This window comes from Dermacentor silvarum, unplaced genomic scaffold (assembly GCF_013339745.2).
Source record: "Dermacentor silvarum isolate Dsil-2018 unplaced genomic scaffold, BIME_Dsil_1.4 Seq12783, whole genome shotgun sequence".
NCBI lineage: Eukaryota > Metazoa > Arthropoda > Arachnida > Ixodida > Ixodidae > Dermacentor > Dermacentor silvarum.
In genome coordinates this window covers 1-59,999 of record NW_023605694.1, presented here as the reverse complement: position 1 = coordinate 59,999, position 59,999 = coordinate 1, and the positions used below count along the sequence as shown (strand labels likewise).

The 59,999-nt window shown below is 42.8% G+C and overlaps 1 pseudogene; it reads left to right on the top strand.

Moving 5' to 3' along the window:
• The first annotated feature begins 2,477 nt into the window (after positions 1-2,477).
• Positions 2,478-51,511, top strand: LOC119434560 (vesicle-fusing ATPase 2-like; annotated as a pseudogene).
• Positions 51,512-59,999: the final 8,488 nt, after the last annotated feature.

The following is a 59,999-nucleotide window of genomic DNA, read 5'->3' as shown; positions in this document are numbered from 1 at the left end:
TGGATACATGCCGCACCACATGTTTTTAGGGAGTTTAAAGGGACACTAAAGCAAAACAATAAATCAACTTAGACTGATGGAGTATTCTTCGACAACTCTGTTGTCATTAATTACACTGCAATAGGTCAATTATAAGAAAAAAAAATGAAGCTCAAAGTTACATATTTTGAATTTTGGGAGGAAACCCCAACGTCAGCACTTCAGTGTGACGTCACGATTTCTAAAGTAATTTTTGTATTTGGGCCACGTTGGCTCGGTAAAAGTTCGCTAAACTTGCCATATCAAGTCTTGGGCTCCTTTAGAACACAATGTAGTCAATGTTTACTGCTAAAGTATTAACTGAGACCTAGAAGACGCTGTCAAAATCCATGACGTCACGGTGAGCTGGGGCGGGAACTTCAAGGTGGCGTTGCCACTCGCCTCTGTTTTTCGTTTTCTTCTGGCTTACCAAGCGGTTCTCGTGGTAAGATTAGTGTTTTCGGTATTGTGGAAGGGTAATCTACTGATATAGAAGAAATCATTTTTCCGTTTAGTGTCCCTTTAATATCCCATTAAAAATATTGGTGAGTGAGGGTACCTGAGTATAATGCTATTTAATATGTCATAAAGCTCAGAACAAAAAGAAGGTGCAGTTGGTGGGTGGTAACAGGCGAAAAAGTTCATGTCACGATGACTGATGTGAACACACATGCACACTAATTCTAAAGTGCTAATGATAGGAATGTGAAAGGAGTGAAAGTTATCCGACAAAGCGATTAGAACGCCACCTCCTGCTCTATTGCCGTGGTCACATCAGAAAAATTGAAATCCTTTTCACATTCAAATATTTCAGCATTGCATATCTTTCAAGATAACCAGGTTTCCGTTAGTAGGATGACATCAGCATTGCACGTGTCAATAAATGATGATAGATCATTGTGCTTGTTGACAACACTACGTATGTTCGAAAAAAGAAATTTCGCCAGAAGAAGAAATGGTTTCCAGTGATGGTTATGATGGGAGAGGAACAATGACCACAGGAGGCGCTTTCACATGTGTGAAAGGATGGAACTAATCAAACATCAACCTAGCAAACAATATCTGTAGATGACACATACAAATGTATTGTTCATATAAAGCTTATTGTACGAGGGCAAATCAGAAAGTCTTCGCCTCTATTTTTATTAGCCAAAATAAGGCACATACAGGTAATTACAAATATACATACTATTCTACGTACCTTACACTATTTTTCTATATAGTCCCCACACAAGTTCAGACATTTGTCCCATCGCAGCACTAAGTTTGAGATGCCTCTGGGGTAGAATTCATCCGGCTGACTTTGGAACCACTGTCGGACTGCTGTCTTGGCTTCATCGTTGCACATGAACTCGCACCACCACCACCTCACACTTCTCAAAGCAAGACACCTTTCCCCATACGTGGGCTGCATTTCCCTGCGGATTTCGATAGGCGTTCATCCCTTGCGCCTTTGAAAGTGAATCGCACTTCGTTGCTCGTACGCCATGTACGTGTGAAGCACAACCGCCATCTTCAACAACTGACAGCAGCGCTGTGCCACAGAGCTACCGGCAGATAAGGCCGGGTTGGTCCAAGCAAGGTCCCCCTCTGGGAATGGATATGTTGAATTCGCATTTACAGCCGTAATTTAACGGAGTAGTGTTTACTGTTAGCCTTCCCGTTTTTTTAGAAGAACTTCATGCTGGGCGAGTTGGTGCATAGCTGTATCGGGAAGCGTTGCGCATACACACAGACAAACAAAGGAAAAAAAAAAAGACGTAAATGGATAGAGCGCAAACTATCAACTGGTTTTATTAGTGTAGAAGCTGCAATATAGGCAGCTTTAACACGTGCCACAAAAAGGAAGGGGAAAAAATGGGGGGGGGGGGTTGAAAGTCAAGCCCACCTCAAATCAGCAGAAGCTGCACAAAATTATTTTCTGCGTGATACAAGGTAACCGAAGTGCCATCTGTGTAGCATCACTGACTTGCATCGCATCTCGAAATTGCAGTGTGCAGTGAACGATTGCACTAACTATTGCATATTTCTTGTTTTAGTGTATGCCTCCCTTCCCACTTCATTTCTGGCCTTTTTCTTGCTGATTTTATACTGTTGCCTTATCCTCCACATTTCATACAAGAAATCTTTAATTTATGCCAATGCCATATACAAAGCTGCACTATGTGAATGAATGCGGTTATGCTCACCAGCAAAAACTTTCATATTAAGTTGTTACTCATAATAGAAGCACCCTCTAGCTCTTTAGCAGCATGTCACACTCCTTCTGAGCAGGGCAACATTATTCCTATAACCTTTAGACTATCGCTGGTGCAGCATAATAGCAGCCATCTGTAGCGGATGACCTTAAGCAACAATCTCCTTTTTGCTGATCATTTGTAGTGGATTATTATACTGTGCACTTGTTACACATGTTTGCAATCTGTTACCTGTTATAAGTGCTTTTCTTGTTGCATTTTTCATTCTGTATGTACATGCACTTGAAAACTAACATCTGCTGCTTTTTCAGGCATGTTGAAGTGACAACAACAAACCACAAGTTTGTATTTACTATTAAGACATCAGATAAGGTCAGACCAGGCACCATGGGCTTCAGCTTGCCAATGGTAAGTAAACATTTCAATTTGACCTTCTCTGTTTAATGCAGTAGCATTATGTATCATTCAAGGATGCTCAACGTTGTGGGTTGTCATGAAAGACAGCTGGGAGAGAGGGGTTGACAGCAAAGAGAAAGAATAGATCAAAGGGTGATGCAAAATAGTTCAAGGAGTCGGGAGGAGGAAGACACGGGGTTACATTGATGTAATGTGACAGCGTAACATCAACCTGTTCGCTCGCCAAGTCGTGCCGATCACATTTCCTAATGCACCACCTTTGCATGATGGAGGTCTTGTCCAAAAGAGCAGGCAGCTGCTATGGAGGGGGAAAGACTGTCGCTAGGCTGGAGCAGGTGTGGGGATATCGGGCTGTTGAAATGCCCAAGCAATGTGCCACTCATTCGGTAGAACTTGGGCATTGAAAACGTGTCATTTGGAAAAGGCGACAGCAGAAGAATGTGAAACTATTCATCATGCTAAGGCAGAGGCTGAGAGGGAGTTGCGTCAATGTGATATCCTGGAGGGAGCAGCACAGAGCTGGACTTGGTGTTACGAGCTGCAAGGAGGCAGCAAAATCAAACTAATCTTCTGTATGCATCTACTATAATGAATTGAATCATTGGTTTATGGAAGACAACTGTGGCCGTGCCTACAGTATGTTACAGACTGTGGTTTTTGGAAAAGTTACTGTGAATCATACAAGTTACTCTAAAATACTTCTCATGAAGATAATGTGGATGTAGTCTTTGTGGGATTCTCGCAGAAAATGTCTCGCACTGTGTTGTATGGAAAACTGACGTTCATTCAGTGCCTGGTGAGAGATCATCAATTGATAGAATCTCCCATTTGCCATCACATTACATTTCTCTCAGGTGGTAACATCAGGAGTACATGGATTTTTCTAGGGCTAGAGATTATGTTTTTTTAATGTTCTGAAGCGTATAAACATTGAGTAATAGGCCAGTGGCAGTAAATTAAACCCACCAACTCGCCAAATATTGGTGACAGTTACTGTCAAAGCCAGATTAATTAGCCTACTCGCACAGTACAGTGCAGTTAGTTATTCTGGAAGTGTATTTAGCTTGTGTACATTAACTATGCACATTGCCAGGCCAATGCTGCATCATTTAGAGCACCCATTTCAGCACTAATCACTGTCAAGTGTCTTTGTGTGATATTAAACCTTATTATTATTATTGTTTTCATTGTTGTTCATTTAAATTCTGGTTTGCAATAGTGTTTAAATGCCTAAAATTTGTGCTAGTTTTGTGCTATGTAACCTTGCAACCCTTTGATTGTTGAGCTTCTAACATGTTTGTGTCATTTTTCATTTTCTTACAAGCTCCATTAAGCTTGTATGCACACCCATGAGCAGAAGTATATGGACCACATGCTTGCCCCAAAAAGCTGAATTTATTCGTTATTCAGACGTGCCAACTGAAATTGACGAGTGCACTGGGAAGTTTGTGATGCCAAAAATGGACTGCAGTTCTCAATTTCAAGTTAAATTCGTAGGCAGAGAAGAAAATTGGTTTTATCGTGGAATCCCTGGCACGTGTACTTTTGCTCAAGGGGAGTATGTTTCCTTATGAATTGAGTGTTGTTTTTCACTGAATATTGTGAGAGAGTGGAAATGCTAGTATGAGTAAGCTTCTTTCTTCTGTGCAAAATGCATATACTGTCTTTTTCATCAGTGCAGCATTTATCAAAACCTTTTGATTCATTGTAACGCTAAAGCCTTCATTAATCAGTCTGTTTTTCCCGTTTCTTGTTCTCAAAACTTCAGTGGCATATGGTTTCTGTACCAGTTGTGACAGATCGCCATGGAATTAGTACACATTAAATATAAAGTCATGGTTCACCGAGCACAGGAGCTTTATTGACAGAGTTCAAGAAGTACTCCGTCGTACTCGAATAATGGGATCCGAGCGAGAGACTCTCAGGGGCGTCTTCTCTTCGTCGCTAGTAAGGGCTCGCACTCTCTAGCGTGTCGGTCGTCGTCTTCATTACTGCCAGCGTATAGCTGGGCACCGGTAGGAATGTGGCAATGTGTTACTCTTCTATATTATTTTTTTTGTTTGAGCAAAACTTAAGCAAACTGCTAAACTTGTGAACTCACCTTTGTTGACTTTCAGTGAAAAAAGAAAGTTACTATTGCATTTGCTTGACTATAGCATGTTGGCTATACTGTGCAGGTGGATATAGTAGCCAAGAAATAAAGCCATTTTTTGTTGTTTTTGGATGTCTCTTTTGACTTAAAAGGTGCTTTTTATTGCGATGGCAACCATAGGAACACTCTAGGCAAATTTTCGCCGTCGCTCTCGGGTTCCGTATAAAGTCCAAGTGCGATAAGATTCTATCGCGTGCCGCTTGCTGTAGCTGTGAGAGAAAGCGTCCGAGGGTGAACCAAGAGGGATGTGTTGAGACTCGGGTAGCGTTTAGGCCGGTGATCCTTCAGCCAGAGGGATGAGTACGTCCGGGAGTAAGAGCGAGAGAAAAAAAAAGGGTTTATTTTACAATTTACAGTGGCTCCAAATCTGAAAGCATACTCCATGGGAAAGCACTTTGAAAGTCTCAGCTCACTACATGTCTGAGCACATTTCAGAACACGTCAGGACACCACTGCACTCAAGGTGTCTCCTTATAAAACATCGGTCTTCCCTAGTTGACCCGGCTAGGGAATCAGATGACCTTGATGCGACCAATCAGAGGGGTCGTATTGTTCACCGAACTCCGCCTCTAATGTTTCACCTTCGAAGCAAGGACGAGGCAATCCGGAAGCAGGTGGTTGACACTCCTTCCACGAAAATCGGTGACTTAGTTTTTTGCCCTCCAACGGCCATCTTGCCAGGGTCGGGAGAATGGCCTTCACGCTAATCCCCGCTTCTAACGAAGGGTGGCGGTTGTGGTCGGTCGCTTCTAGGTGAGCTTCTTTGTCCGAACGTCACTGCCACTGTCGGGCCGCGTCGCCAGGTAGGCGGCCGCTGATGAAGGGGGTGGAATCGGGGGAAGCACTCAAAGAATGCACACTGCCGAGTTGGGGCGCTTGTTTGCCCGTCTCGTCAGTGTCTGGCACTGTCGCCGTCTGGGCGACACTCATGAAAGGGCCTGCCTCGATGGGAAACATCAAAGAATGCGCCCGGCCGATTCGGGACGCAACAGATGGTGGCGTGATGTGCAGTCTTACTGCTCGCCCAGTGTTGTACGCACAAGGCGGGGTAGGTGAGTGTGCACTAAGTGGTAAAGGGATAAGCCCCCCTTCTGGTGAGCATATCAGGCAGGGCAGCCAAGTGCTGAGCCGTGCTCCCTAAAGGGTTGCAGGAAATGGCGCCTCTTCCTCTTCACAATTGCTCTCTCTCTCGGTTGTTGCTGCACATGGCCCGGCTACGCATGCCCTATCTTGGAGGTAATCTGCGGTGGTTGTAAAGACTAGGCTAGCCAAGACAGCTGGTGGCTTTGTGTGCACTGTGTTTTCGGGCGCCTAGTGTTGGAAGTCACATAATCTCAAGCTTTGGAGATGCGTTGAAGCTAGAGCCAGCACGTAGCGTTGGCTGGGCACTGCTGCTGCGATAAAGACGCTGCTGTCGCTCTTCATCACGCCAGCATTGTGAGTGTTCCTGTCATTGAAAAAGATCTGTTCATGTTTGCCCTGCACGCGTGTCACCATGCTTGTTAATTTAATTAGTAAGCGAACGGTTACTGCATTGTCTACAGCTAATAAAACTACGATGTTACTTCATGTTGTTGTCTAATACTTTGCTGTCACAATCAATGCTTCACCTTTCAGGTGAAACTGCTGAAACTTTGTGAAGCTGTAGGTGAAACGGTTGAAGCTATAGGAAATAGCACGGTTTCTAAAAATTCTACACAAGCACATAGTTCTCTAGATCGTAGGGCAACACCGGTGATTTTTAGACCATGTCAAGGTAGTGGAATTTTTTAGGCTCCCGAGCCACCTTCCATTCACACGTCTGATAGTAGAATTGTTCTGCAAATTTGGAAATAATTTTTAATAAGCAAAAAATCACAAAAACAATACCGAAACCTGACTGAGCAGCCGAGCAAACACCTTCGTGTAGTGTCGCGAGTGGAGCACCAGCGGGATGGCAGGGAAGGCACGTAAGGCAGGCTGGTCCCGCTAGCGCGAAGAATGGAAGCGGTGTAGAGCAGATGCTCACTCAGCTGATTCGTTTTTCACCAGACCATTGTCTTTGGGTGACAACGTCAGCTACATTGCTCTAAAGCCCCTCTACCTTCGGAAAAGTATTGCTGTCTCCTCTCTCCTCCGCCATCTCCTCTCCTAAACCGCTTTTTTTTTCTTTACTTTTTGCTTTCGAAAGCAAGTCGACGGTGATGCCCCCTCGAAAATTCCCGTTGAAGCTTTCAGGCTGGGCGCGCGTGCCGCTGCCGCCGCCGTCGCTGGCGGCTGTGCAGAGGGACTTTTGACATGGCGCTGAGGCTGAAAAAAAAACTAAATATAAAGAAATGAAAGCGTGCGCTATCATCGTCCAATCGGAGATACAGGAGAGAGGAAGTGGCGTTGTTCAAAGGATGGCGGTACTTTACTTTGGGGCTTTCCTTTGAACCTGTCAAACAGTGACAGCTACGATTCTGATAAATTCAATAACCATGATAGTCGTTCACATTCGAGCCGCCACCACGAGAGCCAGTGCCCAGCGCAATGCATCACACTGCAACCTGAAGACCAAGAGTAGCCTTCACCACTGATTTGATACGTGCTGCTTGTTATTTTAGGTGTTTTACCCTTCTCCGGGAAGCATTTCGCATACTCCCTATGATATGTTGTGGAGCACTGCTTTCCAGATTTGTATGTTGATTTATAGAGTGCACAATTTCTCCGGAAGAACACCGCTGAGTGTCCAAAGCACTGGCCAGTGCATTTGTTTGCATCGGCATGGTACAGCGACCACTCGTCGTTCACTTGATTATAACGCAAGCCGCGCCTCCATGACATCAAATAATGTCAGAACATAGCAAGACACGCAGATTTCGTTCATGTAAGCACAGTCTCATCACTCTGAGTGGCGCTGGTAGGGAGCGACCGGACAGCTTTGAAAACAGTGAGCGGAAGATTGTAGTACACATTGTTATGCAGCCTACTTATAATTTTTCATATTCGTTTTGCACACAATTAATGTGTTCCATAAAGTAGACATAGACTAAGACTTTGCGCATAGATCGTTTAGAGAATACGTATTTTCTCACAGATACATTGATGCCAGTATTGACACCATTGGCAGCTAACGAGGTGGTTGTTTAAGCTGCTGTATTGAAGGGGCTTCCACTTGTTGCCCATTTGGAATAAGAGGCAAACAGTGCACTTTGGAAGCTAAATAATGAGTCAGCATAACATACGTAAAAATACACCCATGTGAGTAATCACATTTAATTTAGGAAAATGACGGCGAGCGCAACTGGCAGTCTTGGAGAACGGCAGTGTTCAAATATTGATAGTGCACCGTGTTGTCAGTTTTCGCTTTTTGTGTGTGCACTGTGTGAAATAAACAGTTTACTTCAAATTTGTATGGTCAAAACTGAACTACAAAAGCAGTTTTCTTCATCCTAATGGCTTAATTAGCTTCAGTTCAGTCGCTCAGCTTTGCCGGTAGTATGGCACACAAAGTCTGCACTTGTGATAGGTCTAACCTCGGCAGAAAGCGATCGCATTGGCTCAAACTGTGATTGTGGCTGGCGAGGGCTGAAGTTCGTGCAGCCAACATGCAGCACCACTTGCCTCCCATCACTTGCCTGTCCACACAGAATGTAACTTCTTGCGACAGCAACTTCTCACGCCAAACTGATCACCTCACGATCACTGGCTCCTCAACACTATCGTCTGCTATTCATTCCTAATGTGTTCTGTGTATGCCGCCGTTCACATCACAACACCTTGTGGCCAGTAGCTGGGCTGGTGGTTTGGGGGAACTAGCAAAGTTCATACGTAAAAAATCTGCACAACCCTCAAACCTGCGTTTTTTAGGATATGATGGAAGTGTACAGAGGAATGTACTAAGTGAATTCCATTGACATTCGTTCATTGACATGGAAAATTGCTGGAGTTGCCGTTAAATATTAGTGTGGTTATCATTAAGTTCTACTTTAGACCTAGTTCTTTGTTTTCCTATCTGACTACCTGCACGCTATAAGTTGGAGAGCATTTTAATGATTTCAGTAAAATTTATTGCATTTAGAAGAAAAAACGTATTCCCTATTTTAATAGAAGTAGAATTGGGGTGGGGTTCTTATTTTAATAGAAGTGGAATTGGGCTGTGGTTCTCAAGTTCTTCATAAAAATGACTGCGTTAATTGCAGCTCTTTGGCCACACCTGACCCTTGTGCCAGAGAAAGCTAGACATCATCACGTTAGAAGAATTTGAAGCATATAAACTCGCTGCAAGTTTATCAAAGGGGTGTGGCATACGTCTGAGGAGAGCTGGGGAGTTGGTGCCATCGTCGTCTGCGACAGTTCAGTTTGGTGGTTGCATATTGCTTGGGCATTTGCTTTTACCCACAATGTGGAAAACATACCAGGCTAGTGTCAAACATTGCAATTTAAAAACTTGCCTAGTCTTCATTATCTGCATGCTTCTTCACAGCGAAGATTTCGGTGAAAAAGAAAGGGAGCGGTAGCAACGTACAGGAAGCTATATTCAAAAGTGTTAGCTAGAACTAAAGGAAACATTTGCAGCCCACTTGTGATAAGTCTGCACATATTTTTTACCAATATCACCATGGATGCAACAAGGAAAAAGTAGTTTCTTTAGCAGTCATTGGGTAGCATTAATTGAAACAGCTGGTGGCAGTGCGAGGGACACGGCTGTACTCAGCTACACCTCTCCTCTCGCGACGGCAAAACAAAACACAATGGGTACACAGTATACGCTTTGCTTTCTGCCTCTTGGAGCAGTTTGAAAAAAACCGAACAAACTCCCAGAGAAGCTCGTCGAGGAGTTAGCTTTCCTATTTATAATGCGAAAGGTGGATCACGCAAATACGAAAAACCTACATCACCAAGAAAGGAACAAATAAGGCCAGCATCTGAGCAGCATCTGTTCTTGCTGTGTTGCTCGTCTAACTGACAGACATGCAAAATGACCTAAATGCAATTCACTAGAGCCCAAGAGCCCACCGAGCTACTGTAGAATTGCAACGAAAAAACCATCGTCATGCAGTGGTTACCCTCCATCCTTGCAATTAAGTGTTCCTTTTGCAGAAACGTTCGTGTGTCTGTATCAATGTCCAAGAATAGAACAGACGCGTGTGTGGCTGTCTGCATACAGTGCTATTTTGATATACATGCTGTTGTTTCTTTTTTTTTATTTACATTTTCTCCTCAGTCAGTAGCGTATGCTTGACGTCAAGTGCATTGAATTCCTTGCTAGTTTGCTGCCATATGACTTAGCCAACATTTCTGTTGCTGTGTCTTGGGCAGTATTTCTTTATTTTGTCAACACCTCGATGTGTATTTGCATAGCCTTCATCCTCAGCAAAAATGTCTATGTATCAGCAAAGTAAAAGCTCAACATCTGCTTCGATCACATGTAGTTTTTGCAAAACAAGGTTGAATAAAATTGTATTCACGATGGGCCGTGTCTGTGTATAATGTCGTGCTCTGCGAATAATAAAATACTGTAAATTTGAAACGATTGATCATGTTTTGTCTAACCTTGGCACCGCAATTTTGCATGGTGCACTCCATTGCTCCCAGCCCATTCCCATTTTATGCCTCTGCCTACTGATATTTTCCTGAATCAGCTGTTGACAAAATTCCTACTTCATTAATCATTGTTAAAATAAATGAAATGCTGTTAAAGTGCTTGTCATTTCCCATTCCGATGGGGTAGGCACATTGGGTGTTGCTTCTGCCACTAGACCTGTGTTTTAAAAAATATGCCTTGTTTGAAATGGCTGTTGCTTTGTTTTCCAAGCTCTTCTAAAATGTAAGAGAAACTTCTCACGAAATGGGCACTTCATAACTGCGCTGCATAATGAGAAATTAAATTAAAAGTTCTTGGCCCCATGTATTCCTATGGTGCTGGGAATATAGCCGGTAACTCCAATTGGCCATGATTACAGTTAACAGCACCACCACATACTGCCTACATCAGCAACTGCAGGCAGTCTATATGTTGGTTTTTGCGATGAAATCCGAAGTTATAAAATACGGTGGTTAGTGTATACTGGCCCCATCAGAAATTTTGTTTGTACACTAGCGAGTTCTAAAAGGCCATCCAGGGAGTGTTATATCACAAGAATTTTTAAAAAGGATTTACTAATAGTGAATATAGAAGTAAATGAAATGTCAAAAGCAATGGTGTCAGGAGGCAAGCTACTTTCAGCAGCAGCTCTCCTCTCTATGGCTATTTTAATCAGTGCCTGCAAGTGACATTCTCATTATGACTGGTATCTTGAGAGCAAATGTGATGCTGGTTATACAAGATATATTATTCTCGTAAGAAATTAGACACAAGATCATTTCATTTGTATTCAATTTCTAGTATTTTGTTGTCTGCTTTTACTGCTGAGCTGGTAGTCTAAACAGGACATGCAACAGTCTTTACTAGATTTACTAGTATGCTGCCTTCGTTTTATTTTTTTTTTCTGTTGCAGATTTTTTATGAACGGTTCTCTTGTGTGTGTGTCTTGTTTTCTGCTCTTTCTGCATAAATATTCAGATGTCTTGTATAAGCATGTACCCTCAAATTGTTTTGGTATCATGTTGAGTGTACGCTTCAGTTGATTGTGTTACACATTTTAATGCCTTTTAACCCCCTCCCTCTCATTCATTTTTTTTTCTCCCAGAGAAAATGGGCAGAGCTTTCTGTCAGTCAGATGGTTGATGTGCGCCCATATGTGTTCGATCCGAACACTCAATACATTGCAAAAATTACTCTTGAAGCCGACTTCCTTGAAAAGAAAAAGTAAGTGCCGAATGTAGCTGCCTGATGAGTTTTTCTGACCTAATAATCATAGTTAAGACCTTGATGCCATGACATATCCACTTGTATTTCAAACAAAATTTAGCACGGAAGCTGTTCAACACCTGCACTATCTGAAGTTAGGCTTTTTATGTTGGACATTTCTTTGTAGTTGACTGCTGAGAACATAAAATTATTGGGTCAAATTAAAAATTTTCTTGTTGTCCATTTGCACTGGCCTTCATCAGTAACATCATGCATTGACCAGTCCTGTGGGACAGCTTCCACTTTAGGAGGCTATTATAGAGGCATGCTACTGCTGCCATATATGTGTAATATGATATAGCATTAACATTGAGGTAGGAGCCCTAAAAAAAAAAAAGGTATTCATAAGCTTGCATATTCTTCAGTGATAGTTTCATAAAGTAAATGAGGAAAAAGCACACTGTTCTTTACATATTCGTTGTAATAATTGAGTGTTCTGGTTGGCAATTAGGCTACACAGATGTTTTAGCCTCCCATTATTAAAAACAAGGATTTCAGACAGTCATAATTTGTTGGCCAAGAGTTATAGTAGTTGTTGACATCAGGATTTGTGATAATTGTCAATAAGATGACTAATTTTCTCTAATGGATTCTTCATTTACGACTAGAACACATCACTGTTCTGGAATTGAAGCCAGTCAGTACTCAAGGAAATCACTGCATAAGACTTCTGAGCTTAACACAAATTTCGAGACATCACTCTAAAACCTGCACTGAATGTATTGATGTTCTAATACTTTCCCAGAAAACCTCCCATGGTCACTGCAGGACTTATCTACTCAGCATAACTACTCTATGTAGAGCCCCATATGTTTTGAAGCAGATGTTGAAGGCAAATATATTGAAATAGGTGGTAATCTGTGGATTACTTGTTAATGCATGTGCCTTGAGCACTGAACATCTTCAATTTTACAACTGCCGTGTCTGTCCTAAAGTAATTAAGCTAAATTGACAACTTTAGTTAACTGAACAGCTCGGATATTTGTGCAGATTGTTATGTCTACCAGTGCTAGGAGTCTTGGCAGCAAAATTTAATTTTCTCTCCAATGCCCTAATTTTAATAATTACTGGCTTGCGTTGCTGAGACACCGGACAGAGTATTGTTGTACAGACTGTAACAAAATTCTGAAATATAACTTGGGGTGTACGATTTGGCAGTGGTAATCTAAGTACACAATTGCTATGGTCCCTTTGGACAGATACTGTACATTGATGAACCCATAACATTATCTTAATATAGTGAAAGATGTCTTTGACAAAGTGATGTTTAAGGGACCTTGCAACACTTTTTTCTGGTCACCATATTTGCTCTAGGTCTAGTCTCAGCATGTCACAGAACACACAATATAAGAAATTATGATAATTGACTAACACAACCCAAGTTATCGTTCAGAGAACATTCAAAATACAAGCAAAATGAGAGTTATCCTCCACTTGAATTTGCGCTGCTCTAGATGCCACATTTCACTCTCCCATGATGTTATGTAGTGACACCAATAGCAGCAGGGCATTAGTAGAAGTTGGGGTGCCAGGGGTGCCAAGCCTGCTGAGCCTGTTGATAGCGTTCCCATGGACTTCGTGATTGAGCGGCACGCAGTCTAACCTTGAAGGCCATGGCATCACTTTTACATTTACGACAGCTTCCACGAGGCATGCCAAAGTGCTCCAAAGTGCTCAGCATGTGGTGCGTCGATCCCATGGTTGCAACGCCTCGTCCATGCTGTGCGATACATAAAATGGTTGGAAACGTAAGCTAGTTTTTTTTGCAGCACTTGCAATATTTTGAGAACATAAATCGTACATAAATTTTAACCAATGATCAGTCTCATTCCTTGACGTCACGTCCCTGTCTACGAAGCACACAATATCGCCGCATTGAGACAATGCCATCGGTTCCACACAAGCTTTTCCTGTGCGTTATAGGCCCCTTTTGTTACTTAACCCTCTCATGGGCGAATTTTTCGTGTGTGGCACAAGTGTCTACTTGCGTGCTTTTTCACAACATGGTCACCAAAGTTTCATGTAAAATTGGAGGACGCTTAAGCTTCGCCTTTAAGAGTGGAACGCGATAGCATTCAAAGATCCCTGGCTGCTTATCAAGCTTCCCGGCAACTGCAGCTTTCTTTTTCTCCAACTTCGCCTCCGCATGCACTGCCGTAGGGAGCCTACATGCAACATTGTTATAGGCTGCCAAGGAGGGAACGCCATCTGGATGGTATTTTTCTCGGAGGAAACCGCGGTGCGCTGCTGTATGACTGGTAGAAATGTTGGAAAAGGGGCTTGTGTTTGAGTTTCCGATTAATAAGAGAATTATGTTTTCTCGTATATTCAAATTACAATCCGACGCTATCACATCTGTAGATTGTGGTTACATCGTACTCTATGATTTTTTCCGACGCATTTTACTTGAGAAATTCGATTAGTTCACCCATGCCTCTGTGCCACGCGGAGAGCCTGCGTGGTCGGTGTGGTTCAGGATGATTTCTTGGCCGGGCAGCGCCCCCGACGCTGACACCGGATTTTCTGCGACACGCCCCGGGGCCCTTAACGCTCTCGCATTGATAGCTTCAGATTTGTTTCAAGTAAAATTGACAGAATTACTTCTGTGAGAAGTATTCTTCCCACTACCCAATAAATTAACAGAAAAAAAATTTTTTTTCATATTACTCAAGAAACTACAGAACTTGGGTGCCTTTCTATGGCTCGGAAAGAAAGAAAAAGAAATATTAAAAAACAGTTCTTCGCTTTTCAAGATACTACCTGAAGCAAAAGGGTCTGTGCAAAGTGGCATCGCACAGCCTTGACAAATGTACCGCATCCGCTGCTTCTCTACTGCCTCCAGCAAATGTTCACAACAAAACAGACTTGCACCAAATTACAAATAAATGACACTTTTTTGTTGCTACGAAATTGCTTCAAAGCTTTTATGCACATTCTAAAGCCACAACAATCCAGCAGACAGCATTGCTGAGATGGGCTCGAAGTGTAGGAAACGCTGTACACTCATTTTTGCGGCAACAGAGGGCAACACTGCATTTGTTTTAAATTTTACAATATTTCTGTAAGATGCCAAGAGATTCCTGTGTTGGGAATAATGCTTCTTATGGCTTTGCTGCATAATACAGCAGGTGGGTAGTATGCTACCCACCACTTCTGAGTGTTGAAACAGTGATTATTTTAGTGCTTTGTGACAAAGTTTGTACAGAAACATGATCAAAAGTATAACCTTTTTGGAGATTGAGGCTGGGATTTGTCACAGCATTATTGAGACATTGGACATTGACCATGATAACTTAAGACAGCTAAGACGCTGTGTACAGCACTGTCATGAACTGGTTGGATGGGTAGCTTTTGACAACTTGTATGGTAGTTTCACTACTCTGTAATGCTTCGATCCCGAAAGAAAGTAAATAAATGTTAATTCAGAAGTTTGTGGTATACATGTTAAAGGAACTTAATTTTTTTTGTCTTTTTGATATGGTTGATAATTTGACTTTACACATCTCGACTTGCAGGGGGTTATATTTGTGTTTGTTGTAGTATATGTTGTGTAGTATGTTTCAAGTTCATCACTGGCTTTTTGTGCCCTAATGAATTAGCTTGGTAATTAAGGTCAAAGGACAGCCAAGTTTTCTCTGCAACACATATAGATACATATTGACTAGGTAATCATGATACAGGGCTTAGTTTGGATCTGTGTGCAGTGAATAACTAGTTGCATCCTTCTTAATTACAACAAGTATATAGTTTGGTTTTTAAAAGTATCAAAATGCATGTTGCTCTTGTGAACACAGCTTTTGATCACATTATACTGCAAACCACTGATGCACATATGACACAAGAGTCAGTACAGGCTCCAGGAAAAGTTTTTCAAGGGGCTTAACCCCGTGGTCAGAAATGCATCTTAACTTGAAGCCCATGCTTGACTTTATCTAAATGACGCCTGGTGTGAACGTGCCCAAGACGTTCATTGCATTTCCTTCAGTGCATTCACGACAGGCGTCATTTAGATCACTCATTTAAGTTTTTTTGCATCTTCCATTGTATGCGACTCATAAGAGGCGCTTTGAAGCGAGAATAGATAGCGGTGTGGGAAATGCTCTACATTCAGAGCAACACTGCAGGTTCAATGAAGCTTTGCTTTCTGGCTTGAGTGGTAGAATGAGGGAGATGTAAAGGCAGTTTTGAGGTTGGGCCCATGCTGATCAGTCAGTTGCCAACAACTTCAGGCTTAAATTTGCAGCATAGTGAAAAGTTGCTTAACTAGTATGATAGTAAAGGCATCTCCTAAAATGATAGGCCTCTTCCTCACTCAAAACCAAGTTAGTTAGGACCCATTCATTCATAGTGTATTCAAGAGCAGTGCTGTTGGATATCAAAGTGAGGTCTTGCAACCATAGTTTTTCTTTAGAAAGACTATGGCCTGTTTTTAAAAGTTTTGTGGACTTCATTATTAGAAGTGAAAAAGGATCTGTACAGAAGGATAGCATGCTGTGAGCTATTGAATATCATATCTTCCGGGGATCATGCAAAGTTTTAATTGTAACACAGATTCTCAGGTTTGTACACAAAAGCTGATTGAATATTTACTATTTAAGTCATTAGAAAAGAAAAATTAAATATACTGGCTGCCATGCATACATGCTTGCAGCATGCAGGCGCTTTCATCTGCATATGATGCCTAATTGCTTTAAAAAGTCAATGCAGGTTATTTTCCTGCATTTCCATATGTAGGATGCGTGTCACCTCAGTCTACTTTCTGTGCTATAAGCAATGTGATATTACCGTACTTTTGTGTTTTAAATCTGGCATAGGTGGAATTCTTTGAAGAAGTGATAGATTTTGACTAAGCCCCATCTTTCAACAGCACCACAAAGGATCCATATGACACTGATAAGATGTCCATGGACTTTGTGCAGCAGTTTCCAAAACAGGCATTCACAGTTGGTCAAACGGTAAGGACATTTTTCTGCTTCTGCCTGGACTCCGTTTGGTTGAACCAAAGCATGAAGTGAATTCTTGTCTTATTGTTAACCTAATAGCGACTGTAGTCCAATTTGACAGTGTAATGTTGGAATATTGTTTAGTTGGTAATATTTTGGATTGTCTGAAATTGGTTACCAAGCGTTTGTTTTTGAAGTGCAGTAGTTACTATCTGTTGACATTGAATTGTTTGGTTGTTTTCCTGCAGCTGGCATACCAGTTCTCAGATAAAAAACTGTTGAAACTTGTCGTGAAGGAAATGGAAGGTGAGGATCAAACCCATGTTTTGGAAACATCTCTTGTTTAGCTTATCTTCAACGATTGTCTAAGCAGCGTGGTCACCTCTACCAGTTATCCACAAACATTGCCTGTAATAGCAACATCCAACTGACATCAGAATAAACCTGTACATAAGATGGGGACGAAAACACTGTTTTGTCTCTGTGTTTTCTCTTTCACTTTACAGGCTCATTATGGATTACCAACTTGCCCAGTCATCCACCTTGATGTAATAGGTTTTAGTGAAAGTTTCAACTTTTGAGTTGGTCGCTTTAAGATGTAAAAAATTTTAATGCAGTTCTGCTTGCAGCTACATGTCATGACACTGAACACTAGAAAAAAAGTGACACTGTACTGAGAAAGGAAGCTACCTGCTGTACTTTGAGATGACATCATTGTATGCTCATTACTCGAGAGGCCAAAAGCGACTTGTTCGATAAAATTTTTCTAGATTGCTTATGTAGCAAGGACACTGGCAATAACTTCTCATGCACAATTTTGTTTTCTTCTAGAATGAATTATCAGTGTCTTTCTGTTTTCTGCCTCAATAAATTTTTTTTTCTATATACAGTCGCAAGTTTGGATTACCTGAAGGGTGATTCTCCTAAGCCCCACAAAACCCAAGACTGTAAGTTATGTTTCTTCATTATTGGTATAGATGGTGCGCTGGCATGTTTTTAGACCCTTGAAATTGCACATTTGTTGCTTTCTTTCTTTCTTTCCAGTCATGTGATACTTTTAAAATTTTGATACTGGTCAGTTTTTTTTTTGTGTTTGAAGGACTTGGGCATAGTATTTTTTGTTCCTGTAAGTTTGACATGTTTGTGTTACTTGCTACTCTTGCATTCTTATGATCAAATAAGTTGGTTTGAAGTTAGTACGCTCATTTGGTCACAAATTTTGAAATTTTTTATTACATTGGTATACATTTTCCAAAGGCAGGTCACACCTGCAGATCATCAAAAAAGGCTGTGAAAGCTTGAGTTATCTTAAAGGGCCCCTCACCACATCTGGCCATTTTCAGCCGACAACTGAAGTGCATACAATGCGTGCTAATGGTAGTGTCTGCTAAGTTTTACACCTAGACGCCACCAAAAGAATTGAAATTTCAAGCCAAATGCCGTGTGCCTTCTCCTTGTGGGCGCTGCTCTTCCAGCTGGACAGTCGATGTCAATCGCACAAGTGTGCCTACGAATTTGCAGGGCTGTGACCTCACTCACAGTGACATGTGACTTTGAGAATTATTCGAGGCACAACAGTTATTTGTTTGATCTGTTGCTTCAATAGACGAATTAGAGTTTAAAGAAATAATAAAACCTACAAACCAAATGTATGCATGTCCTTGTTTTACTTCATACCGTAGCAAGAGAGATGTACTTCAGTTTCATCCCCATGTTCCCACATTGTGTAGTGGGGCATGCAAGGAACAAAACTATGTCATTTTCTACCGTGTTCCAGCACGCGATTATGCTCTTTGATACGCTCGCGTCTACCTTAGGTTCATGTGGCACTGACTTACCCTACCGCTCCCGCAAGGGCACCTTGAGTATCAAGGTGATGGTGCTTGGTGCCACCACGGAACGGACCCTTAGCCCCCATACCGAAGCTGTCATCTGCACCGTGGTGAAAGGTTTTGAGGTGAAGGTAGAAGCCATGAACGGTGGTGGTCGGGGCCATGGTCAAGCTCTGGCCGACGGGCTCTTCGTCTGTTTACCACGCGGTGAGCCCCGAGACCTTCCTGTGAATAAGACGATGAAACACAGGTGACATTCTAGGAACCATTGGCATACCCATATCGCATAAGTACTTCTTCTTCCAAAAAGCCTGATCGGTCCCTGAAAAGGGGTCGCACCGAAGAAAGCTTTGACAGAACTTGAACTGATTGTGATCACTTCCCACGTTTCCTGATTATCCACTCTCTTGTAGACAACGACTCAGTTGCTGCAATGTCCGTTTTTGTTATTGCTAGGACCTTTGAAAAATTATAGGGAAAAACTACGAAGCAAAGAAACTGTCATCCGGTGATCTTCTTGTTGAAGTGTCACAGAAAGATCATTGCGAGCGACATCCTCCTCAAACAAAAGCAGTTCGCTCACTTGCTGGTGTCCATTACCCCCCACCGCAGTCTGACCACAGTTCAAGGCGTTATATCAGAACGTGATCTGATCCGCGATACAGTCTCTGACCTCTTCGATGGCTTCAGAGATAAGGTGTCATTGCCCTACGCCGCATCACCATAAGGCGAAACGGTGAAGATGTAGTGACACCCCATATTGTCTTGACTTTTAATCGTTCCCACCTACCAGATGCTGTGAAACAGAGTTCATTCACTGCAAAGTCCACCCCTTTGTTCCAAATCAGAGAAGATGCTTTAAGTCCCAAAAGTACGGACACAGATCCAAGACATGTCGTGGAAAACTCACCTGTGCAAAGTGTGGTGCTCATGAGCACCCAACCGAAAGCTGCAGTGCCACTCAAACAGAATGTTCCAACTGTTATGGGCCGCATGCTGGGTACTCGCGAACATGTGAAATATTCCAGAATGAGAAAAAGATAATTCAAATCAAAGTAACGGAAAACATCACATTTCCTGAACGCTGGAAGAAGCTCTCTCCGCAAGATCCTATGTCGACGCAGCGCGCCGGGAGGCCTGGCGCATCTAGTTACGGTGGGCACGCAATACACCTTTGCTAATGCGCACCTTTCTTGGCCCCCCAGCAAGCAGCCAGCTGCACCAACCTTCCCAGTCCCAGAGGTCAACTTCTCACAGACCTCTGGGACAAAAGACAACTGAGAGAGAGTCTACTCCTCTTGACAAACCCTCATCCGCTTCCGAGTCCCCGCCGGAAGCAATGGAAGTGATCCCGGGATCCTCAGTATCTCTGATGCTGAGAGAGTCCCCCAAAGAGAGGCGGAGTTTTCTAGACCGCCTCAAACAAAAAAAACATCTGCCAGTCAAGTCACCTGATAAAGGCAGTGACATTTGAAAACCCGTCCCCTTCTCACTCATAAAAATGGCTGCTGAGCATTATCCACTGGAACTGCCGAGGGCTACTCAAGAACCTGGATGACATATATGAAATACCAACCAAACATATTTTGCCTACAGAAAACACACTTAAACCCAACACGCACAAACTTTCTAAAATAATATGCGGTATACCAGAAAGACAGGCAAAGCAGTGCCCACTCATCGGTGGCGTTGCTATTGTCGAGCAGAAAACAATTCCCTGCCAAAGTATCACTCTGGTTACCGATTTAGAGGCAGTGGCAATACGAGCCCTAACTTTTGGGAGAATAATAACCGTATGTTCCCTATATATTCCTCCGGACCATCACCTCTCCGTCAATGTTGCAGATCCCTCCCTGCAGATTGGAAGGTCGGGAAGGTGGTCCCACTTCACAAGTCCGGCAGCAAAAATTCGCCCTCAACTACCGCCCCATTTTCCCTCACCAGCATTCCTTGTAAGGTCTTGAGCATATTTGTACTCACATTTAGCAAAGCACTTAGACAATAATTCATTTTGCACTAAAGCACAACATGGTGTCCGAAAAACTTGTCTTGCAAAACTCAACTTCTTTCTTTACTCACATCTTTATCTTATTCTTGACAAAGGTTCATTCGCAGACTGTTTTCTTTGACTTCGCCAAGGCCGTCAATAAAGTGTATCATAAATTGCCTCTATTTAAACTTAGCAAACTTAGTCTTGATCCTAACCTCATTGCATGGCTTGAACATTTTCTCTTAATCGGTCACAGTACATTGCGTCAAATAATCATACATCCCCATTTAGCCCCGTGGACTCTGGTGTGCCCCTAGGATCAGTTCTAGGCCCTCTTCTTTTCTTAATTTACGTTAACGATTTACCCAATGATGTTTCTTCTAGCATTTACCTTTTCGCAGATGACTGTGTTATCCTCCATGAAATCTCGGACAGTTCTGATAAGTTCCTACAAGACTATATTAATGCTATCTCTAACTGGCGTGACGTATGGTTAATGCAACTTAACATAACTAAATGTAAATGTATGCATGCAACTCGCAGCAATATTCGTCCGCCAAACTATTACCTTAATGATACTCCCCTAGAAGCCGTAACATCCTATAAATACCTAGGTGTCCACATAACTTCGACACTTCCTGGTCGTTACACATCGATAAGGTAATCAACAATACTAACCGCATGCTAGCTTATTCGCCGAAATTTTTCTTCTGCTCCTATGTCATTTTAAAGTTAATCTTATACAAAATGCTTATTAGGAGTAAAATGAAGTACGCCTCATCCATCTGGGACCCGCACCTTGAAACCCTTTTGCAGTCACTTGAATTAATCCAAAACAATGCCGCGCGTTTCATTTATAGTAATTATAGTCACACATCATGAGTAACTTCCATGAAAAGCTCCTTGGTACTTCCTCTGCTCTCAGACCGACGTAAGTGCTTTCGCCTTGCTTTATTTCATAAACTATATTTCCACAATTCCTACCTGCGCGATAATCTTATATCATCTCCTATATACATTTCCTCTCGCATTGATCATAGCCATAAGGTTGGAATAATTCATTGCCACACCAGAACCTGTCAGGAATCATTTATTCCCAGGACCTCTCAAGAATGGAACCACCTTCCCGGCGCAGTTGTTGCAATCAAGGGCAACTCAAAGTTTCGTTCGGCCATATTTGACATCATCGCTCCCTGATACAATTAACTAATCAATTTTTTTGTGTTAACTAAACCACTTTTGCTGCTTTGTTAGTTACTTATGTATGTTTTTTTCTCTTTCTTTACCCACTCCTCTCTGTAATACCTCTGTCTTGAGGGTATGTTAATAAATAATAAATAAATAGATGAATTTGAAAAACTTATTGACCAGCTCCAGATCTATTCATGTTGGTTGGAGATTTCAATGCGCAGCACCCACAATGGGGATGTACAAAAGTTGATTCTCGGGGTGCGCTAATCGAAAAATTTTTATTGTCCTCCGGTTCCTGTATTTTTAATGAAAAAGAGCCAACATACTTTAATATAGCACACAACTCATACACAGCAATAGACCTTGCTATTGGCTCTCCGGTGCTCTTGGCAACCACTGAGTGGGCTGTTATTGATAATCTGTATGGTAGCGACCACTTTCCTGTTTCTTAAACCACACAGGAAACATTAATTTAGGTGTAAATAATCATAGGAAATTTAAAGAACAAGCTGCTGATTGGAAGAAGTTCCGAGAACTCTCAAAACTGTCCAGTTCATCAATTGTAGACCTAGCTAGGTATAGACGAATCTCAATCCATGATCACACTGCATATTATAGAGGCCGCCCAGAAATCAATCCCACAGACATGAAATAAAACGCAAAACAAGCGAAGGCCATGGTGGAATTGGAGTGCAAGAATGCCCGTGAGAAGCAAAACAAAGCATGGGCAAAATTCCGCAGGTATCCTACAGTTGACAATTTAATAGACTTCAAGTGTGCTAAAGCAAATGGCAGGCATATCCGACATGCATCCAAACGGGAAAGCTGGCAGTCATTCCTCTCATCTGTGAACTGTGAACTCCTACACAGATACACATAAAGTGTACAACAGACTTAGAGCACTTCAAAGGCGCAGTGCTCACCTAGTGCCTCTGGTCAGCACTGCTGGTGATACACTGGAACACCAAGCAGATGCAATGGTCAACATTTTGAATATATTTTCAGCTCAGGCATATATAGACTCCTTCATGCGACACAAGCTAGCGGAAAAGCCGAACCTATCCGTGATAAAAGGACATCCACAGGAGGGTACAATAGCCCTTTCACTATGGAGGAACTGAAGGTGGCTCTGGGAACATGTGGCAACTCAGCAGCAGGCCCAGACAGGATTACATATGGCATGCTGAAGCACGTACATGAACACACCTTTGTAACCAACCTCTTTCTGTTTAACAAAATACTAGTATGGTCCTCTGGGAAGCCTGGAAAGAGGCTGTTATCATACCATTTTAAAACAAGGAAAAGAAGCCGCACTGCAGCTAGCTACAAGCCCATTGCCTTGACTAGTTGCTTGTGAAAGATCTTTGAAAAAATGATAAATTGCCGCCTCGTGTATTTTCTTGAATTTAACGGCCTTCTTGACCGACGTCAAGCTGGATTCAGGTCTGGTCGGTCGACAACTTACCAGCTTGTAGCATTTGAGTCTTATGTCAGGGACGTCTTTATCCAAAACAACACTGTCTTTCTGTATTCTTTGACCTGAAAAAGCCTATGACACGACCTGGCATTATGGCATTCTCCGTGATCTGCATTCTCTTGGAGTCGCGGGAAACATGCTCAATACTATAGAAAGCTACCTCTACGCACCATCGTGGTTCGTGTTGGAAATGTTCTATCGAAGCGGTTTATACTGGAGAATGGCGTCCCCCAAGGTGGCGTTCTCAGCTGCACGCTTTTCATTGTTAAAATGAACTCCCTAAGCAGTGTGTTGCCCAAAACCATCTCTTACTCTTCTTACGTAGACAATGTCCTGATCAGTTTCAAATCCTGCAACTTGGCCATCTGTGAACGGCAAATTCAGTTGGGGGTAAATAAACTCTTAAGCTGGGCAGATGAAAATGGTTTTAAATGTAACTGTGGAAAAACCATCTGTTTACCTTTTTCTAAACAGTGTAGCATTAGGCCAGACCCCACGTCGCACTGAAAGGGCAGATCATAGTCATTAAAAAAGATCAGGAATTCCTAGGTGTTGTGGTTGATGAAAAGCTTACCTTTGTTGCACATATAAAGCAGTTGCGATTGAAATGCTTGAAAGCATTGAACTTACTAAAGATTCTTTCCCATCAGTCATGGGGTACATACCGTGACTGTCTACTGAACCTTCTGAATAGCGTAGTCTTGTCACGTATTGACTATCGCTCGGTAGTGTACGAATCAGCGTCAAAGTCTGTGCTAAAGATGCTTGACCCAGTGTACCACCTCGGGCTCCGTCTGGCCACTGGTGCTTTCAGAACAAGCCCAATAGCCAGCCTTTATGTTGAGGCGAACAGATAGTCACTGGAATGACGAAGGCAGTGCACAAGCAATAGTGTATGCCCCTAAGGTGGTTTCTCATGTAGAGCAACCATCTGGTGCACTTTTGCGGGACACAACCAACACCCATTTGTTTTTGAGGTGACCATCAGCAATGCCACCATATCTCGTAGTAGAGTCGCGTCACACCTTGAAAGCCTGCACATACCGGTCTCCAATCTCCAGGTGGCTCTCATAAAGACACCATTGCACCGTGGGAACTACACGCTTTTAACTGTGATATGTAATTTCTTGAGGTTAGCAGACATGGGCATCCTCTCGCAATAAATCAGCATTTCATGTACTTGCAGGCAAAATACAGGTGCGTCGAGTATTACACTGACGCCTCTAAGTCCTCAGCTGTCGCATGTGCTGCACATGGCCCTGAATTTTCTGAATCGAAAACAATGAACGAACATCAAGCATATTTACTGCAGAATGCTGTAGCATACTCCTGGCCGTAAGGCACATCCTGCAGAAGAAAAAAACCAGCCCCATCATATACACAGACTCCCTCAGTGCGGTGACTGCGTTGTCATCCGGTAAAAAGCATATAAGTCCAGTGACTAATTTCCTTCTAAAATGTCTCATGTTGGCTCACAAATCCAAAGTTAAAATCACACTGTGCTGGGTGCCGAGGCACTGCAACATAGCTGGCATTGAGGTAGCTGACAAACTTGCGGAGTCGGCTGCTCTTTGTAATTCTCTTGACATAGATAATGTACCCTACGAGGACCTCAGGCCACACATTAGAAACAGAATCTACAGTGTAGACCGCTTATAACGTAAGTCGCTGGAGTCGCGAATATCTGCACTATAAGCGGTACTGCACTATAACCAAAACAACGATTTTCAAGCCCTGCACGTATGCAGAACATATGTAGACCAAGCATGTAGACACGCTTTGTACTATCGCGCACATTGCGATTACGTTTTCGCCATTGAGCTGGCGAAAACATGATCGCGATGTAGCCGCTGCTCTTCAAGCTCGACAGCTTTGCACCGAGCCAAAACAAACAACTGTTTGCCGCAACCGCTGCGGAAAAAACCGTGACTGCTATCGACGCGATTATGTGACTGTTATCGTGACTGTTATCGACGCGATTATCGACTCAATTAATTTTAGGCCCTATACACCACTGTTTCTTATCCTTCTCCTTGAGTACTGCTTACTAACCTGAGTCGACCACCAACCTTGTGTTTGGCGCTCTTTGGCCACAGTTGCTCTTGCACCATAAAAATCTACTACTAACTATCTTACCGCTAGTCAGGTGCCATCGGTACAACAACGCGTTGTATCGTAATAAGGATCAATAAGCTGGGCCAACATCTCGAAATGTACACGCACTGAGGAATCCATTCCGCAGAAGCAGCCAGACAACAATGCAAGTGTTCTCGTGCACAGCTCGCAAGATTGTGCACAGAGCAAAACGAAACAGACGCAACAGCTCGGGGGCTTGTGCGCAAGACCGTCACTGGAAGTGTGCTGTGCAACAAAAACGCGATAAAAACAATGAAAAAAAGGCAGTGACATCTACGTCACGTGACGCTATCCCCTGGCTCTGGTATGGAATAATGCAGGGAAGGAATTGAAATCATGGGTTCATGACACTTCAAATATTTCTATCTCTGCTAATGAACCAATTTGAAAAATTCTTACGGTAGAATGCTCCCGAGAGGGCACGTAACAACTTTCAGCATATAACCAAAATTAGATATGTGGCCTTGTAAGGGGCCCTATAAGAACTGTGTATAGGACAATCTATAGCAACTACACAGAAAGCAAGCTGCAGGGTTAAATGTTTACATATGCCATAGGTATAAGCTTTTTTAGATGGGTTTTACTGCTGTACAATTGACTTGTAGTTTTCATGTGCTGATTTTGCAAAGTGCAGTGTTTTCTAACATCCAGTGTGTGTTGTTTCCAAGGCACTTACATGCCTTTACAAATAAATCTTTTCAGACCCTGATTGGGCTGCTGTTACCAGATGCTGCCGTTGTTTTTGAAAAGGCTGAAGGCTCTACAGTGAACCTTACTGGACATGCCAAAGGGTAAATTTAAAGTGACATGCTGAAGGGTTTGCATGCAGCAACATAGGACAGTCTTTATGTTAGGTAGTCATGGTGTTTATACTGGTCTTGTACTGCACTTTCTTTTGATGTCTTTTCATTCAACATCTCAACTACTGTTTTTTGTCAGGAAAATGGTACGTCAGTCTATCATCAATCCAGACTGGGATTTTAATAAGATGGGCATTGGAGGGCTGGACAGAGAGTTCAACGCTATATTCAGAAGGGCATTTGCCTCAAGAGTTTTTCCACCTGAAGTTATTGAACAGCTTGGTGAGTTCGAAGGAACACTTTCATCTCTGTGAAAATAAGTAATAATGTTGATGCTAGCCACTAGTTCGACAGTTTCTGTGATACTGAATTAGTTCATCTATAAATTGCTGTCCTGTCAGCACTCTCACTCATGCAGATAAAGCATGAGCAGAAGTTGCGACTGAGTGCCGTTTGTCTTTCTGATTGGCCATACTGTTTAAGGCCTTCTAAAAGCCTTCGTGGGCATAAATGCAAATTCATAAAGGCATTTCTTATTCTCTCATGGTGCTTGTGTTTGCAGACCTGAAGCATGTCCGCGGCATCCTTCTCTATGGGCCACCTGGTACTGGGAAGACTTTGATGGCTCGTCAGATTGGCAAAATGCTGAATGGACGAGAACCAAAGAGTAAACGGACCTCAGATATTAAACAAGTATGTTGGTGAGTCTGAAGCAAACATTCGGCGCCTTTTTGAGGACGCAGAAGAGGAAGAAAAAGGTACACTCACTGACTTTGCACTGTTTTCATTTAGCTCCTTCACATTTATATTTTTCTCTTATGCTCTTTCTTTTCAGTTGGGTGTCAACAGTGGCCTCCACATCATAATTTTTGATGAAATTGATGCTATATGCAAGCAGCGAGGCTCAGTGGTAAGACTTGTAGAAAACAGAATGAATACTGGCCTTGGGTTTTGAAGTCGTCTGCTGCACAATTGTTATGTTTGTATGCAGGCTGGAAACACAGGTGTTCATGACACTGTGGTGAACCAGTTGCTGTCCAAAATAGACGGCGTGGAATCATTGAACAACATTCTAGTGATTGGTATGACCAACCGTCGGGACATGATTGACGAGGCGCTGACCCGACCAGGTCGTCTTGAGGTGCAGATGGAGATTGGGCTCCCCGACGAACCTGGTCGCCTCCAGATTCTGAACATCCACACAGCGCAGATGCGCACTCACCGCAAGATGGCTCCTGATGTGGACTTGGCTGAGCTGGCTGTCCTTACTAAAAACTTTTCAGGTGCCGAGCTAGAAGGCTTAGTACGTGCAGCACAGTCAACTGCCATGAACCGGCTCATCAAGGTGAGTTCACTATGCTGGTCCAGTGCAGTTACCAATAAGGCAGTGTGTGCTCTTTTCACTAGCAGCTTCCCATTCTTCCCGCATGCCGTATTTGTGTTAAATTTCTGCCATGATTGCATAGTAGCAGCAATAATACTGCTTATGCTTCATATTATTTTGCAAAATAAATGCATTCTGTGACAGAGCACAGGTACTATTATTTGCATGTACTTGCAGGTCTGTTGTTAAACAGAACATGCAGGCATCTGACTTGCATCTTGCAAAGGCTGCAGTTGTTGGTGTTTGCGGAAGTGCTGTCAATGCATTATGCAGCTATGTAGAGAAGAGCTAGGGCCATCTTCCTTGTGCCATCTGCCACAAAAACTATGCTTCCTGACTTACCATGCAGGAAAATTTGCTCATGCTCGGCTTATATGTGTTCCCATAAATAATGGACTTACCTGTACATTTCCTCTTGAACCTTTGCCAAAATAATCTGTCACAAATGTTTTTCAGTTGGGTAAGGATAACTAATCGCCATATGTTCTTAATCCAGGCAGGAAGTAAAGTGGAACTTGACCCGGAAGCTGCTGAGAAGCTTCTTGTTACCCGACCTGACTTCATGAATGCACTGGAGAATGACGTGAAGCCGGTAAGAGTTGAATCTCAATTAACTAAAGCTTTTATGTCTTGCTTGGTTTAACTTGTTGATCATGGTATTACAGGCATTCGGAACTAGTTCAGAAGAAATTGAACAATTGGTGTCTAAAGGTGTTACCACATGGGGACCACAGATAAGTGCCATACTGGAAGATGGTGATTTATTCATCCAGCAGGCACGATCTCCAGAGTCGAGAGGTTTGGTCACAATCCTTCTTGAAGGTGGGTGCTGTTCATATCTTTGATGAGTACTGCTTATTGTTCCTTTTGGATTAAGATTGAAACGAGAATTATAAAGCATATTGGAGAGTTTCTGTAAGAAAACTAAACTTGAGAAATTTTTAAATGTGAAGCACCATCTGTAATAAAGATAACTTAAACACATCAGAGGTGTATTCTTATGTAAAATTGCATGCACAGTAAAGGTTTAACGTCCATATCTCTAGTTGCTGCTTGCTTTTTGCATTCGTATATTGCATAACTGGCATTTTTATGTGAGGTGAATACTCGAGCACACTGATGAAAAAGTTAGTTTAAGATTTCATGCTTCCCTTTTTTAAATGCATTGTAAGTTGTAACCATGGCATTGTATCAGAAAAATTCCTCATCAATTTTGGTCTGATGCCAGCTCTGACTTTGCTCCATCTCAGTGTTGCAGAAAAAGTTAGTGTGGTTCAGAAACTGATTTGGTAAACCGATCAAGCATCACATAATGCTCTAAAGCAGGGATCAAGCATCACATAATGCTCTAAAGCAGGGGACGGCGATGCCTGTCGGCACCATGCTAAACCCTGCGGTGTTCGACTCGCGTTCGTTTGCGATGCGTTGATTGCTACGCGTCGATTGCAATGCGTAGTTCATTTCTCGCCTTGCTGCCGCTTTCGTTGCAGTCTTTTCTTCTTGTGAGTGGGTGTTTTGCATCCATGTTTGCACTCGTCTGTCTAAAGAAACTTTGAACAGGTCGCGAAACCGCGATTTCCCAGACAGAGACGCGGAAAGAAACGGCTCATCTCATTACCCAGCGCGTCTGCAGACCCCGAACGTATCGCGGATTGGGACAAGAACATATGACGCAGATCGCCGGGCAAATGGGGAGACTCGCGTCGTGTCTCGCCTGAAGTCCGCCCATGTCTCAGCATGGTCCGGCACAGTCCCGAAGTGCAGCGCACCAAGCGGCCGGCGGCGGCAGGCATCACACTCGGTGCTTCCGCGACACCCGCTCTCGGCACACTAGTGATATAATCTCGACCGGGTGAAGTGGGTCGTCACCGCAAGAATCAGGAGACGGTGATGAAGGCGGGCATCGTGATGATGAAAAAAATTAGAAAGTATTGTATTCACTTCATTGGTACATGGTTTGGCTCTATCCGAGTCTCGAGCGGTTCTGCCTAACAAGGGGGGCCAGGACTTGGTCTTGTGGTAGCCGATGTCTCCTTCGGGGAACTTGTGGAAGTGTCAGTCCTCTGTCCGGTGGTCAAGTTGACGACCTCCTCCCCCTCGGGTCCTCTCCTTTGGTAGCTCGCCTTTTGTGTCTGCTCAAGTCGTAGAGGTGTGACGCTTTCTCGGGGATGAAGGGGATTATCTCGTCACGGGAAAGGCGCTCGGGCTTGTTTCCCACATTTCAGAGGTACAGTTTCAAGAAAGATCATAACCGCCTCTTGGGTATGAAGATAATTGCCCCGACACGGGAACGTGCGCGGGTTTGGTTTCCCACAACTGAGATGCAGAGTTCCAAGCCGATCATAACAGCCCGTCCACCGCCACAGGAGGTCTCGAAGGGGTTGCAGCATCCAAACACCTCGAAGAGACCGGCAAACCCCGTGCCTCTGCTTCGTTTCGCCGTTCGTTCCAAGGCAGGCCAGGTGACACCTTCTGGAAATAGACCACGCCAAGCCAAGGCACAACAAATAGAGAGCACCCAACTAACCATGAGAACTGCCAGGTTCACACATTCTTCACATAAAACCTTATCAGAATTATACCTGCAGCCCTTGTTTGAGATTCCCGAAAATTAACAAAAGGAAAAAAACTAGACTTCAATGCATATTTCAACCTACCTAATACCTAACGTTTTTGTTTCTCTTGCCCGGGAAAGCCGCGTTTATTGAAAGACTGAGAGCGCATTGAAAATGATCAAAGGGATAAATGCTGCGCGGCGATTTAGTTACTCGTTGGGTCAGTGCTACCTGCCAGTACCAGCGCTTCTAATGCCAAATGTACTGCGCTCTGATGACCGCTTCAACTCCTAATTAAGCTGATTCATAAAGTGGCAGTTAAAGCCAGGAAACAAAAAGCCAGGATACTCTATCTGCTCGCAACACCGGGAAAGAAAACTGCTTCTTCGAACTCGCTTGAGCAAATTAAACTTCCACAATGGTAACCGATAAATGCACCTACCCTGTAAGCATTGAATTATCCAAAATGGTTTATTTCTACAAACCTCGAATGTTAATGCCTATCTACAAAATCAGCACGTCCACGAGCCACCACCATCGCAAAACTTGCTTCGCAGTTTTATTCGTGTCACTGGCTCTCATAACAATCAATACAGCGAAACACCGAGATTAATGCGGAACCTTTGAAATTAAAAGAAATAAGGTCTTAATAACTAACAAAAAAAAAAAATGCAACGTGTTTTATTTACAAATTTACAAATGAGAACCTTATGGAGGCGCCCAATTCGACAATTACTACCTCTTAATGCGCACTCGACTAGGTCGCAATCTGAAAGTCATTGGGCCTCGCCATGGGCAATAAAGGGCGCCAGACATACACTGCCCCCTCCCGTCACCTGTCAATTCGTGTGGCCGCAGCTTTCTTTCTCGTCTCGGAGAGGGAGGCCGTAAACGCGAGGAGAATCGCCATTCTTCCTTTGTCCTCGCTCTCGTGGACAAAGGAAGCTGCTCTCCCCCTCATTGACGGTTTGACTGGCCCTTTGTGTGCGCGCGTACCTCAGCCAGGTTGATCTTTTCAGCCGCATTCCTACTCGCGGAGACGCTCCCTGTTCTGTTGCCATCCGCCTTTGGTGACGTCTCCGTTTTCTCAACCACCATAACGAGCCCTGTGAAATTCTGCATGATGGCCTGTTCCCTTTGCTTACGGGCTGTGGTGTGGCGTCTTTCTCGAATTTGCGCTGTGCTAAATACTTCGCTCATTTGCGCCGTCTGAAAAATTTTTGCCTCGCCAGGCGGTCACCGAATGTACCTCTACAATCCCCGATCGCCCAGTTCCTGCCCTGTTTGGCCGCCATGTCAGTCTCCTCTCCTTTGGACGATTCCAGAACGTCGCTCAAATGCGGAAGTACAAGGGAGTTTTTCAGCGCCTCCTTGACCTTTTTGGGGCTGCTAAAACAAGGCTTGTCTCCGTAAGGAACGTTCTCCGGAAGAGCCACTGTTTCTACTCCCATAGCGTAATCGTTCTCTTCTTGTGCCGCACTTCCTTCTTTAACAACCTTCAGAAGGTCTAAAGATCCTTTTGAATGCGGCAGCACCAAATTAGTTTCTAATTCCTCTGCTAGCCCTTGCTGCACCGCAGTATGCCCACTGACCTGGATGCCTTCTCGCTAGCGCCTTTTTCCCCGCTTTCACTAGCTATGTGCTGTGCTTCCTGAGTGCCTATGTCATGAGGCCTTTCCCTTTCTTTGTTGCCGTGCCTTATCTCCGCCGCGATCTTCTGGGCCTGGGGACGTGGGAGAGCTTGGACCGTATGGTCGCCAAAACTCAGGCCCTTCTTCTTTAACAGCATCTCCGAGCGATTTGAAAATAAGTAGGGGTATTGCTTGGACAGATTTTGCGATACTGCGACTTCAGTCAGAAATATTCCGAATGGCCCCTCGATCTTTACGCTGGCTATGGGCAAACACACACTATCCTCCTCAACTACCTGCCGGATCCACGCATGTTCCCCGGTGAAATCCTCAGGTTGCACATACGCAGGGTGGACGATGTCCATTGTCGCAGCCGAGTCCCTAAGTACCCTACATGGCATTCCATTCACTGCGAAGTTGCAAATGTAGGGTTCTAAGAGCTACAAGTTGCCGTCGTCATTCACCAAGAAAAAACAATCCTAGGCTTCCGACAGCCGATCGCAAGGTGTCCAGGCTCCTGGCAACGGAAACAGACGACCGGTTTTCTAGCCTCAAACGCCCTTTCTGTTTTTCTTTCGTCTTTCGCTGCACTGTTATTCTGGCCTAAATTATCTGTCGGCACGTCTTTGGTCTCACTTCCAGCTTTCTCTTTGTGAAAGGGGCGCCTGTTTTCCTCTGCCGAATTTAGTCAACGGCCTGACGCGCGTTTTCTTGGATTCGCGACCTGCGGCGAATTCATCCGCTAGCACTGCAGCACGGTCTAAGTCCTTTTCGCCCGACCTATCTTGAATCCACAGGCACATTACTTCGCTCAAGGACCCATAGAACTGCTCCATGCAGATTAGCTCAACAACCTTGTCGTGACAACCGAACGCATCTTCCCATTTTAGCCACTCTTGACTTTCAGTGTATAACTGAAATCTTGAAAACACTCGCCCCAGTGTCCTAACTGCCTCCGAAAACGGCGGCGGAAAGCCTCCGCTGAGAGCCGATATTTTCTTAGCAGCGCCGCTTTTACTTGCTGATAGTCCTCTGACTCGTCCTTCGTTAGCCTTGCAATTATTTCAGTTGCTTTGCCAGGAAGAATGGTCAGAATCTGTTGCGGCCAACTCTCTAGTGCCAACCCGTTTTTCTCGCAGGTTCGTTCAAAAACAATCCCATGTCATCGTTCACCTTGTACGATGGCATGAGATCCCTTATTTTCACTCTTGCTTCACCTGAACGCCTTTCATCTATTAAGAGGTTATTCGCCGATTGCCTGGCCAGATCCCACTGCACGTCTAGTTCTTTTAGCTTTAGTTCATGAGCTCTTCGTTCCTCTCATTCCTTTCTTTCTGCAGCTTCCTTTTGATCAGCTCTGTGCCTTTCTTTCTTTTCTGCAGCGTTTTGTTCAGCTTTCTCAGCTCGTTTCTCTATCTCTTCCCATGCTTCTGAAATTTCGTCCTCAAGAGCCCCGCACTTCTCAATTGCCTCAATAAGCTGCGGCTTTCTCTGACTTTTCTCGACCTCAATTCCCAGCTTTTCACAAAGTAATAACTCTGGCTTTCTCCGTTTGCCCAAATCCATGGTCAATCCCGAACGAGGACTTTCTTACTCTACTGTGACGTGAGGAAGCTTTCAACAGGAGCCTGCATGTACAGAAACTAATTCACCGTTTTAGAAAACACACAAGCTAAAACCTGGCAAATTCTCAAAGAAAGTCAAGCGCTCACCATTCTGCTGAAGCCAGGACGAAGGGTGGAGTATCCCACCACTGCCACCAGCTGATATAATCTCGACGGGTGAGGTGGGTCGTCACCGCAAGAATCAGGAGACGGCGATGAACGCGGGCATCGTGATGATGAAAAAAATTAGAAAAGATTGTATTCACTTCATTGGTACATGGTTTTGACTCTATCCGAGTCTCGAGCGGTTCTGCCTAACAAGGGGGCCAGGACGGCCTTAAATAACCCCTCGTGGTCTTGTGGTAGCCGATGTCTCCTTCGGGGAACTTGTGGAAGTGTCAGTCCTCTGTCGGGTGGTCAAGTTGACGACCTCCTCCCCCTCGGGTCCTCTCCTTGCGTCTGCTCAAGTCGTAGAGGTGTGACGCTTTCTCGGGGATGAAGGGGATTATCTCGTCACGGGGAAAGGCGCTCGGGCTTGTTTCCCACATTTGAGAGGTACAGTTTCCAGGAAGATCATAACCGCCTCTTGGGTATGAAGAATTGCTCCGACACGGGAACGTGCACGGGTTTGGTTTCCCACAACTGAGATGCAGAGTTCCAAGCTGATCATAACACTAGTAAGTGTCTTTTAGGTACTATAGTTGGGCCGTCTGTCAGTCTCGTGCGCGCCATTCAGTGAATCGCGTTTGCGTTGTGTGTTTACTTTGACATTGGGCTTGGATGCCAGGTGGGAAGTGCAAGTTTCAGCCTGCGTGGCTGCAACATACGGACTATTGTCACTGGGTGAGACCGGAACCAAGTGATTCTTATCGAGCAATGTGCGCAATATGTCAGAAGACGGTTGACATTGTAACGAAGGGGGAATCTGCCTTGAAGAGCCACCAGAAAGGCGCGAAGCACCTATCCAAAGCTGCAGCAGGTGAGGGCTGCTCATCCGTCGCAAGTTTCATGCAAGCAGCAAATCTGTCGTCCGAGGCTGCTTGTCAGCATGAAAGCACGGCAACTTCCTCTCGGGCAGCGACACTTGACGAAGACTGCAGAAAGCATGATTCTGTGATCGAATCCGAGATATTGTGGACGTTGAAAGTTGTGTCGTCAGACTACTCCTACAGCTCCAGTGGATCCATTTCCCAGCTATTCCAAAAGATGTTTCCAGATAGCGAGGTCGCGAGAAACTTCACTTGCTCTGAGAAAAAGTGCGCGTACGTCGCGTGCCACGGTCTGCGCCCATTTTTCACTTCGCAAGTACAACAATGATGGAGAAGTCTGACAATTTTGTTGTGTTTTTTGACGAAACCTTAAATGAATAACTGTGAGGTGACAACCAGATATCTGACTTCGTCATTCAGGGTCACAGCACAGCGGACGACCTTATGCAGAAGTTGACGGAAACACTCGCGTCCTTTCCCTGAGCAGGATTGTGCAGCTCTCGATGGACAGCCCGAATGTCAACTGGAGTCTTTTCAACAAGTTGCAGCAGCACATGAAGAATGACTTTCAAGTTCATTGCTTGGATATTGGTTGATGTGGCTTGCACACAGTGCATAATGCTTACAAAGCAGGAATGCATGCAACAAGCTGGCCAGTTGACACCTTTCTGTCGAGCTTATTCCACTCTTCCATGATGCACTGGCCTGCCATGAAGATTTTGTTGAAGAAACAGGGACCAAGCTGTTTCACTTCCTTCGTACCCCACCGTTGGGTTGAGATTGTGCCCGTACTGGAGAGAGCCTTGGCTATGTGGGAGCGTTTGAGGCACTACACCGAAGCATTGAGTGACCATAGGCTACCCTTGCCGAAATGTAGAGCGTATGAGAATGTCAGTGCTTTTCTAAAGGACCAGCTTGCACTTGCAAAACTGCACTTTTCCCTAAACGTTGCAATGGTTGTGCAGCCTTTCTTGACTGTTTTTCAGAGTGATTCTCCAAAGACATTTTTTTAGCAAAAGAGCTTGAAACTGTTTGAGGAGCCTCCTTGCAAGGTTCGTGAAGCGCTCGTTATTGACAGAAGCCACGAGCATCACGAAACTGCTGCGAATTGATGTTCATGATACTGCCAATCACGTCACTTGAGAAGGCGGACGTTGGACGTGTGGCTGAGAAGATCTTAAAGAGCGGAAAAGCGAGTACCAAGTGTGTTTTTGAATTTAGGGGCGAGTGTCGTAAGTTCATTGTGAACATGATCCTGAAAATCATGGAGAGAAGTCCTCTTAGGTACCCTCTGGTTCGAGGGTTGTCATGTTTCGACCCCAGAGAGATGGCGAAGACAGAAATGTGCCTTGGGAAGCTGAAAGTTGTTCTTAACTGTTTAATTGACAGTAAGCTTCTTTCTGAGCACAAGAGAGATATTGTGTGCACAGTACATTCAGTTCTGCCAAGAAAAACGGCATGAACTGCAAAACTATGAAAGAGACTATGAACGCCTTGACGTTCTCTTTGTGCGCCTTTTGAAGCATGACCCGGCGTTCTCGATGTTATGGGAAATACTGAAGGTCCTTCTCTTGCTTAGCCATGGGCAGGCTTCAGTAGAAAGAGGTTTCAGTGTAAACAAGCAGATCGCGGTCGAAAATATGGAAGAGCTCTCGTATATCTCACAACGAGTCATCTGCGAGGCCGTGAAAACCCACGGTGGGCTGCTTAACGTTCCACTGTCGAAAGAACTGAAGTCATCAGTGCGCCAAGCCAGGCATAGGTATGTGTTATACATGGACGAACAGAAGAGCAAGCTGTAGCACAACAGGTAACCTTGAAGAGAGAAGCACTCGAGCTAGAGCTACAGAGCATGCAAGAGAAGAAGACAAAGCTCCAGAAAACTGTGAAGTGCTTGCAGGAGTCAGCGGATCGCTTTTCGGAAGACGCCGAAGCAAAAAACGTGACTTATCTTGTCAAGGCAAACAGTTTCCGTCGAACAGCCAGAGAAAAAAGAAGCAGAGATAACAGCTCTTGAAAAAGAAATTAATGCGAAAATAGGGCTCCTTTCCTAAGTCATGTGAGGAAATAAAATTACGCAAACACTCCTTGAATTCTGCCTTTTTGCATCCTTGAAATCCTTGAAATGTCCTTGAATTTTCAGCCAAATATTGTGTACGAACCCTGCTGATGAAAAAAGATTATGAGGATAAATGGTCTGCCTTGCTTCAAAACGAAGCCATATATAAGGTGTTACTTACATACCTACCAACTCTCCCTAATTTGTCATTAAGTTTACGAATTTGGGCTTGTTCTACGACTTGCGAATGTTTTGTCAAGTTTTACAAAAAATATTCTGTTCGCGAAAATGTTTTGAAGGGACACCAATGCAAAACATTAAATCAGTTTAAACTTAGGAAGTATTGTTTGAGAACTCCATTATCGTTAATTTTGCGATAATAGGTTGATTATTAAAAGAACATGATAGTCAAAGTGCAATTTATTAAATTTCGCACCAAAACCCCCGTGCCGGTGTGTCAGGTGCCGTCACGGATTTCAAAGCTTTTTTTGTTTTTGTTGTATTTGGACCGCGTTGGCTCAATGAAAGCTACCGAAACTTGCCATGTTCAGTCCTTGGTATTATTTGAATATAAACATAGCCCATTTTCTTGATATATAATTTACTAGACCCTGCCAGATACCATCAAAATTTGGCATCACAGCGAGCTGGTGTGGGAACGGCAAGGGGTGGCGCCACCCATGTTTTGTTTTTTGCCTCTTCTGGCTGACCAAGCGTCTTCTCGAGATAAGAGTGGTGTTTTTGGCATTGTAGATGGGTAATTTACTAGTACATGTAAATCATTTTTCTTTTTAGTGTCCCTTTAAGCGTGTTGAAGGATGGGGCAAACTTGATTCAAGAAAAAAAATGCATACAAGAAATTGTTATGTTTCCTGCACCGCCCTTTAGTTGCAATGCAAGATGCTAAACAGAGGGCTACTTGCTTCGAGCAAGTTTATTCAGACAACCTCCTGAAGCAACTAACATACTGCACAAAACAAGGGCTGAAAGAAAGATGGAAAAGAGCGTAGTATTTGTTTTGTTGAACACGACGAAACAGGAGACAGGGGACACTGATCTGGCCTTCTTAGCGTCCCCTTGTCTCCTGTTTCGTCGTGTTCTTGTTTCCTTCACTTTTTGTGAAATGTGATAATTCACGAAAACATTATAGAACACCAATTCGGACAAACTGCCACTCTGATGATACAACTAACAAAAACAACCAACAACAGAGAAACAACAAAAAACGAAAAAAGTGGTTGTGATAACATGCAGAATGCGGATACAAAAAGCAGGAAAGATAAAAATAAACTCAAACATTGAGAAAAACAACTTCCCTTTCTGAAAGTGGAATTGAAGGCGTGCTTAAGCACTTGTCACTATTTTGTGTGATAAAGCTTCACTAATATTCCCTTCAGGTTTTTCACGTGCTCTTGTCATGACCCGAATTTGACCGAAATGCGGTGAGCAGCCATATCTCCTGCAATGGAAGGCAGTGCTGTTAAATGAGCCGGCTGGTTGTGAGATTCTTGATTCATGTTACCAGCACGATAGAAATGGGACACAAAGAGGAGACACAGACACCACAAATGCTGGACTACATCTAAAGATTTAATTAACACAAGGCTACATAAGCACGAACCATGAAACCTAAATAATGTTTTCTGTTGGCATCAAAAAAGAAAGAAATGGAGCATCCAGTGAGGAATGAATGGCATGCACATGTGGTAAAAATGCTGTAGGTTTTATAGTTCTTGCTTGGGTAGCCATGTGTTAAGTAAATGTCACTTGTTCCACTGTTTGGGGTGTGTGTGTCCTCTTTGAGTCCCATTTGTATCGGGCTGGTATCATGAATCAAGAAGGCTAAATGGCCACTATTGTTCCATCTTAGACCCCGACAGTGCGCTCGTGTGTGGTCATTAATGCAACAACCTGGTTGACCTATTTACATTCTTCCACAAGATAAAGCAATATGGTAAACAACCCCCGAGACACATTTCGTGCAACATTTGGCATACTTCTTTGCCTATTCTGTCCATCTTCCTTTCCGCCCTTGTGTATTTTGTGTAGTACAGTTAAACCTGCTTATAACGAACCTCCATATAACGAATTCCTGGATATAATGAAGTTTTTCTGTTCCCCGCTGTTACTCCATAGAAGCACATGTATTTGAGACCTCTACGTAACGAAGTGGCAGCGGGAGACCCCTCGAAATAACGAATTTTCCCCGCCGACAACCTAGAGATTTCGCACCAAATTTTATCATTTTTGCACGAGCAGCAACCGGAAGCACCTTCTCTGCCACGACGGAATGCGAAGCGGCAGTGTCGCGCTTGGCGCGCTCGAATTCACGGCGACTGCGAGGCAAGAGCGAGTGCATGTGTGCATGCGTGCGAGCGTGCGCGAGGCGGGCCGGCATCCGTCGACCCGGCGATCTTGCGTGGGCGTGACCTTTCCTTCTCGTGATAAAACGGGTCCAAAAATTGCCTGCGCGTTTTAATCGAGTACGACCCTAAATTTGCGCTTCCATATCACCATCGGCATTTCAATATGGCCGCCTTCTACGCACTTTGAGCCTAGCTCCCGTAGCTTCGACCATGTGCTGTAGTACGTGTGCTTAGGAATTAGTCTACCAATTTAGTTAAACAGCAAATGTTTACAAGTTTTACGGCCGATAAAACTACTATCCTTACTTCGTATAGCTGTCTGCTAATTTGCTGTCGCATTGATGCTTCGCCTTCGGGTGAAACTGGGACTTTTTTGTTCGTCGCAACTTTAGTGGATTGGGGAATAAATCTTGAGCGATAGTTATATTTCTGTATGAAAGCATGAGGTGCGTGGTACTGTAAAGGATTTTTTTTCCTCTCTTTGGTCACGAAAACGGGTGCGCGTTACAACCGAGGGCGCGTTAGAATCGAGTAAATACGGTAAGCGTTTCTTTTCAAATTTTCGTGCCGAACCTGCGTATAACGAAATCCTCTTTATACGAAGTTTTTAGGGAATTTGTCAATTTCGTTATATCCAGGTTTAACTGTACATTACTTGTTTAGTATGAACCAACTAGTCCACAACAGAGTATTCTGGCGCAGCCTAAATCTGCAAAAGCAAGGCCGCTGAAAAAGTCTGTGTAACTAAAAATTACACTGTATTGCTTCCAAGTATCTGCTGTGCCTAGCTCGATGCTCCTTATGTTTGTGTCTAAACATAAATATTATCATAAATAAAGTGTATTTAGCCTATAATAAGTGCATGCTCAAGGCAAACAAATGAAAGTATGTACTGCTCCCTTCCTTCACCGAATATTTTTATGAATTTTATAGTTCACGGTTGGCAAGTATGTATTTGTCTGTAATGCCACCTGTCTCAGCAAAGGGTTAAGAATTGCAAGCACATGGTGCATTCCGTAAATATAGAAAGTAATATGCTTCGACATAGGAAACTCCAGCTTGCAACAACAATGTACTTTGTGGAGTCGCACGCTAATGCAGCTTGCAACTGGCTATGTACACAAAAATGCATAGCGAGCCCCCACTCTGTGGCATGAGGAAGGACTGTTGTCATGCATTTATTGACTCACTGGCAAGATGTAGCGCTTTCCAGCACTTGGGTCAACAAAGGGATTTGTATACAATCAAACCTCGTTATAACCAAATTGCATCCGACGCGAAAAATATTTTTGTTATATTCGATATTCAGTATAAGCATATACGCCGATATTAGGTGAAAATAAATCGTGATCAGGTGTACGTGAAATAAACGCAAGCGATGGAAATAAACGCAAGTGCCTTCGATGGACCAGTAAAGGAGCTCCGGCAGATTTTGATGATCTGTCAGTGGCTTGACATGCGATACATGGCATGGGAACCATAAATTACATACATGTTTTGCACCATTGCTAATACACCAACCATGCGATCGGTACGATCACGCACGATTGGCACGTTAGCTTGCTGACTGCGGTCCAGCCAAGCCAAGCGCTGGCCAAAACGTGCACGCTTGTCCTCTTTGGGTCATTTAATGTTTCTCCTGCTGAGTACAGTCTCTGTCTGATTTTTCACACAGGGGATGTCTCAGCTATCTCACACAGGTATCGCAGCTCCGCTGCATGGCCGTCAGTTTAGCCACTGCGTATAATCTCGCGCGTGATCGCCGATGAGGTCTTCAGGTATGAACATATTGACGATAGCTTCCTGCAACAGCTTGTTGTCAGCTGCTCCGCAGCTGTTGGTGCATCTTCGTCACAGGAAAAGGAGTTGGTAGGACTATAGAACATTAGACCTGATCACAGGAGCTTCATAGAGAGCAGTGTCCGAAATTTTGGTTGTCATTACCACTGGTTCTAGGAGTATGTGGCAGTGCCACCCGGAATACTGATAAACGCGCAGGTCTGAAAAAACAGTACATCTGAAAAATCAGTCGATGACTGTATTTGTCATTTTTGCTACCATATGCACATATTGAGCCATGTGTGAACAAAAACTTGCTTTGCTATAGCCTATTCTGTGTTGGATCCCATTTTTGGTTGTGTTATTGCAGGAGAATACTCCATTGAATAAAGCATGGTCAACCAAATTTTATGTTTTCTTCATTATAGCCACTATTTCATTATGTCTGTGATGTATCGAGGTTGAACTGTATATGTAAGCACAATCTCCATGTCACCAGCGCTGTCTATGACTGACAGGCTCATGGAAAGTCGGCTCAGCCACCACAGCTGCTGACTAGGTTTGCTGCGAAGGTACTTGGCCCTGGTAACCAGATGTGCTTAAGGTAAATGTGCCCTGAGTGTGCACATGAATCATGGGCACTGCAGTAAAGAGATACTGAGGGAGAGCATGAAAGGCTCTTTCCTTTGGCACTGTTTGTACGCGCAGCATAATGTGAGCTATTGTGCAAGCACAGGCTGTACATCACAATGCCGCTGCCACTTGCAGGGTTATGCACACTAGCCCAAATAGGGCTTGCAGTAGCATTCCCCAAACGATCGACCTGAGCCATTTAATAAATACAAAACAGCAATAGAAACATCTACAAAAAGAAAAAAAAAAGGCAGCCTGGTGGATGTGTATTTCTTTTTTCACAGGTGCACCGAATTCAGGCAAACTGCACTGGCGGCTAAAATTGCACTGCGTTCGGAGTTTCCATTATAAAGCTCTGTGGTCCTGATGGAATGGTGGGTTACACGGAGACTGCTAAATGTCAGATTATCAAGAAGGTAAGTTATCTTGCGCTACATTAAATTTTTCATGTTTCCAATATTTTTGTTTATGAAAATTGAAGCACATAATTGTGGTAGAAAATACTGTTTCGTTCAGATACATCCTCGTGCACTAGTTCATTTTCTTTGCGCTCCCTGATTGCTTACGTTAAAAAGGGTGTAGAACTTCAAGCTACCAAGATCTGGGGCATCTTGCACAAATGTTTAATAGCAAAAATTACAATGATCTTAATGCTGTGTTTTAAATGTTCCCAAGAAGGCTCCTACCTCATACCTTGACTACAGGCTCCGAAAGCCCCCAACTTCACACAGCTGTCCCTAGCTCGGCAGCCACTTCGTAGACCAGTGGTGCGATATATCGATCAAATACAGCAAAACATGAAGTATGTATGACTCTTTTGGCTAAACCGCTGGCTTGTTCACACTAAAATGAGTTGCACATGTGTTTTTAATATCATGTTCGTGTGTATGACTTGCCTATACGTCACTTACAGTGAAGCCTAGTAGAAATAGTTTGCTGGAATGGAACCGAGGCTTTTCCGACACTGTTTAAGTGAAACCATTGTCAGCTGCTGCACAACACAGCATGCGCTGTTTTGCTGTTATGACAGACGGCGCCATGGTTTCATACCCGCATATTCTACACTTTCCGCTGTTCACCGCCGTAAGCAACACATTTTCTGAGTTATTGTGAATGAGACAAGCAATAATGCATGCAAATGTGGTACATTAAAATGTGTGCACCACTGTGTAAAATTTGAGCCTGAACAAGCGAGTGATTTTGCAGACAGAGTGAGGTATACCATGTACTCCCATTTAAGCAACATGGTGTGTGATCCTAACTATGCCACTTTTATTTCTAAGCAAAAGTCGTACGGGAATCTGGTGAATATATTTTTTATTGTAGCAGTATATAATGCTATAATTTGCATAGACACTTTTCTTACACAAAACATTACAAACATAAACAGTAAAGTATATGGGTCCTGAATAAGCATTCCAAGATTCCGACATACAGTACTTATAAACTACGCAGATATACCGGGTGTTTCTGCAATGACTTTCAGTAAGTTTAAAATCATCTGTGGCAGATAGCGCAATTCTAGTCCTTGAACTGGTTTACTCGAAAGGGCAGAAATTGCTTGCACAAGAAATCTAAGTGCCTAATCTACTAATTAACAAATTCACGATAAAGTTTTCACTGAATTACGTTATGTCACTTATTACAATTTACAAATTTTAGCTTGTGAGACTGCAAGGTATATCCAATTAAAAAGAATTCTGTGGAGGACATCATTTTTGAGGTATGCGCCATCAAACTTAATGTAAAAATGCACTGTGTTCCAGTTTTTTAACAGAATGCCGTTTTATGCATTGAAGCACAGAAGGAACTGGACCGCCTATCTATTTCTTTCGGAAAGTTCGGAAATTATTTTGAAGCTGGTGCCATCCTGAGAATTGTTCCAATTGGATCTGCCTTGCGAACTCCCAGGCTACAATTTAAATTGCAATATGTGCTCTAAAGTAATTTGTTAAAAACATAATTAGTGAATTTTTAAAAAATTATTCAATTGGGCATTTCGATTTCTCACCCAGATAATGTCTGCCTGTTTGGGCAATCCAGCTCAAAGATTATAATTTCACTATCTGCCACAAATTTTTTAAATATTACTGAAAGTCTTCGCAAAAACACCCAGTACTTACGTACATCATGCTAACATCCAAATGATCATTTCAGCAAGACGAGTTTTTGAGACGGAGTGCAAGCGCTCGGCACATCACAATAAGTAGTAGTCACCAATTAGCACACTGCTATTTCTTATACAGGCAGAGTGCGTAGAACCAGGCTGCTGGTTAAACATCGATGCTATATTAACATGCCACGGGCCAAAACTATTGAACAGCTCTGTCAGCTGCTAACTACGCTGCTGAAGCAGATGCTTTCATGCAGTCAGCTGCTTTCTCTGAGCACTAGTAGGACTGTTGCTAAACCGACACTGCACTGTTTGTCAAGATTTTCAACTCGAACACCTTTCATGTCGCCGTCACACCAGTGTGACACACATATGCACACACCACTGCACTTTTTGTCCTCACAGATCACAACATACCAGCATAATTATCAGATAACGAGGCTGGAACTGGACACGGGATACGCTGCATCTTGCCCATGTGCACTCTGTTTACATTCAGCCACCTGGCAACTGTACTGCATGGAAAAGCTCCTTGGTTCCTCATAATCTTTCGTGGCGGATAAGATGTTGTGCAAAATCATCCCAGTATCTTTGATCATCGAAAGAATGCCTTCCAGTTATGAGCGTGGTAAACCGATGCCGAGGCACAGAGATGCAATGAGATGAACTTATTGGCCGTCGCACTGCACCTCTCATGAGAAAGCTGTGTACCCACCACATGCTTGCACAACGATGTGCCTTGCTTTCTTTTTCACACAAACAAGGACTTAAGGTCTGCCTGCGAATATCATCATGCACAACAATCCCGTACTCTTCAAGGCTGCCATTGAATGATTATTATACTGACCTGATGTCACCCACCCCTCATTAAAGCCCACACTGGGGAATCTCTGCAGTATTGACGATAAATAAAACAGTTTGCGGCGATTTACGGCTGTATTAACTGGGCCAGCTTTTACCCAGCATCCCTAGCCTTGGTAAGAGCCCTGCTGTTTCCCTAGTCGAAAAAGGTTGCAGTGACGCATGACATTGTTAAGCGCTATGTGTCTGACACCTGTTGCTAAAAAAAGGAAATTGAAATTTAGCGAAAATGTTTCTTTACTGCATAATGTTTTCCCTTAATTTTCAGACGGTAAAATTCCAAGAAGTTTGTCGCGTGAGTTTAGCAATATTCTGAATCAAAGGTGGCCTGTAAAGATAAATTTTCCAACCAGTATATTTAATAAACTGTCAGCTTAGTGCAAAGCAGAAGTGATCTGGGAAGCACCTAATAGGATATTAAAATTGTGATTATTTTTGTCTAAAAACATTCATGCAAGTCGCCCCTGGTCTGTGCTCAGCATTTTCCAGGATAGCTGCATGCATGTTAGTCACGTTAGTGGCTCTTGCTGATGCTAGTGCAACCTAAAAAGCACCATTATAACTAAATTTTTACATCCTGTAAGGTCTTCAAACCATAAAATTTGATTCGTTTGGTCTTCAAAGTTGAGATAAGGAGTTGAAATAACCCGCCGTGGTTGCTCAGTGGCTATGGTGTTAGGCTGCTGAGCACGAGGTCGCGGGATCGAATCCCAGCCATGGCGGCCGCATTTCGATGGGGTTAAATGCGAAAACACCCATGTACTTAGATTTAGGTGCACGTTAAAGAACCCCAGGTGGTCCAAATTTCCGGAGTCCCCCACTGCGGCGTGCCTCATAATCAGAACTGGTTTTGGCACGTAAAACCCCATAATTTGAGGAGTTGAAATAGAATGATAAATCACCAGAGTGCTTGTTTACGCTTCTTATTTATTGTCAAGGTGAAAATTTATTTTGCAGGTGTTCGATGATGCCTACAAGTCTCAGCAAAGCTGCATATTGGTAGACAATATTGAACGCTTATTGGGTAAGCTATTGGAAAGGCTGTCTTTAAGAGGCGTGATCATTTTGCTTGGCTAGGGAGTTCCAATAAAATATACTGTATTATTAAACCCTAAACTTATTGCCCTTGGTGGTACATTTGCATTGACAGACTATGGCCCCATTGGACCAAGGTATTCAAACCTGGTGCTGCAAGCTCTTCTGGTGCTTCTACAGAAGGATCCTCCAAAGGTATTATTTGCTGTATTCATAGCTGTTTAAGTAGATGTTTGTTAAAAATCTTGCTTATCTGGTACTGGCAAGAGCTCTTTCCTAAAGTGAATGCTCTTGGATGTTAATATGTAACGGTAGACATCCTTGTGCTCTAGATTTCAGTTTAGCAAGTGTCAAACTGTAAATTATTATATGTTAAATAACTCTTTACTGGGAAAGTTGGCAGATACTGTGATGTTCTGAGCGTTTTGCAGTGGCTTTAAAATGGGGCTGCTGTATGTTTTATTTGTAGAGTTTTCACTGAACTCTGTGTGGTGTCTGTGCCAGATAAATAAAATGTGCTGAAAGACTTGGAGTGCATAGTTTTAATCTGAACACAGAGCCCTATTACGCAGTATCCTAAGAGATTTAGGCATACATTGCATAGCAATGATCTTGAAGGCACATATGCACTGTCTCATTGCAGGGCCGCAAGCTGCTTGTGCTATGCACGAGCAGCCTGAAGGGAGTGCTGGATGAGATGGGTCTGAGCCCTGCCTTCACAGCTGTTCTGCGGGTGCCAAATCTGTCCCTGCCCAGCATGTCCTGGCTGCACTTGAGGATGTTGACTGCTTCACCAAGGCTGAGCTGGATCAGATTGCCAAGCATCTGGAAGGCCGCAGGCTAGTGGCACTCCTTTCTTCCTTCCTCTGCAGTACTGGGAGGTTTTTTGATTGGGCCTATGGCCCTCATGTGGGGCATGAGGCTAATTGTATGCTCTGCACCCCCTTAGTAGTTTCTGATCTATTGCCTTGAAATCGGTTTGGGCTACTATAATTTGGCAATAAACACTGCACACTATACAGGCCTTTGATATGAACAGTAGGGCATATTGATCCCACTTTTCAGGGCAATTTCACTTTGCCATAATCATTCCTGCAAACTCTGCTGAATTTTCCATTTGTTCTAAGATGTTATGAATGTTACGTCAAGTTTTACGAAAAATAAGTTCTGTTCATGGAAAAGTCTCACTGTTCGGTCTCCAACGCTACTGTTGGACGCCAGTGGGGTACCTGTGGAAGTTTATTCAGGAAGTTTATTTGAGGAAATTTATTCAGAGAAGTTTTGAACCAGGCGAAATCAGCAACAGGATTGTCTCTGAAGAAGTCGCTGCAATTTAAAAAACAGTGTGCTGCTCGTCAGTTTCTGCTGCTTCATGTTTGCTACTTGTGGGCTACGTCTGAAGGTAAGTCATTGGTAATAAAGTACCTAGATATCCAAATAAACGCATCTTTCAGCAATGTCCACATGGTAGCTGGCTCTTTCGTGCCAACTAAAGGCAGTGAGGTGATGGCTGCTGCCTTAATAGTCTGGATTGGTGATGTCAGTAATGGCTTGAGCTCGAAAGTGGTGAAGTGGTGACAGTCACTACGGTATGTTGACCGTAGCAGCAATACTGGCTGCCACCACCTGTGCAAGCTGTGACAGTAGAGGTGGCTGCATCAAAAGTTGTGGTGATGGGTTGGGAACCACCGCTACACCGAAAGATGCCATGCACCTAGAAAGAAAAACTGCATGTACAAAGAAGCGGGTTTTTGAGCGACATCCACATGGTAGCTGCTCTCCTGTGGCCACTGTCACTTGTATTTATGAGAGCTGTGGTACTTAGATTTTTCTGAGGTTAGGCATCTCAATTTGCTATACGCACTACTACCAAAAATAAATTATCCATTTATTAGCCTCACCCAAACATCATACCAGGGTTTTTTTTTCTTTATATTAACAGAATCTTTAAAAATTGCTTGAGGCGTAAAGCACAAGTCTACTCATTGAGCTGGATTACTCGAAGAGGCGGACATTACTCACTGGAAATCAAAATGCATTATTGACTAATTAACCATTTCACTAACTACGCTTTACTTTAGTGCACATATTGCAATATATAATTGAAGCCAGGGATCTCACACAGCACATCCACTTGGAATGAATTTTGAAATACACCTGTTTTGAGATAAGCGCTGTCAAATTTGTGGTAAAAATGCCCTTGTTCCACTTACTTTTTTTAACAAAACACCTTTTTATGCAGTGAAGCTCAAAAAGTACTGGAACACGAATGCATTTCATTGCAAACTTTCTAAACACATATATTGAAACTAGTGTCATTCTCAGAATTTATTCTGGGGTATGGACTTTGGAAGTCACTGGCTAAAATTCATAAATTGCATATATTCCGTAAAGTAATCCAGAAGGGAATTAGTGAAACTTTGTTAGTTAGTCAAATTTATTTTCATTTTTCAAGCAAATAAGGTCTTTCTCTGAGAGGAATCCAGCTCAAGTATTAGAATTGTGCTATATATGCCGCGTGGGATTTTAAAAAATACTGTTAACGATGAAAAAAACAATGCCCGGTGTATGAAAAATGCAGCCTTTCAAGCTTTCCAAGAAGCATCTGTTGTACTGGGCAGCCCTAAATGACGCTGCTGGTATGGAGGGTGCTCAATAAACATAACCAGAAGATGCAAAATTTGTACATGTGGCTTGTATAGTGTAGTACTGCACACTGGCTGCTTCTGATCATTCTACAAGCAGTCATGAGGAGGTAGAAGCGAGCCACAAGGCCATGTAATGCCCTCCTTGATGAAATGACCTGGGTAGATAGTGGGACATATTTGTCCCAATCTTTTCACCCATACTTGTCAGCTTTCAGGTTTGACTTTTCGTAAACAATACAATCAAGAGCACACATGTAAGAATTGGACACAAAACAATCTGTTCTTTACAGCTTTTACATTATTGAACACATCAGTTGTACTATCATTTCATACGCAGTGAATGCGGCTTTCACACTCCCAAATGTTTATTTAAGCCTCCTTTAGAAAACTGTTAATAGCGTAATCTTGTTAAGCTGGAGTTTTGAAGGCACTATGGCGTAACCTGGTGGTTAAGCAACGAAACTAGCTGGGTTGTACAAACCACAGCTCAGCTCAGCTAATTGAGTTACGTTGTCGCCAGGAACTAGAACTGATCTCACCTGCATACTTCATTTCTGGGCTTATTTGATTGTTCAAACAGCTCCAGAAGGCATCTGCATTTGCTGGAGGTTGCCAGTGTCTTAGCTCGTCGGAAGGGCTCTTCATTTGTAGCCTAAAACTATGTGGAAAGTGGGAGCAAGAAATCTTGTAAAGCTTTGAAATGGCCATTGGTGCTATATTTAAATTCATGACTGCTATGCACCAGAACTCAGAGGTCTTGGAAGTAAGTTTCTGAGGGCTAGTGAAGCAGCAGTAGCAGAATTAAGCAAAAAGTCACCAGAATAATGCACTCTGCACAAACACAGTTTGCTAGGTTAATAAGTGAAGCAAAGTCTGCTCACATTGTATGAAGAGCCAGCTGTGCATGCAGTATTGGGGGGATGTGGTTAAAAGTGTGACATAACACTCAATTTATATGTTGCTAGAAGCAGATGAATGGCAAAGTCACTGAACAAATGTGACTGTGTGTTCTTGCTCTACACAGCCTTTTCACACAGAAACACACAAGGTACAAAGACTCGGCCACATAATTAACTGAGTGTCACTGTCAAGTGTTCTGTGTTTACTCTTGGAATAGGTTTGTGGCTTACCCAATAGCAGCATGTGTAAACAGGTACCAGAGCCTGTCAGAGGGTCAGTCACCGTATGAATGCTAGCCGCTGATTTCATCCTTTTACTAGCTTGATCAGTTGATTGTAGTATTGTTCAAGGTCACGGTTCTGAGTTATTGCCATACAGCAAATGGTTACTCATTGCAACAGTTCATTGCAGCTTGACATTGTGCGACTTCAGCTGTGTTCGAAAACAGTTATGTGGCAAAACTGTTCCTAAGACTTTTTGCACTGCATGTGTATTTGGCACACTTTGGTGCAGCATTTTTCTTTCTTCACAGTGTACTGTGCATGTGAAAAATTTTCTCGTGCACAAAATTATCCAAAATTTCCACTGCAATTTGACCCAGACAAGCAGGTACACCACATTTTCACACATTTATTAGCAGGGGCTCGGGTTCTGTGCTGCCTGAAATCGATAAACTTGGCAGAGAGGGCACTGCTGACTGGCATTTTTGCAGTCTCGCATGGGCAGCACAACAGGCCTATATCAGTGTTTGAAAATGTTGCATGATAGTATTGTGAATAAATGATCAGGTTTGAATAGGTAGTTGTGGTGCTTTAGATGTAATTAGTGAATCTTTCAAAGGGGGAAATCTTTGATAAGCATTTCATTTGGCTTTCTAAGTTGCAGTTTTTTGTAGTTCACATTGGGCACATTTTTTGTTTTTTGTTGTATCAGGATCTGGATAGGAATCAAGAAGCTCTTGGCATATGTAGACATGGCCCGCCAGGTAAGTAATCTATCTTTGCAACTTTGTGAAGGATAACCAGTGTCTTGTCTTTTGTAATTGCAAGAATGCCTGTTTATAAAGGGCGTGCAAATATTCCAAATATTGAATGCAAATAAAATAGTCTTTGCTATTCGATTTGAGAAATTACTATTCGAACTTGTCGAATATTCATTTGCTCTAAGGGATAGCAACACTGAAAGAGATAACAACAGGGCCAAGTTCACTGCAGAGCTAAACATAGCTTGCCTTCTGTGCCACGCCATTGAAGAGACCATCAAGTACGTTGTCCTTGAATGTCCTGGCTTTGCATTCTGTTGTACCCCGTGCTCAAGACTCCGTGATTCCAGCGATGCGTTGGCAATGGCACTTGGTTTCTGCGGCATCGGGGAGCCCGAGCGCGACTGCGCGTTTAAAAACGGGTGCTCGGCATAAGAGAGAGGAGTTGTCTGGGAGCAGCCTGGCCGGACGCTTTGCTGCAGAATAAGCATTGTCCCCCACCAGACGCTGGTTCTTCATTCGCGTTGCCACCGTGCACTCGGCCATCGAGGGACGCCATCTTGTGCCACCACCCACGAACCTCCATCCTTAACTGAGCCTCCCCTCTGGGAAGCTGTAGAAACCTCAAAAGGGTGGCTAGAAAACTGGTAGAGCAATCAAGTGCTGTGGCGGCCTCGGTCTGTGAAAAGATTGATGGCTGCAGCAGATGTGCCACCAAAAGGCACATAAGAAGAGTTCTAGCTTCTTTGGCTTTTCCTCTTTCTCCATTTACCGTTTGGCCTGATCTGGCATTGCCCGTCGATCTGCCGTTTCAAAGGGATATGGTTGCAGGAATCGTCATTATTGGTTGTTGCAATCTACAGGGAGAAAAAGTGTTTCTAGTGGAGACCCTTCCGAATGATTCTGCTGCATGAAAACCACGGTTGTTGCACAGACTTCTGTGTGTTCCTGAGCAAACACACGGAGAAGTTTAATTCGCACAACAGTTTCTTATGTTACATAAGCATGCTCACCTTAAGCAGCCTACAGATTTGTTGTCTTGACTAAGGCAAAGCAATTTGTTATTTCGCCAGTATTTCACCATGTTTGGATTCCTCTAAAACTATGTGCATTACTGTAGTATTACACTTAACTCTTTCAACAAATACACTCTGCTATGTGTATGTGGTGACATGCTGTTCCTTTATTCACTATGGTCATTGTCATGGTTTGCCAGATAGGATCACCTTTCAGTTGTTTCTTATTTACAAGCTTCTCAGTAGACCTGACATCCAGTTAACATCATTAAGTGTGTCAAATAAGCTAAACAAGCCTTTCTTGCCAAACAGATTGAGTGCAACCATTATATGTGACTTAGTTTAGAAATTGCAACTATACAGTATTCAATTTCATATTTGTAGGTAGTTTTTCTCGAAAAATTTTCTATTCGATTACATACCCCACTGTTAATTTTCAAATGCCTATTTTTTGTCTTTATTTAAAACATTAAATGCTTCTAGCATTCATTGTGTAATGGGTTTGCAGTGACTGAAACCTGATCATTGTGAAAAAAAGCTCTTAATTCGTTTGCTGGCCAGTAAATCTCTCTCTCTGCTACTGGCGACCTATTCTTATCATAGTGTGCTCTAATGTACACTACGGTAAATGAGAAATGTATTACAGTCGAACTCAATTAATGAAAATTGGGTCCGACAATAAAATGTCATCGTTATATCCAATTTTTGTTATACCCATACATTGTTGCATGCTGATATTGGTGAGCGACATCTTAGATTTACTTTGTTGTATCAGTGTTCATCACATAGAGGTTTGAGTGTAGTTTCACTTGTGATTTCACATTAAATAGATAAGCAGCCAGAAAGGTAATCATCGCTGACAAAATGTTATTGGTCCCAGACCACTTCCCAATACAGAGTTACCAAGTTCATCTGCAAGCTTGAAGAAGAAGGAGCACTTGAGCTGAAATAAAAGATCACCTGTCCCAAATGGTGGATGGACACCAAGGCTCTGTCGCCTTCATGCGGCTCTCGTCTCGCCCAGCTATCTGACCTTAACCTATGGTGGCCAGTTATTTTTTTTTCTTTTTGGTGTTCACACCTCATAGCTCCTAAGATGGCCATAATTTTTCAGCATTGCTTGATACTTACCAACCCTGGTGTCTTTGTCTACATGCATATAAAATTAAATTGAATAAAACGAATATATATATACCTGGTGTTTCACGAACACTTTCAAAATTTGTTTTTAAATTGCTTGTGGCAGATAGCACAATTCTAGTCCATGAGCTGGTCTACTCGAAGAGGCAGGCATTACTTGCACAAAAAAGCGGACATTCACACAATTCTTTTCATGTGGATATAGCCTTGCAGTCTCACCTGCGAGAATTAGTAAATTGCAATATGTGCCATAAGATAATTAGTTGAAAACTTAATTAGTGAACTTGCGGTAATTAGTCGATTATGCATTTATTATTTTTTTGTGCAAGTAATATCCGCCTCTTCAAGTAGACCAGCTCATGCACTAGAATTGTGCTATCTACCACAAGCAGTTTAAAAAAAATTTTTTTAATGTTCACTGAAACACCCATTCATTACTACACAGGTGATTCTGCTACATATATTGTGAATCTATTATGTTTGATTCCCTACCACTTTCCTATTTGATCTTTACCTTTGTGAATTGTGATATTGTTCTTGAATGAAAAAATGTAATTACTTTGTTATTTATGGTATGTATTTGAAGCAGTGAATGTTTGAAATGTTTTTTTAGGCTTCAGTTCCTCTGATGGCCTTTTTCTTTCTTTTTTAGGAAGTTGGCATATGCTGTGGGCAGTAAGACTTTCATTGCCTATAGGCACTTTCTCACCACTCTTATCCTCTTTTGTGGTGTTAGGGTAGATAAGTGAAGAAAAAAGGTTTTCCCATCACTGTGTGCTTTGTCTCGAGTCCAGACAATCTGCTTTGACAAACCAACTTTCTGCCATGTTTTTTTTTTTTTTTTTCAATGCAGAGTGTGAGTTCACGGGACTTCCATTTTAACTTCTTGCATAAAATGCCATACCTGGAGGTATATGAAGGCTTCATCCAAGAGTTGTTGAATATTCAACTGTATTGCAAATTTGAAAGTTGTTTGGACATCATTTTCTGTTGGATTTGTTGCTCTATTGATGTTAGAGCTTTGGATGGTCCTGGGACACTTCCTGGCACGTTCGCAAATCTTACAGCAAAGCCCCAATATATTGAATTTCAAGAAATTGCAGAATAGTACAGTGTAATGAAAAGTTAATATAGCATATATGCAAGTATAATATCTGAAAAGCCACTGCAATTCAAGGTGCCACAGGGACGGCACTTAAGCCAGTGCATGATCGTCGGGCACAAAAAGACTGCACAAAAAACTGCACAAAAGACCGCACTCGAAGGGCAATTCTGTGCACATGGAATTTGCAGCATAGGCTATGTACACCCACATTCTCTGAGCACCTGGAACATCTGGTGCACCTGGAACGTCTGGTGCTCCCATTACCGCAACTGGTTGCCACCCAACAAGGGGGACGTCCAGATAGAAACAAAAAGTGTTGTCAGCAAATTTAACTTTTTGCACATCACTGTCAAAAGCAGTCTTTGACTACTCCCCATACTTTAGACCTAAAGGCTTGGTACACAACTACACAGAGGAATGAGCTCTCTAAATAATTCTCCTGCAATGAGAAGTGATTGTGGATATTTGAAGCAGTGTCAGCCCAACAGAAGCCCTGATAGAAACCACTCTTTTCTGTGGCATGAAGGTGTGCAAAATTCGACATATCAGATGTGCTGATAGATAGCTTATAGAAGGCCACAAAGCTGCAACTTTTCATGTGTTTTTCAATGGAATATTCCTGCTGTTTGATGTAGGCTGTAATAAATGGTATTCAGTTTCCTTATAATTTGCCTGACCATGTTTACTTACGTTGAGTGGAGCATGGTTCTGGAGTAAAGTACAGTTTTAGATACTTGTTCTCTTTTCTAATTTCTTTCTTTGTTGTTACATTATTTTTGCAGAAGTATTGTTATTTGTGTGCTTAAGGCATATAAGTACTTCTGTGTGGTTACATTCCTTTATTTCTTGTGATTTGAAGCCAAAGTTTGGTATGATATTGGCAAAGATTTTTGCCACTTGTTGTAATTGTGTGTCTAAGCATATGGTTTTAAGCCATGACCATGTTTTTGTTTTTTTCTGAAAAGGGCACTCAATTTCCCAAGTATTCTTGCTTTCCAAATTTTTGCTCTATTATCTTATTAAAAAAATAAATTTATTAACAGCTTGCCATTTTGCTGACCCAATTTAATGAAAGTAGTTCTACAAAATATTATATCATTGAGCACATGCACATTCAAGCATCACAGTTGTTTGAAGCCAAAATAGTGACATGAATTGAAACTGAAATAATGTGTAAGTGCAGAGACATGCCTTAGTTCTATTGACAAAATGCTGTAGTGGAATTGAAATATGTCTCTGTGTGGCCAACTTTGAAGCCTTTTTTCACATTCAGCACTTTCTGGCAGTTCTGATTCCAGGTGCTGTTGCTTGCATAGTTTTTGTTTTTCTTGGCCACTGAAGTTGCATGCGTTATGCACTTTAGATTATCAAGCTCTTGCTTCGTGGGTGTAGATAGAATGTTCATACAAAATAATGACCCTAACTCTTGGATGAAAGAAAGAAAGAAAAGAAATCTTTATTCAAGCATAATGTACTAAAAAATGGTTGACAGTATCATCTGGATCCTTAGCCTATGTGGCTAGTCTTGGATCCATACCATAAACGTCAGCATAAATTGCAATCCAATAGCAGCAGTGCCATTAACCATAATTACATCCTTATTGAAACCATTATTGCCTGGCTTAAATTTGCACTGAACGGACCAGATTTTTCCTTTTTGCCCTTGGTCATACCAATTGCTGAAACTAGCATGGTTCATCTTTAGGAGTTAAAGCATTAAATACTTGGGACAGTCCTCTATTCTTCAAAATGCCTTATCTAATAAAACAGCATCAGTTACACTACTTGCATCAGTTTCTATGTCAATATAACAACCTTCCTTTCTTAGTCTTAGTCTTAGTAAAACTGGTTTTCACTTGCTCTAGTCCTTGTTAAATGTAAAGCTTATTTGCTTCTAGAGAGGGTATCTTTACCTTTGTTTTAGTATTGCACAAATTGATGTCCAAATCACCTTTGCATGTCCCTTTTACATGAGCACAGTTGCAGCACCTCATTAACAAGATGCCTGGAGCATAAGCCGAAAACATGCTGCTGTTCTCTTTCCGTTTCACTATTGTGAGTCACTAGTGCCTCTTGCTGCAACCACTTGTGAAACACAGGGCAGGCAGATCCTGGCAAAGATCATGAACGGTACATGTGTTAACCAAACACTCGTGCAGGAGTGAGGCAGCAGCAGCTACTGTTCACGCAGGCAATGGTGTCGGCCGCCAGAGCCATCTGTCGGCATCAGCTCGTAGTATGAGGCAGTGCAGCTGCAATTGGCGAGAGCAAGCTTTATTCCAGGCATATAGTTAAGAGGTGGTTGGCAGTTGTGCAGGTTCGTTACAGCAATTGAATGCGAGTATCTTAGACATTTGCTTGACATTGTGATTCAGTGGCACAGGATAACCATAATCTTTCTTTTTTTTTTTCTTCATGGTTATTTTGCAAGATCCTTCTCCTCCTCCTTTATCAAAGTTTACTGATGTTTAACAAATTTCTTGTATTTCTTCTTCTGTGTGTGTTAGGTAAGGACACACACAATTTATCAAGTACAGTTACATTATTTGATTGTTCCATGGCCAGAGAAATCTGTGAATGCTGCAGAGTAAAATTATCACTTTCGTACTTGATGTTGCTGCTGGGCTCTTGTAGACAAGCCTGACACATGTAAGCTAATGTTGGTGTGTTCATAGTTCAGTTTTTCTCTCTTCATGTGTCCACTTCTCAATGAAGCTTCTGTGCGACATGCAATTCAAACGTGTTTATGCATGAAATTACTCACTCCTTTTTCTGCTGCAATGGCCATGGTTGCTTGAATGCGCCAGAGGTAAAATTGCTTTGCGTGAATTGTAAATTTTGAAAACTTTCCTAGTGCCTGATTTTTCAGTCTTGCTAGAATATCAGCTCTGTAGTCCTACATTACTACTACTTTCTTCAGTAGAAAGTTGTTGCATAGAGCTTTGAAATGCTAGCCTTGTTAGTGTGGCAAGGGCATTTGCTTGTGGTTGGTGTTTGTTGATAGCAGCTTGTTATAGTTACAGCTAGTTCTCAAATTTTACTGTATATCACTGTGCCTCCAAGTCAGTAGCAACAAACGTTTGTAGACCAGTTTCCATGTAAAGTATGCTGCAAAGTGTTGTCCTTGTAGGTCTTTCATTACTGTAGCAGGCTGTTTACTGACCTTCCAAGCTTGTTATTGCTTGCAGAACAGGAGTTAGCCTAAACTTGCCATTTCTTTGTGCAAATTGTGAATCACTGACAGGCAACAAAACCAAATAAAAAAACTTAAGTGTGTTAGCCGACTACATAAGGTTTCTGCTTTTAGCAATCATTTAGAAGTATATCGCATACTCCTGTTAAAAACTGTTGACAGTAAATCTGATGTTGCTGAGGATGTGTGTGCCAGATTTATTTGTTGACAAACATACTGTTTTTGAGAGGGCTTGTATATGTCATTGTAATTTGATTAGCCATTGTGAGCACTGTCATTGTTTTAATTTCTGCAGGTAACCAAAGAAACTGAAAACATTGTTTGCTGGGGTGGCATGACATTTTTGATTCAACCAAGAACTGTAGCTCTTCACATGAAAGCATCACTAAGTGCTTACAGGACTCATTAGCAAGATTAAGTAGCGAACATTGATCTTAATTTTTTTTAGTCCTGCTGATGCAAGGAAAAGTTAGCATCCACCTGAAAGTAGCATAACATTACAAAAGAAACCAATATGGGTTACTCAAAAAGAAAGCTTCACATCTTTAAAAATAGAATTGTCCTTGTGAACAAGCACTAAACCAGGCACCACCACCAGGAAGCTATCAGATGTGGTAGGGTGAGCACAAATTAATTGGCAGCCTGAGTTTCCTTGAGCTCGTTTGCTTAATCATGCTAATAGTGACATTTTTATATTTTAAAATGCAATAACTGGCCTAAGTATGTGGTAAGTTGTTTGGACTTGTATTATCCCAGCATATGCGTGTCCAGATGACATGACATTTACTCGCAAAACACAGCTGAGCCGTATCTTGGCTTGGCTTACGGAACAACCATTTCCATGAAGGCTGGCAGACAAATGCGTATTGCATGCCATGTTGCATAAAACAAGGTTTAAAAATTGAAGTGATTTTTCTTGCATTCAAAAGATTGTACACTTAACTCTAATGCAAGTTCACCTAAGAAAAAATTTTGAACATTTATGAAAGTTTCTCGAGTTAGGTGGCATGCTTGGTACAATAACTCTAAGTGTGGGTGTTTGATAAGTATAGACTGTCTGGCAACTGTGCTATTGCTATGATGCACTTCACGCGTCTATGATGCTGCTAGATGTGCACAGTTATTTGTCTAGCACATCGCAAGGATAGTGCCCATCATGCAAACGTTGCACCTCTCTGGACCAACAGGCTAACCCTGATATGTCATGCCGAACCAGGCAAAACCTGAACATATTTATTTTGGGTGTCTTTCAGAGAGAAAACTATAAACCTTTGAATCTCCAGCTGCAGCAATCTTCCAACAATGTATGCTTCCACACATTCACTCTAGCTTCCTGTGAGCATTTGCAAAAAGAAACAAGCTATAGTGCATCTGTTGTAGAGTTTAGCATTTGGTGGTTTCTGAACAGGGGGATAATGTGAAAGCTTAGGTCTATTGACAAGGCCTGAGTGAGTGAAAAGAATACAACTAGCATGGTGAATGCTCTGTTTCACCTGAAATGTCTTCCCCCTTTAATGAGCTCCTCTTTCAAGCATCCAAACAAATTATGGGGCCCCTAATACGGCTGCTCTATCTACGTGCTACAATAAATTGAAACTATATGAAGGAAAAAAAAATGTTCGTAAAGCATCAAGCAGCAAAGAAAAACTGATTCTGTGCTGAGGCTCTGCTAGGTTACTTGATTTCCTTTCTGCTGCACAGTTAACTAAAGAATGCCTCCATTTGAGTTAGCACTTGCACGTGATGTACGTCATGAAACGTATATCTGGTTGTGTTGGTCATTCGATAGCTTAAATTTAACATGGAGCATGCTAGTGGATATAGCTTTCTTTTTTTTCATGTATATTAGCGATAAGCAGTACACTCTATTTCCATAACTCTGATGCAAATTTATTTGGCATTTTTTCACCATAAAAATGGGATTGACCTTTATTTTTAATTATTCTTTGGTACCGCACACTGCTAGATCATCATTCAAACTTTTTGTGGACTGTGCTCACCCTTGAATTGTCCAACTGCAAGGAAGGAGTAAACCTTAGGTGTGGGCATAATACCTACATTGAGCTAATTGTCAAGCAGTCTTCACCACTCAGGTTGTAGGCTACTGTACCAACCAAGCTCATGCTCTGTCTTCAAGGCAAGGATGACGTGGCGCATGTGCAATGCTGTTTTTTCACCTGGAATAGTGTCTACTAGTGCATGGGTTTCAGTTTGATTTATTTGTACGTTTACTCCATGCACACCAGGCACAGTGGGAGCTTCTGCATATGATAATAAAATTATTGCATTCCTCCTTTAAATGTTTACGAATGCTGAATGAATGTTGACTTTGGGTGCAGATTGTAGACCTTGTCATATAGGTCACTAATGTACCATTCAGTCAGGGTGTAGTGCTGTAATTTATGAAGTGGAGAAACGGAATAGTCTTGGCTGGTGGCTCCATCAGCACTCACAGGAACAATTGCGAGCGAGTTAATGGCACACTTGTGGTTGGTGATATCAGCATATTTTATTTTTGTTGACTACATCAAAATTCATTGCAATAGAAAACATACTTGCACTCTATTTGTATATGTAATGCTTCAAAAAACTGCAATAAACAAGTTGTGGTATGTCCCCTTGAAATAATGTGCTGATCAGTGGCTTCCTGTGATGCTTGGCCTGGGCTCCTTTCAGTACAATCCTGTGGTGTTAATTTAGGACTTCAATTGCGCTGTCAATCTGCAAACTATAAAGCGCTGTGAAGTGAATTCAATACCATGTAACAAGCTGTTAGTGTGTAGGGATGCATAAGGGAGCCCACGTTTGTACAAGCTAGAATGAAATAGTTTGAGCCTCATATGGTATGCAAAAACAACACGTTGTCAACACCTGCTTCTCATGTACACCGAGGAGGAGCTCCATTTAGGAAGAAAATCATTTGATGACCAAGTGCTTCACGCACAGGCATCTCATTTGTTTCCATTTTGTGTGATACTAGCTGGCTAAGGCAGTGTAACGTAGTCAAGCCATTACGGAGCTACAGTCCTATATTTTACCACTCCTGATGCTAATTAACATTAGGTTTTTCTTGACAGGTTACTAGACAGACAAACCAACGATGTTTCTTGCAAGATATTTAAAGGGACACTAAAGGCAAATGCTAACAAATTTTTCAAAAGATGATGCGCCACCAGTGACAGCACATTAGGAAGGAACAAAGACAGGACAGGCGCTACTTGCAACTGTTATTGTGGTCAAAGGTGGTTGATATATAGCCATGGGGCATATCTTCAGTGTTCTCACGCGTGCGCATTCATACAATCAGTGTTCCGCCTTTCTCGTCCCCCCTCTCCCCATGGCTATATATTCAACCACCTTTGACCACAATAAACAGTTGCAAGTAGCGCCTGTCCTGTCTTTGTTCCTTCCTAATGTGCTGGCACTGGTGGCGCTTCATCTTTGAAAGCTATGCACCAACTAGCCCCACAACGTGTTTTACTGGCAAATGCTAAGGCGACGTGGGCTCTTAAAATAATTCCAGAAACCGCAACGCTTGTTTCGTCTCAAGAAAAGGCTTAGTATACGAGGAAATGCTTCTAAAAGGTCCGAATATCTTTATCGTAATTCAAATGTCCCGCCACCATCCCGGGAGTGGTGAAGTTTCATATGCGGCCTCACTACTTACTGCCGTCGGTGAGTAAAACGGCGCCCGACAGACGGCGCTACGGCTTTCTGCGCAAACGCAAACGCGCGGTCATGGAGAAACTGAGCCAAGACAGAGACTTGCACATCATAATTGGAATTCTCCGCTCTGCTCTTGGTCAAGTGGCATGGACCGTTCTAGAATCTCACGACATCACATGGACTTGGCATTCCCTGCTAATTGCAGTTTGTGTTGAGTTTCGCGAGCCGCAAAACCAGCGCAGCACTGCGCGATAACGAAACTACTGAAACGCGAAAGCGCGGGCTCAGAGTGGAGAAACGACACTTTTCGGCGCCCGCGTCGTCGTCAAGGCATAGGCGGAAAGTTTTCATTTTTCTGGGGGGGGGGGGGGA